Source organism: Natrix helvetica, assembly GCF_964273705.1.
Source record: "Natrix helvetica genome assembly, chromosome: 1".
In the NCBI taxonomy this organism is placed as follows: Eukaryota; Metazoa; Chordata; class Lepidosauria; order Squamata; family Natricidae; genus Natrix; species Natrix helvetica.
In genome coordinates, this window is record NC_138548.1 from 304,752,075 (window position 1) to 304,804,996 (window position 52,922).

The 52,922-nt window shown below is 40.6% G+C and overlaps 1 long non-coding RNA gene across 1 annotated transcript; it reads left to right on the forward strand.

Moving 5' to 3' along the window:
- The first annotated feature begins 20,156 nt into the window (after positions 1-20,156).
- On the forward strand, positions 20,157-49,682 carry LOC309383947. The gene is made up of 3 exons (XR_014173950.1): positions 20,157-20,251; positions 46,819-46,898; positions 49,544-49,682. It is a non-coding gene; the product is annotated as an uncharacterized lncRNA (long non-coding RNA).
- Positions 49,683-52,922: the final 3,240 nt, after the last annotated feature.

Here is a 52,922-nt window from a genome sequence, read left to right on the forward strand (position 1 = left end):
CGGTTCAAGGCCCCGGTAGTCGCATTATTCCACGCGACCACCAGGTCCTCTACCCGGGGGCGGGTCAAGGTTACAGGAGGTGGCCCAAGCTCCGTCTGGAACCTATCTGGTTCCATCAGGCGCCTGGGGCGGAACCATCTAGTGCTTTCCGGTTCCGCCTCCCCGCAGCGGGAGGTAGCACCAGGGAAGTCAAGACGAAGGAGTGAGTGATCTGACCATGACAGGGGAGTGATGGTTAAGTCCCCTCCTCCCAGATCACTCAACCACTGGCCAGAGACAAAAACGAGGTCCAGAGTGTGTCCTCCCTCGTGTGTCGGGCCCTGAATCATTTGAGTCAGGTCCATGGCTGTCATGGAAGCCATGAACTCCCGAACCCCCTCTGATGCTTCTCCCATCGATGGCAGGTTAAAATCCCCCATCACTAAAAGTTTGGGGGTCTCAACCGCCACCGATGCGATCAGCTCGAGGAGTTCAGGCAGGGCCGCTGATGTATAGCGAGGAGCCAGGTATACTATCAGCAGGCCCAACTGTCTCCCAGGGCCCCATTTCACAACAAGGGATTCACATCCGGACGTCTGTGGCGCAGTAGACTCCCTCGGCTCTAAGTCCTCCCGAATAATTACTGCCACCCCACCGCCCCTTCCCTGGGCCCGGGGCTGATGAAATGCTCGGTAGCCTGGTGGGCACATTTCCACGAGGGGAAGACCTCCCTCATGGCCCAACCAGGTCTCCGTTATTCCCGCGAGGTCCGGCTCCCCCTCTAAAATTAGATCGTGAATGAGGGGGGCCTTGTTAACAACGGACCTCGCATTGCATAACAATGCTATAAGCACATGTAGCACTTATTAGCAGTAGCCTGAATAACGGGAAGCGAGCTTCCTATCTCTATCTTAAAACCTGTCCCTTTATTTATCTAGCTGAGAGGAACTGACAGATTGAGATATGTAAGGGGTGGGGAGACTACTCTCAAAACAGGAGAAAATAATGGAAAACCAGATGTATCTTCAAGTACAACTGTGCTATCACAGGAAATGATGGGATAAACCTGTATCCAGCTTTTTGGTAGCTGTGTGCGACTAAGAAACTTAGTGGGAACTAGACATGATCTTCAACAGTAATTGAGAGGAGTGGGCTGCCTTTTGATAGTGCAATCAGCAGAGCACTTATAGGAGGACTTAACACTTGAACTGTTCTTTAAGGAATGGCCTGAGGCTTCTGAAGGAATGGGGAAGCTTTGAGGATGAGGGAGGGCCTGGAATAATTCAGAAGAAAACAAGGATGGTAGTCGAAGGTATTCTTATAGAGCAATGACAGAGTGAAGGCATCAATTAATTTATTTAATTTTACTTGTCACCCATCTCACCTCATCTCACCTAGTTGCATTGTGGTTGCTTTAAAGCAGTGATGTCAAACTCCCTGGTTTAAAGGGAATTTCATTTAAATTTCATTGAGGGCCGCATCAGGGTTTGTTTTTTACCTCAGGAAGAGTCAGTGGGGGCCAAGCCAGGGGTGTGCAGTTAGCTTGACATCACTCATGTCGGGGGTGCCTGTGATTGCCTGAGCACCCTGCCAGTGAAAACAGGCTCCCGAGCTCCATTTTCTGCTGGGACAGCCTCCTGCAACCCTCTGCCAACTAAAACAAAACTTGGGTATGTTATATTCCCTGTTCTTCCCCGACTTACGACCGGGGATTCCCTTGCGCAGGCTAGCAACAGCCAAGCCGCGCCGGGGATTCCCTTGCTGCAGGCTAGCAACAGCCAAGCCGTGTCTTAGCCAATCAGGCGCGGCTTGGCTGAAGGCGGGCTGTTCGCGCCTCCTGGTTGGTCTCTCTGCTTGACAGCTCTTGTATAAATAGCTGTCAAGCAGAGGGACGATGCTTCTCTCCTGTATTTTGCCTCTTGCTGTTGTGTTCAATAAATAGTTGGAAGTTCCTCAGCTGTGTCCAGCCTCGTTCTTCCTCACCATTCATCACTGGCGACGAAGGTGGGGTCGCTCTGAGGCCGCGGACACCGACGGAACGGACCACCGCGAACGAGCCACTCGAGTTTTCAGCTTCATCCATGAGCCACAAAACTTCGAGTCTTCATGGCCTCGTTACCTCCTTTCGCTCCCTTCGGGACAGCCGGCGAGTCTTGGGCCGGCTTCCTCGAGCGCTTTGAGTGCTTCATGACCGCAAGTGGCAAGCGGAACGTGCCGATGGAGGAAAAGTGCAGCTTTTTCCTCAGCTGCTGTGGACCCCCAATGTTTAATGCCGCCAGGGCGTTAGCCGCGCAGCATTTGGGGCACGCTGACGCCCTCAGCCGCTGCCCCTTGCCTGTGCCCAATCCACAGACTGTGCCGTGCCAGTCTGTTTTGGCCATCGCGGACCTGGCCTTGCCGCTCTCTTTGAGCGAGGTGGCTGCAGCGTCCCGGGCCGACCCCACTCTCTCCCAGGTGATGGCTTGGGTTCTGCGAGGATGGCCTGGAGGGGCGGTGTCCGACGACCACCGTCCCTACAAGGCCAGGCAGATGGAGCTATCACTCCACAGTGGGTGCCTCCTGTGGGGTGATAGGGTGATCATCCCACCCACCCTCCGCGAACAGGTGCTTTCTCGGCTCCATGAGGGCCACCCAGGCATAGCTCGCATGAAGGCGCTCGCGCGCAGCTATGTCTAGTAGCCCCGCCTTGACGACGAGATCGCTACCTGGGTCGTTAGGTGCTCCACCTGCCAACACTCCCGGCCGGCGCCTCCGGCAGCCGCACCACAGGAGTGGGAGATTCCTCACGGCCCCTGGTCACGCCTGCACCTTGACTTCGCGGGGCCTTTCCGAGGCCAGGTCTTCCTGGTCGTAGTGGACGCCTATTCTCGCTGGGTGGAGCTCATCCTCATGACCTCCACCACGGCTGAGGCCACTGTCTGGGCACTAATGCGCCTGTTCGCCATCCATGGCTTACCGGACGTAGTTGTCTCGGACAATGGCCCTCAGTTCGCGTCCACTGCGTTCCAGGAATTCCTGGCCTCCCAGGGCATCCGTCACGCCCCGATAGCCTCATATCATCCGGCCAGCAATGGCCGGGCGGAACGAGCCGTTCGCTCGGTCAAAGACGCTCTTGGACGAATGGACACAGGCGACTGGCCCACGAGGGTGGCTGCTTACCTTTTGGTACAGCATTCCACCCCGTGCCCCCTCTCCGGAAAGTCTCCTGCCGAGCTGCTGATGGGCCGGCGCCTGCGGACCACCTTAGATAGGCTGCACCCGTCCTATTCTGAGCAGCAGCCGGGCAACCTGGGGCCCCCTTCCCGCTCTTTCCTTGAGGGCGACTCTGTCTGGGCGAGGGCCTTCTCGGGGGATTTGAAGTGGGTGCCTGCCACCGTCACCTCCATAACCGGCCCCTGTTCTTACAGGGTCCGGACTGCCGACGGTGCAGACTGGCGCCGCCACGTGGATCAGTTAAGGCGCCGCCTGCCTCCAGCACCGAACAACAGCCCTGCAGGGTCGACCGCCGCAGTCCCTCCAACGACCCCCGGTCCGGCGCCGCAACCGTTACCACCGCCTTGGCTGTTACCCTGTCAACCACAGCGGCCAACCGACACCGTGCCTGGCCCCATCCAGTGGCCACCACCGCCAGTCTGCCCATGCCCTGTTGGGACGCCTGCCCCCGAGTTGCCCCCTGCCTTGGCCTTCCCACAATCAGGCCAGCCCTATTCTGCTCTCCGTTATGATCCTTCTATCTCAAGCCCGCCAGCGGCCGCGCCCCCTTGGCCCAGCCTACCTGCTCCTGTGTCTCCGCCTCCTTCAGGTGTAGGCCTCCAAGATGGCGCCCGGAGCTCCACTCCCTTTCGGGAGGAGCTCCCACGGGCACCACCTCCTCCTCCGATGGTCTGCCCTGTACTGAGGCGTTCTGGGCGGGTCCGACGCAGCCCTGCATACTTACGCGATTACGCATGCTCCGCCATCACGCATGCGCCCTCGCTAGGGGGGAGGAGTGTTATATTTACTGTTCTTCCCCGACTTACGACCGGGGATTCCCTTGCGCAGGCTAGCAACAGCCAAGCCGCGCCGGGGATTCCCTTGCCTCAGGCTAGCAACAGCCAAGCCGCATCTTAGCCAATCAGGCGCGGCTTGGCTGAAGGCGGGCTGTTCACGCCTCCTGGTTGGTCTCTCTGCTTGACAGCTCTTGTATAAATAGCTGTCAAGCAGAGGGACGATGCTTCTCTCCTGTATTTTGCCTCTTGCTGTTGTGTTCAATAAATAGTTGGAAGTTCCTCAGCTGTGTCCAGCCTCGTTCTTCCTCACCATTCATCAGGGTAGGGTGCGCGTGGCCCGTGTGAGCTCTGTTTTTGGCTAGGATGGGCTCCTGCAACCCTCTGCCAGTGAAAATGAGTACACAGCACTCCCGAGCTCCATTTTTTCTGGCAGAAGCACTGCGGGCCCATCCTTCGCTGTCTCCAGAGCGGCCCTGGGGGCCAGATAGAAGAACCCTGTGGGCCAGAATCAGCCCCCAGGCCTTGAGTTTGACACCCCTGCTTTAAAGAGATAAAGATAGGTTCTGGGTTTCTACTGTATCCCTGCACCATTCTGAAGCACAATTTCAAACTGGCTTCTAAGATCTCTACTTCTTGGTATCTGCAAGTCCTACTGTACATACCAACCATACAAAATGACTGGACAGCTTGCAACCATCCCAAGGTTTTGCTTTGTTTTTAACTACTGAGCCACATGAGGGTACTTTTGGCAATATATTTCTGCTAATGTAAATCTAGAGATCTGGCCGTGTCAAGGTCAACATGACTACTAATTGCTCTTTAACAGCATGGAAAGTTAGGGTGCTACCCTTGGTGCATGCCATTATTTTTTTACTGAAATAATAGACCCATGACACAATTTGTTTAAAGCTCTGCAAAAGATGAAAACCGCAAATGCTGACAGTGGATCAGCTGCTCCTGAAGATGAAGACATCACTTCCTTTAATGTTTGTTTTTGTCACAGCAATTTATCATCTCAAAGAATGTTGCCAGGGGATGAGAGACAGAGACAGGAAACCTTGTACTACTGATAGACAAGGTTGCCGAGATGGGGCTCTATTAGTTCTGTTGTGAATAGATAGACATGCAAGGATCCACCAATGTGTAAACTTTTATTTAAAAATAAAAAAGTGAATGACTCTGGCATTGAAAAAGAAAGTGTATTATTGTACACCAATATTATTCTCACAAATCAAAAAAACAATTGAGCTTCTTGCAGGTGTAGGAAGTTATCACCCAGCCCTCTCCCAGAAAAATGAAATATCCTAGGAAATATTGAAAAGGTAGAATATTATATTTCCCTGGATGTGAAAAGGAAGAAACATGTTTTAAATTGAGAATAGCTCCCTGTAGCTTCCTGCCTCCAACCACTTTGTCAATGGGCCATTAAGAAGGCCAAGCCAGTCCCTTTACATAATAAAGAGTTCTCCCCTTCAGCTCCAGGGAGATGGGATTAAGGCATGATAATATTGGCCCTTTACCCAACTCCCCACATGGCATCTGAACTCAACCAAACCTGGATTCAAAACTCAGCCTAGAGGGTTGCCCTTGCATGGGCCCATGTGAGTCTGACAACCAATCAGAATACGTTTCTTACACAGTAACAGGAAACAGATAGGTGGGGCCGAACAGATTATAAAAAACCCTGCAAGCCCTTCTTCAGTCTCTTCCCTTCTCTTCTCTTCTCCACCAACATTGAAGCATGTGATCACCTTTTCTGTTCAGGACTCAAGCCATGTGGTCCTGTCCACCATTAAACCATCTTTCCAAGCAGCCTCCATGTCTCCAGTGTCTTTTTCCCCACTTGGAGCCGAACCCAGAAGGACATTTCTTCCAAACAGGTTTTGTTCTAATTTTAATTTAATTTTTCTTCTTTGCAGATAGTTTTAATTTTGTTCTATGCCTTGTTTAAAGCAGGGAGCCTTCTAACTTAACTACAATGCCCAGCAGCAATGCCCAGCATGGCCAAGAGTAAATTTTAATTGTGTTAAATAATACAAATTCTAGTGATTATAACAAAGCTTACAAATTTCATTCAGGTGCAATTAACACTGTTTATTGAATAAAGGACAACTTTAATCTCAACAAGCAAAGTCATAAAAGCAAATAAACCCCCTGGCGAATCAGGTTTTTCAGAATCAAACCTGCCTCAGAAAGGAATGTTGTAAAATTAAAATGAAAAAGGGAGCATCATCAATGCTACTTTAGACTTGTTTGAGGAAAGTCATGATGTGAATATATGGCATGTAGCACAGTGTTTCTTAATTTTTTTCTCTCAGGCCACCTTCTCACTTTTAAAAATTATGGAGTGTCCCAAAAGGGCTTTTGGACCCATTTTTCCCCTTCCTCGAGCCTCCACACTTACTTCCTATCCAAAATGGGCCATGAGGAGACTCCTGGGAGGGAGGTGGGACCAACCAGAGGTGGGATTTGGAGGTTCTCTGGACCAGTCATAACGTTAGCTACTGGGTTCTCCCGAACCAGGGTGATTCCGTAGCAGCCCACTCCTGATTGAAATAACACAATATCTTTATTTATATCTATAAAGGAATCTTTTGCCTAATGCTACTTTTAAGACTTTATAAGAAACATTTTATCTACCCAAAAGCTTTGTGAAAAGGTTTGTTCTCCTGACTATATTTTCTCTTGCCCTCCTGGATCAGCAAAGGAAAGGGTTGTAAAAGTTGTACTTTTGGCTTGGCTTGCATTCTGTCATGGCTGTTTGGCTTTCAAAGAAATGAAAATTATTTTTTTATAAAAATGAATTTTTAGACTGGGCTCACCAAAAAAGAACAAGGCAGAGTAAATACTAGGCTTGCTATATAGGCCAGACCCTATAACAAACCAGCTGCCAATGTTAATAGAATTAATAGTGAAGTATTGGAGATTGAATTTCAAATGCCTCAATAAATTATGTTTCAGTGCTTGAGGGACAGCGTGATACTGGTACTCAAAATCTGGTTCTAGTAAGACCACCATGGGCTGTGCAAATAGTTAGATCAAGTGAATAATGTAACACAGTTGTGTTATGACATCCTTGGGATGCCACCTCTTATAGGAAAGAAGGATGATGTCACCCACAATTTGGGCTGCTTTTGTGTCAGCCTTTTGATTTCACTGACAATTGTTCCATAGCCTGCCAATTGCAATTCACCAGTAATCCAAAGGCAAGCCTTCAGCATGGTGATCTTGTCCATTAAGGCATCTTCTCTTCTGCAGCACACCAAGCCCCAATACCGAAAATTGGGACATTTCTAACTCACACTGACATTTGATGTTAACTCCTGATATTTTAATGGATCCTTGTGCTCAATCACAATTTAGTTTTATTTTATATCAATTTCATAAACTCATTCAGGACCTTTTATGATGAGAAGTGACACAATTATTTTTAATAAATAAATAATGATGCTAGTAGAACAGTCACTCTCCTCCACAGCCTTTTTTAAAATGATCAGGCAAGCCGTCCCTTGGCTGTTTGGACTGGATTGATCCTTTAGAGCTGAATGGAAAAAGAAATAAAAGCCACCGTCTCTAGCTTTTTACCAGTGACGTGCGGTGAAATTTATGGCTAGTGAGGCAGCAATTTTTTTAGACTTGTGGACTTCAACTCCCAGAATTCCACAGCCAGGCATGCTCAGTTCCGATTTAAAGCAACAGCTTTAAACTTATTTAAATAAGTTTTCTTCCTTCTTTTTCTTTTACCTTCCCCTCCTTCCTCTCTCTCTCCCCCCTCCCCCCTCTCAAACACACAAACACACACACACACACAGAGAAGTTGGATTATAGTGTTTAATTCCATGTAGCTGATTTCCAGGGCAAAGGAGGAGTTATTTTTGCCCTGTCCAATGGCATTTTCTTTGATAAAAGGGATGGAAAGATGGTCTTTGGGTTCCCTCCTTGAATGAGAGAATCCGTTTTAGTCAAAACGTTCAAATGTAATAAAATGATCTTCCTGTCTCGATCTATTTCATTGGAAAAGATGCCCGCCTGAGGAAAGAGCCTTTCATGTCTCTGAAAGCCAGCCCAGGGTGGGATCTCTCCAGGATGGGCGCAAGACCGATCCATGTTCACCAGCAAAGGGCAAAACTCTCTTCCATGGCCTCATTTCCCACCCGAAGCTTCCCCGTTTCTTCTCCATTCTTTTGCTTTCCGCAAAAACAGGGACGCGCTTTGGGAAGGCGGGAGCCCACCGGCGCCCGCACTGCCTGCTCTGGAAGCCAAACTGCCAAACTTCCCAGCTCAGCTGCTTCCCGGGCGGGTGGCGCCTGCCAAATGGGACGACAGGAGCTGTGAGGGAGCACGGGCTCCAGGGGCTCTGAGCGTCCACCAGCCTGAGCTGTGCCACGGGCGAAAGGAAGCGCTTTAGTCAGTGGGGTGTCAGGGGAGAGGATAGAATCTCTCCTCTTCTCCCCCAACACCCCACTGACTAAAGCGCTTTCTTTCGCCCGCCTGAGCTCTTCCGCGGGCGAAAAAAGTGCTTTAGTCAGTGAGGTGTCAGGGGAGAGGATAGAATCTCTCCTCCTCTCCCCCGACACCTCACTGACTAAAGCGCTTTCTTTCACCTGCGGAAGAGCTCAGGCGGGTGAAAGGAAGCGCTTTAGTCAGCGGGGTGTGGGGGAGAGGAGAGAATGCTCAGGCATTCTCCCCTCCTCTCCCCCACACCCCCTGACTAAAGTGCTTCCTTTCGCCCGCCTGAGCTCCTCTTCCTCTTATATATATGAAACTCCCTCGTGGATATTATTATTTTATATATTATTATTTCATGATGAGAGGGGAGGCTCTGCCTCCCCTGCCTCCAATGACCACACGTCCCTGCTTTTTACCAGGAAATGGGGATGCCATGAGCTGTAATCGACTACCGCCAATGACCCATGCTGAAGAGGATCAAATGCCGAGAGTGTCTTAAAATTAACTAACACTTCTGTACTGAATTCTTTCAAACTGTAGGCAGTTTGGGATTTCCCAAAGTTGAAGTGCTATTGAAATGCTATTCACCATCCTTGAACTGCCGTAAAATAATGCTATCATAAAATTAATTGCCCCATTATCAATTTCTGCCTATTGAGTCTATCTGGTCACTGTGGAATAGGCTTATCCTGATTAGTAAAGTTGCTCTTATTATAGACAAGGGGGAATGTTTGTTTTGTCAACTGTTCTTGCTGTCTTCCCTCTTTAGAATGTTACTGGATATTGGGGAACACATCTGCCAATCTAAATGCTCCATCAGGAATAGGAAAGGGTCACTACCTTGATCCTTCTAAGTTGCTTTGCCTGTCCTATTTCCACACTTCATTTGGGCCTTCCCTAGGTTAAAAAAATGGGGAAAGTATAGACACTAGAGTAGAAGTATTCCCAGAGAGGAGGAAGCCAATTCTGCTGTAGTTTGCAATTAATTCCTGCAGAGCTGAAGAACTGAAGCCAACTAGCTGTGGGCATCCACCTCTGTTATTTCAAGAGGGAAGGGATGCAATTGAAAATGACAATTGGAGGAAAACTGTCAAATAACAAACACATTCCTTTTTCCTTCCCAAGTAATGAAGTAGTACTGCCTTCTGTCTGGAAGCCTGGAGAAAAAGATGACATCAAAATCAGGAAGACAAGAGAGATGAAGAGTACTCAAGAAACATAAGGGATAATGGGGAGGACAAAGAGATGGCCACATCTCCCAAAATATTCTACTCACACTAGTAACAGGTCACTTAACCATACCAAACAGCGAAGCGTAACAGATTTTACATATGTTGAAGCTGTTCTTGGGTAGGGTCAAAATAAGGGGAAATCTTGGAGGGGGGAGGAGACAAGGATGTATTTGGACTAATGTGCTCAAAATTGTTGAGCTCTTCCATTTATAATTTAATTAGCAATATTATAATATTCTTCTCTCAACCTTACCAAGCATCATTGTATTTTTCACCTTAGTTCTTAATCTTTCATCTTGCATGGGTAATTTTGTGAGTTTGCATTTCCTGATCTCTGCCTCAAGAGAGCAATCAGTCTTTATTTGGTTCAGGACTGATTGAGACCTTCCGGTCTTTGGTACTGTAAGTAAGCAACTGCAAATCTATATTTTCCAGAGTGTTCTGTCAAAAGTGTTCTGCCACACATGTCTACCAAAGCACACACCAGTCCATTGAAAGACAACATAGAACATAGTGCAGTAGATGGACTAGAATGAGAAAAACAATGCTTTTGATACAGAACTAGGTGGAGGCTGGCTTCCCAGCATTCTAGTGGCATGCTGAGGACAATGTCATTCATTCCTGTCCTCCCCGAACAGAAGATACTGTAGATAAACTATCTCCGTGTTAAGGCAAAGAGGAAATGCAGATTAGTCCTGTCATTTTTTCTGTAAACAAAGTGATGTGGTTTGTGTTCCTTGCACACAGTTGTATGTTGTCCTCTAATTTTGATTTCAGTTGTTATCATGTCCAATCCCACCATTCTTTTAATATGTAAACAACTCGAATCTGTGGTTCTGTGACCCACCATTGCACAGATCAGATCACTGTACAACTTTGTTTTACAAGATAAATGTTTTCATGAATTCACAGTGTTTGGCTTGTCTCTTATTTTGCAAAAGCTTTTGTATTATGCTCATACAAAATTAGTGGGACAGGCTTTTGTGCATGTGTGCTTTATAAAAGTCTCATGATCCATTATCTTATACAAATTTCATTATCTTATCTCCGCAAATAACAAGAATTATTTGCTTTTGCTGTAAAGGTTATACAGATATGAGGACCATATGCATGCTGGTGTTATTCTGAACCATTTTTAGCATTACTATCCTAAGAACATGAGCTAGGTGCTCTATAGGACTATGCACAATCCTGGCAAAAGTTTAAAAGTTTTTAAAGTTTTAAAAAAGTCTTTGGAATAGAGAATTGAATCTGTCCATATCTCAAGAAATCATCTCTCTCTCTCCCTGTCTCCGCCCTGCAAACAAGAGGTAGGTGAACAAGATGACAGATCTTCTGTAGCTCTCCACACTTTGGCAAGTTTAGAACTTTTTATCTCCAGAGATCTGCAAAGCTATTTACGTCATGGTTTTAGGAGGCAACTTGATTTCACCAAGCTTTCAACTCTAGCTACATTTTTATTGACGTTCAACTTGGGGGAGGAGTGATTTATTAATGATCTCTTGTTTATGCTGGTTTAATAATTATGATTCCTTTTATTGTTGTGTTTATACTTTTAATTTGTCGTAACCACCACTGCCATGTGGAGTCTTTTGATTTGTGTGAGCTATAAAAAGTGGAAAATAAAAATACAACCTTTCTTTTTGAGGAAGACAGTGGCTTTGAAAATAGCCTGGGTAGAATGAAGAAGTAGTGAGTGGGAGTAGAAACCTTGTCCTTCATTAACTCCTTTTTCACTGAAGTTCCATGTGGGAAGAAAAGTATGTGAACCTCAAAACTCATGGTAGCAAAAGATGATTTGGTTTCTGGAGTTATGGAGGAACAGCAGCAAATGAGTAACAGCTTAAAACACCATTCCTGAAGAAAACTCTCACATAATCTCTCATTCAAAAGCAGCAGATTTTATAAGTTAGAAATAATATGCAGAGATAGTTCATTCGTTCCGAGATTTCATGAATCAGGAGATGAGTATTAGATTCTCTATGGTAGTGATAAACAACTGAGGCGATTCTGCATTCAACTGTCTTTATTACTAATTGGAACATTAACACTATAGAACAGAACCCCATGGTTTGACAGCTATTTATATGGTAGCTGTCAAACCATTAACCAATTAGAACGCTGCCATTCTCCCGCTGGAACGCCTCCGCATTTGAGCCAATGAAAACCCTCATCCGGCTTGAGTGACACCGGCCGGTCGTAACTCGAGTACACAACAGTGAGATCTTCAGGAAATGGTACTATTACAGTATAAGCATGTTATTCAGCTGACAGGATCCAATTTACTTCGTACAGATTTTGAACGAAGCAGTGTTAACCTGATGCTTTCTGGCAGAGGCTACAATCACCATCCTCTCTAACATGGCAGCAGTGATTGGCTGAATCCATACAGTATGTGTTTTCATTAACTGTGTGGGTGTTGTTGTTTTAATATCTTATATTTTGCTAAGGAAGTTTGTTTGGCTGTGCTTTAGTGTCTTGTCTGAATACAGAAATTACAGTATTTGAATCAGCATGGAGCTGGGGACATGCAGAAACTAGAGTTGAATTTTGTTGCCAATTATGAAACCGTCATTGTTCCTTTAATAGCACATGATCCAGAGACATTAGCAGACGATAATGTTTATCATCCTGCTATAAGATGTTTATCTCGCCTTGGGATTTACCCAGATTTGACTGCCTATTGCTAAAGGTGAAAGAATTGGCTGTAGCCTTCAATTGTATTGCTGATTAGTCACCAACCCTACACTGTGGAAATTTTCTTTGCAAGTAAAGGAGAGGATTGGAAATCCTTGCTATTATCACTGACATTTATACATTATTTGGGGGGAAAGTAATCTTGTGGCATCACTTTCGGTTTTAAAATTATATACTAATTACATATACTAATTACAACATCCCCTCATACAACTGAAAGCAAATATACATGTTCCAGGATAAGGTGGCAGGATCCAGTCTGAGTCGGTCACCTGGACCAGAGGTTTCGTCTTCTGAGCTTGCTGGAGCCCATTCTCAGGGAACTTCTCTCTCCCCAGATTCTCTCCCATTCTGGTGAGAGAGAAGTTCTCTGAGGATTGGTTGCAACATGAATCTGGAAACTCGGAAGATTACATCTCTGGTTCCGGTGACCGATGCAGATTGGATCCTGCAAGTCATACCGTTCTTTAAAATAGTAGGCAATTATTTTGTTTAAACTTTTTGAACCAAGTGGCAAACCTCTTGGCCCTTGTTAACACTTTTATCTAAAAAAAATATTATCTCCTTCTTCCTTGACTCCTGTACTGAACCATCTGCATTTACTTCAGCTAGCGAAACACTTTTATGGATTTTCTTTTCTTTATTTCTGTCAGGTTGCATTCTTTGGCACGATGGGACTTCTTTTTTTAAAAAAAAATGTTGCAAATCACACGTATACATGCTACATTTAAAAATAATTGAGTAGTGTTTATTACCCATGTCTGGAAAAATCTGGAACATGGTAACCTTTAATTATAATATTCTTGCTAGGCTGCTGTACTAATTAAGTACAAAGTAGATTGTCTGTGTAGAAGAGATAGCTGTTCAGTTCCATTCCTAGCCAGACAGCCTGGCACGTACCGAAAGTTTGAAAAGAAAACCACAGGCACATTCCACAAAACCTGTACTGTAGTGGCTGCAAAGCATGACCATTACAAGTAATCCCCCACCACCTTTGAAGCAGGGAGCATTTCTCAGGTGAACAGCTGTTTCTCAATGCAACCTCACATTTCACGCTGACTCAAGCAAAAAATGTCAGCCTGCCTTTTGCCTGAATGCAGCAGTAATCTAATCCCACGTCTCCCTGTTTGGAACTAAAAATGGCTCCTGTTGTTTCCAAACCGAGGCACTGCAGGCAACTCCTGTACAGTTTTCACCGCCCCTCCTCTTTCTTCTCCTGGAATTTGGAAAGTGTTCTAAGACCCAGAATGCAGTTCAGCGGGTTTCAGGACAATTTATCATAATGACCTGATCCAATTATGTTGCATTTCATTCCCTTTTGAACTCCTAAACTAACCTGTATTTTTTCCTCTCACATGCCCAGAGCTAAATTAAGTGTCTGATACACCCAAAGAATTCCTAACTTATCACTGCTGACTAGATTGGGATTTGACAACACCTAAAATGACTGCCAGAGGGCCATTGTTAGGCCTTGTTGCATTCAACTAAAGCCAATCTTATCAGGTAAGAAGAAAGCATGCATGTCTGCTCCTTGTAATAGGTCTGTAAACCAATATTTGTTTAACTGATGAAGTTTTGGAGCATCAGAAAGAAGGAAACATTCCTTTAAGCATTTAATTTCAGAGGTTTAAAAGATACTTTATGGATTTTAATGCAAGAAAGAAAATTTAAGAAACCACATACTATGGTCTTCCTTCCTTTCACTGGGTGAACTTATTGGACTGAACTCCCATCCTCCAATCCAGAGTTGAGCAATGTAAGCACTTTCCAGATATTGAACTTGCATCTCATTTAGAACTAATGATGAACAATGGGGACTGGAGGCTAAAAGATATAAAGAAGAGTTGCGGGAATTGGATATGTCTAGTCTTATGAAAAGGAGGACTAGGGGTGACATTATAGCAGTGTTCCAATATCTCAGGGGTGACATTATAGCAGTGTCCCAATATCTCAAGAAGAGGGAGTCAAGCTATTCTCCAAAGCACCTGAGGGTAGGACAAGAAGCAATGGATGGAAACTAATCAAGGAGAGAAACAACCTAGAACTAAGGAGAAATTTCCTGACAGAACAATTAATCAGCGGAACAACTTGCCTCCAGAAGTTATGAATGCTCCAACACTGGAAGTTTTAAAGAAGATATTGGATAACCATTTGTCTGAAGTGGTGTAGGGTTTCCTGCCTAAACAGGGTGTTGGACTAGAAGACCTCCAAGGTCCCTTCCAACACTGTTATTTTGTTTTCTGTTTTCTGAATGATAGATTATGGTGCAAATTTCAGGAAGACCACATGTTGCACATCTCTCTAAGCAGCCTTTATTTGTGTTTCACTAAAGGCATTGGTCAACAATTTCAAACAGTTTATTCTGGATAGTATCTTAGTTGAAGAGCTGGGGAACACTGGAATTGTAGTATAACACTTCTGGGAGAAGTTGATGTGCATTGTTAGCAGTACTCCAGATGAGATATGCCTACAATTTGCATGATTAATGCCACAATTTATCAAAGCTTGCTGCTTGGATACTCTTCCTGGTACTTCCTTTTAATGATTTGCTTAGTGCGTTATCCAAACTGCACTTATTGGAACTACCAAATAAAACTTTTTTTAAATTATTCAACTAGAATGTTGATTTAGCATCTCAAATGCAGTCACAGCTTGTAGGCTTTGCTTACAAACCCTGTTATAACCTTCAGTCTCTTTATCACACCTTAATCTGGGGTTTACTTGGAATTTTTGCAGCCAGATTTTGGAATGCGGAATTTGGAATGAAGTGTATATTCTACAGTGCGTTATTTCTGCAAATGATTGTAATTCTCACCTTGCAACGCTGCCAGAATGTCTTTGGAAAGTGACCTCAGACCCTGGAGTTTAAATGAGATGACTACAGTAAAACTGATACTGGTCTGATTTTCCCACCTCCCGACCTTGCCAATCATCAAAGGGCTCTACTCAGTAAAATCTAAAAGGGTGATGTAATCCAGCATTCCAAGGACTTTGGAACACTGCAGACATGAGCTTGCCAGCTTTGCTTTCTGAAAGGGCCGTTCCTTCATAGATGAATAACATAATAGCAAAAATTGGCAGGTACTCCACTAGCACAAATCTCCATGTCAGGAAAAATATTGCATGCTGAATGTCCTTCTGCTGGGTGGGTGGCTGTTAAAATTGTCAAGACCATAGCAGGAATAATTTAACCACCTATGGTGAGAAAAATTATCATTCTTCAGATGTGGATTCCTGACTTCACTGAAGCCACCCATTATTTGATTATTGTTAAAAATGAGCAATTTAGGCAGCTCATACAGTGTCTAGAAAATAAGGAAAATGGTTCCTCTTAAAGTTTACTATGTGAGTTTCTGAACACACTGATTTTCACCCTGTTCACCTATTTCAATGGGCACAATGTGCTCCTACCAAGAATGTCTTTTCTGTTTAAAGCATTCTTAAACAGCGTAAAACAATGACTCATTACCTAACTCAAATGTTAGCTTACATATGGTTACTCAGAAGCCTGCAGCAATAACTTACTTGCATCAGTTTGACTAAGTTACCAGGTGGTAGCAAGAATTCCCGAATGACAACATAATTGTAATGAGGTGTGTTGTGTAGATCCAGATAATTGTAATTAATTTAATAAACCATCAAGAAGCAACTCAAGGCATAACAGGTTGTGTGAAAAAACGGCCACTATATGTGAAAAGTTTTTAATGCTTGAAATGTGTGCTGTAAACAATGGGATGTAAGTAACCATAGAGATTCCAAGGGGACAAATATGCCATAGAAACAAATATGCTATAGATACTGTTGGAAGAAATGTCCTTCTGGGTTCAAATTCAGCTCCAAGTGGGGGGAAAAGACAATGGAAACATGGAGGCTGCTTGGAAAGATGGTTTAATGGTGGACAGGGCCACATGGCTTGAATCCTGAACAGATAAGGTGATCACATGCTTCAAGATGTTGGGTGAAGAAGAGAGAAAAGAAGGGGCTTGCTGGGTTTATATACTCTCTGTTCAGCCCCACCTCTCTGTTTCCTGTTCCTGTGTAAGAAATGTACTCTGATTGGTTGTCAGACTCCCATGGGGCTATGCAGGGGCAACTCTCTAGGCTGTGTTTTGAGTCAAAGTTTGGTTGAGTTCCCAGATGCCATGTGGTGCGTTTCTGTAGAAGGCTAATCCTACCTTTATTGTGTAAAGTAGACTAGCTCAAGCTTTAATGGCTCCTTGACAAAGGTGGGGGGGCAGGAAGCTGCAGGGAGCTACGTTGTCTTTAAAAACATATTTCTCCCTTTTTGATCCTGGAAAATATAGTATTCTTCCTTTTAAAAGTTTCCCAGGATATTTCGTTTTTCTAGGACAGGGGTGGGTGCTAACTTCCTACAAGATAAATATAAGCTTGCTGGAACCCTAACCCTAAAAGTATGTTTCCTGTCTAGGTTGCAACAATCCAAGTGGCTGATACAGATGGCAGTAAAGGATAGGAAAACTTGAATACTACCACCTAGTGGCCATCCACATTTTTGCAACCCAATTATAGAAACTTGCCTAGAAACATAACGAGGCTATAAATGCATTCAAGGGAACATTGTCCTGGGTTCAGAATTCCCATGCTTAAACTAATGAGATCACTGGTGAAAATGGTTTAGGTCAAAGATTAGTCTTTCCCACGGTCTTACCAACTGCCATCAAACAAAAGAAGTAATTTTTTTCTGTAAGAGTTAAAGAGAATTAGCTCAACACATCATGCATTAAATTGTTGTGTCTCTGCACAGCTTGCAAGTTGTAATGCTCAGTCTATCACTCAGGACTTGTCCTATCCCTGTGGCAATACATAACGTATTACACACAAACATATCTATGGATATTTTGTGTGTGTGTGTGTATGTGTACACTTACACAGTATGTGGATGGAAATAATTGTTTTTGTGTGGTGTGATCAAAAATATGATTCAGTTGAAAAAAGAAAATATCAGAAATATAAAAATATAATATAAAATATAAAACTAAATATTAGAGAAATATTTGTTCATCCTCAAAATATATCCCAAATATTGAATCCAATTCTGGGTTTTTCATCTTAGGAAAATTATTGACAAATTGTATCATGTTCAGGGATGTCATGTCCCAAGGAAACAACCAAGTTGATAAAAAGCCCGTAAAGAAAAATGTAGGAGAAATGGAGATAGATGAGAATCTCAAAAAACCGAATGCCTCTTTAGTGCCGTCAAGTGATCAACTGGGTTTTTCCGACCTAGATACAATAGCTAAACTTTAGGGTTGGAGACACAAGAGTATCCCAGACAGCTGCCTTTGAATATCTATGGGTTGTCAGGTAAGATGGGCAGATTTGGTCAGGATTGTTCCAGAACGTAGTGCAAGGTCTAACAAGGAAGGAGACTTTACTTGGACACTAGGAAAAAAGCCTTAATGGTAAGAAACTGTTCAACAATGGGATGGGACAGATTGCCTTGGAGTGAGTTGAAGTCTCTTTTGTTGGAGTTGTTTAAGCAGAAGCTCAATGACTGTCTCCCAGTAACACCATAGTAGTGAATTCCAGGACAAGATCTTGTTGGATTGGGTTGAGATACAAAGTCCAGTAGTCTCTTTCACACTGTGTAAACAGGTGCTTTCATGAAGCTCAAAGCATGGACAGGAAAGCAATATGGTTCCTAAACTGTGAACTAATAGTATCTCAAGTATTCTTCCTATGATTACAACAATAATAATATAAGCATACTAGGTGCCATATCAAAAAGTCTTGGATGGCACTTAGAAAATCTATGTAATGGCAAACTTTTCAATTGGACTGGATCTGCACATAAACTATGCTGATCCATTATAATATCCTAGGTTCTTGGGAAAATACAGTGCATATGAAGGCTAACTCCAGCTAAAGAACTGGCAGTTATGATTTCACATTTTTTGTGTATATAATAGTAATTATAGATGGCGACTTCTAACACAAGTGGTCTTAATATTTAATGGCAACTTAGACCTATTAATATTGGACACCTATTTATACAACTAAGGTTCTAATGAATCTAATTCCACTCCTCTGTTAAAATACTGATTTCAGTCCAATACTGATTTATTACTCCAGTAATAATGATCAAAGAGAAATCAACCACTTCAGAATTATGAATCTAGTTAACAGTGATGATAAATGCAATGAACTCTTTAGATACACTTTCTGTAATCAAAACCAGCTTAAGTTTAAACATACAAAGTGCCCATTATCACGTGTAAATTAAACCCAATCTGTCACACTACAGAATTTGAAAGCCCAAAGAAGTCCAATTTAAACAGCATAGAAGGCTTATCAACAGGTAGCTTGTGACAGCAGAGACCTTCTAGTATTTAGCAATTGATTAAAAACAATCATCATTATTTGGAAGCTTGAACCCCGAGTATTCCATGGTTTATACCTATGTCCTTCTCTTGTTTTCCAGATCAGATCTTTGGTATCTGAATCCACCTATTGTCTGTCATTATCATCAACCCACAATCTCACTTAGCCCTGATCAGTGGTGAAATTCAAAAATGTTTTCTACCGGTTCTGTGGGCATGGTTTGGTGGCCGTGGCAGGGGAAGGATACTGCAAAATCTTCATTCCCTCCCCACTCGGGGGCCAGCCAGAGGTGGTATTTGTCAGTTCTCCGAACTACTCAAAATTTCCGCTACCGGTTCTCCAGAACCTGCTGAATTTCATCCCTGGCCCTGGGTCAAATCGCTGATTTCTGCCTATTCTGCCAAACTGTGATTTTTCCACAACAAGGAGTTTCCCTACTTTGTTTTATCTGGAACATATTTAGGATTTTGCCCAGAAAAAAACATGTATTCTGCCAGCAGCTTTAAATTGGCCTTTCTTCAAAACAAACATTTAAAATGAGTGTTAAGGCTGAAGCCATTGCCTGGAAGAATCCGCCCATGGTTTCTCCACCACATTTTAATGATCAGAGCATTTATTATAGAAGGAAATGCAGCCTGTTCATAAATAAATGGTTGCTATAAATATCCAAGGCTTTCCAACTTGTTCAAATTAAGCTTTGGATAAAGAGCTGTCGGTTGGCATCCATTTTATTTCAATCACTTTCCTAGTGAAAAAGCATTCAACAAATTTGAAACTTGTTTATAAGTAATAGTCAACCCTGTTGAAGTCCCTGTTGAAATTATAAGGCAAGAAGGTACCCTCAACCCCCCCCCCCCACCTTATTTTTTTTAATTTAACATTAATCTCTGCATGTGTCAGCTTATACCTCAGCAAGACATGAAATTCAAGCACCAATCTTATTAGCACAAAAATGATGACTCCTCTATAGGAACAATTCTGCATTAATGATGAAACAATTGAGCTTTCAAGAGATGATTTTACTGAATTAAAACTCTGATCAAGGGAACAAATCAAGGAGAAGATAAATGAACTGAACCACACACGGAACTGATCTCAGTTTACCCTGTTATTTTCCAGCTCCTGTAATTCATGACTAATTGTTGTACCAATCAGTAATTTTCACATCAAGCTTTGACCTGTTCTAGACAAAATTATCCTTCATTTTTAGATCCAATGAAAGATTATTTTTTAAAAAACCTGGAAAAATCATGAAAACTTACCAGCAGAAGTCCGAAAAGCTTCTTTTCTCCACTTAAGGGTCAATCAGGAAGTTTTCACACAACGGCATCCTATTTGCTTGCAGAACTAACAAATTGGAACAGGAGCCTCGGCAGATCTGAAAAGAAGGTGTAGCTGATCTTGACTAAACTGGAGGATGGGAGGAAGGTCCCAGGACTGAGAGTTCAATTTGTCTTCCCCAGATTCCCAGGCAGATTAGACAAACACTTCAACTGAACACACGGCTGCCGCAGACTGAAAAAAGGCAGTGAACCCACAACTTCCAATTAAATACCACCCAAGGTATTTTCACATTTTCTTTGGAGCCTCTCAATGTCTCTGGTGTAGCCTGCAATTTTTCCTGTGCTCTCTTCATCCCCACCCAATTTTAATTGCTTGCTTTCTTGCTTTGGCTTGATGCTTTTTCTCACTCTTTTATTTTTAGATTGTCAGTATAATACAGTCACTTGTAGAGGCTGCATGACAGCAGCAAATGTAACAGGAGCCACAGCTCTTGAGTGCCAGGAATTGCAGCCTCAAGCAGAACTTCACTGAGGGTTACTGGCGGGAAGGCCTGGGCAAAACAAAAAGATTGGAAACCTCCATTTTACATCAATAGCTATGGTAGTTGCATGGAGGAAAACTATGAAAGCTAAAGTAGTTCCAGATGTTGGAAATGATTTGCCAGTAAATGCAGGGCAAATAATTCCAGCACAGCAATGAATGTTGCCTAAGCATTGGGTATCTTCCCATCCTAGTACTGCCATAATGGAAGGAGAAACCGGAATATGGATTCCAAAAGACCTTCTAAATCTCTCAGACTGAGTGTGGATGGGATCAACATGTAAGTTTCAACGGTTTAGCAGAAGAAAGCAAGGTAGGTTCAGAAAGATAGCAGAACCAAGCAGGAAATGTAGTTGCAATGATTGTGTTTTCATTATTACCCATTTGAGCTGCTCAAGTTATAGGAAATAAGAGAGTAGAAGTAGGTTTGGTCAAAGCCAGTTGTGCATCTAAGCTGTCCGGCAATGCAAGCAAGCAAGCAACACAATCTTGTGTTTTGGAGTAATGCCCAATAGCTTGAGCTAAAATGTTCAAGGGCAAGGGATGTAACCATTATAATCTAGGTATCTGTGGGCACCAAATGGTCTGTCCCAGCCTCAAACATCTTTTATAGAGAGGAACTCAGAGTAACAGGAAAACTTTTGCTTTTATATATTCTTCTTTAAACTTCTAGTGTTCTTCTTTTTTTGTATATAATTTTTTTTAAATTTTTCAACAAACATAAGACAGACAAGACATGTAACATACAAGTATCTTCCATTACATACAGTGTGTCGATTGGTCACAGAGGTTTTGTGCATCCTTTCCATAGTCATCACTTACATTTTATATAGAATCACATATTTTCAGTCAAATACATTTATATACATCACTATTATAATACTGCATTTGTTTGACTATCACTATTATTTCTTCATCTTAAATGAGATCTGCTGAGTATGGGTTCATTCATATTATAATAATTCATTACATCATCTTCAATATATCCAATAATAAAGTATTCTTATGTCTAATTCTAAATCATTCTATTATTCTAATATTGGTGACATTCTTCAATAATTTTCATTTCCATGTTTTTTTTATCTAACCACTGATAAAATAGATCCCATATCCCATAAAATTGTTTATCTTCCTGTTCTCTAATTTCAAATGTCAACTTACTCATTTCAGCACATTCCATTATTTTATAAATAACTTCCTCCTGCGTTGGTGTTTTCTCATTCTTCCAGTTTTTAGCAAATACAATTCTAGCTGCTGTTAACACATTTACAATCAAGTATTTCAGTTCTGTATTGTATGTTTCTGGTATGATTCCCAACAAAAAGATCTCTGGTTTAAAATCAATATGTTTTTGTATTATTTTTTCCAACCAAATATGGATTTTAATCCAATATCTTTTAGCTTCTATGCAAGTCCACCACATATGGTAATATGAACCCGATATCTGATTACATTTCCAACACTTTTCCAATTTATTCTTGAACATTCTTGCTATTCTCGTCGGGGATAGATGCCACCTGTAAAACATCTTATACAAATATTTTTTATACGCTGTTGACATTGTCATTTTATAATTTTGAAACCACAATTTCTGCCAATTCTCTAAATGAATCCCATGTCTAAAATTTTTCCCCCAAGCAATCATAGATTCTTTAACTTGTTCTTCTAATTTAACCTCTAATAAATATCCATATAGTTTTTAAATCACCTTTTCATCAGTGCCTGTCAAAATTTTATCTAACTCAGTCATTTTATCATGGAAACCTTCCATTTTAAGATCTTTATCATATCTAGAATGTATTTGCACATATGAAAACCAATTCATCTTTATACCTTGCTGTTCCCATTCTTGCATAGATTTAAGTTCACCCTTTGCATTCAATATTTCACCATATCTAACTGTTCCTTTTTGTATGTTATTGGATATGAAAATGTCTCAATAGTTGATAATCAGACTGGAATTTTTAAATAATGTTGTCTTTTAATCTTTTCCCAGTTTAATAACAAAGCCTCACGTATGTAAAATACCCCTGTGTTTTAGTTCCCTTGTACCATAGGAAAGCATGCCATCCCAACAACAAATCATGTCCCTCTACACTCAATAATCTAGAATTTTTTAATGTTATCCACTCCTTAACCCACAACAAGTTTGTTGCCTGATGGTATAACTCCCAGTTCGGTAGGCCAAATCCTCCTCTTGTTCTAGCATCTTGTAATAATTTTAATTTTATTGCTCTCTTTCCCTGCCAAATATACTTCAACACTATTTTGTTTAGGTCATCAAAGTAGGCTTTACCTAGTCTAACTGGAATTGTCTGGAACAAATATAAAATCCTGGGTAATATATTCATCTTAATTGTAGATATTCTCCCTATTATTGATAAATGTAGATTTTCCCATTTTGCCAAGTCTATCACAATCTGCTATTTAAGTTTATGGTAGTAGTTCTCTTTAAGTGTGCTGCATCTTGCTGTCAAGTATATCCCCAAATACTTGATATTATTCGTGATTTGAATCTTCAGAGTATCCGCCAATTCTTCCTTTTGTCTTGATAACATATTCTTTGTCAAAATCTTCATTTTGTATTTATTTATTTTCAGACCTGCTACTTTTCCATATTCCTCTATTTTTTCAACCATTTTAGGTGTAGTTTCTAGTGGGTCCTCTAAGATGAAGACAAAATGCTTGCAATTTGTATTCTTCTTTTTTTATTTTCATTCCTTTTATATCTTTTCCTTCTCTAATATTTCTGTTTAAAGCTTCTAATGTTAAGATGAATAACAGAGGGGATAGTGGGCAGCCTTGTCTTGTCCCTTTCCTTATTTCACTAGAGTCTGTTAATTTTCCATTTATCATTATCCTTGCTGTTTGTCTGTGGTATATAGTTTCTATGGCTTGGGTAAATTTCTTACCAAAGCCCATCTGTTCCAGTTGCAACAACATAAATCGCCAGCTCATGTTATCAAAGGCTTTCTGAGCATCTAAAAACATCAGAGCCATTTGTTTTTCAGGATCAGCCTCATAGTATTCCAAAAACTTCTAGTGTTTTTCTGATTACAGCTGACAAAAATCCACAGCGCAAATTACTTCCATTTTGAGACATTTCAGCTACAGTGTAAATGCTAAAAGAGTCTTCACATTTAAAATAATAAAGGGGAAAAACCCATAAAGCTTATCAAAAAGGAAAAAAAATCAAGGAAAAAAAAAACAAGATCCCAGGACTGTGTACCTGAGGTACTAACATAGATGCCCCGTGCATGCCAAATGTTAAGCTGACTCCTAGGCACTAAGAGTTATCCATCAGTTTGATAAAGATTGTCCCTGTGTATCTCACTCCTAAATTGGTTATCTACTGTAGTCTGTAGTATGGAACACTGTGGCTTAGTGGCTAAGACGCTGAGCTTGTTGATCAGAAGGTCGGCAGTTCAGCAGTTCGAATCCCTAGCACCACATAATGGAGTGAGCTCCCATTACTTGTCCCAGCTTCTGCCAACCTAGTAGTTAGAAAGCACATAAAAACTGCAAGTAGAAAAATAGGGACCACTTTGGTGGGAAGGCTAACAGCGCTCTGTGCACCTTTGGTTTTTAGCCATGCCAGCCACATGACCATGGAGACGTCTTCGGACAGCGCTGGCTCTTCAGCTTTGAAATGGATATGAGCACCGCCCCCTAGAGTCGGGAACAACTAGCACATATGTGCGAGGGGAGCCTTTACCTTTACCTTACTGTAGTCTTCAAATAAGATCAATTCATTTCTTCATCTTTGGCTTGTCAAATACGGTTGCAGATCTGACCTTGCAAAGGCCCTGAACAAAACCTTGCCATGTGATTCCAAACTGGAGCAAGTTCCAATTCTGTTCTCTCTGCAATATGCTCCCATGATTTATGGTAACATTTCTTCCAAACTGGAAATGACCCTTGGAAAGGCTCTAATCTTTGGAAGCAAAGATATTGACAGTTACAAAAAAATAGCAAATAAATTACTTTTTCTAGAGGGTCATCTGAAGATGAATGAGATTTGGTTTGATGGTTGCAGCAACTTGTACTACATAATTGCATTCATATTAGAATAAAATCATATGCTTGTCTATTCAAAAGTACATCTCACTTTTTAAAAATGGGTTTATTCCCAAAAGAGATAAGTAAATATCTCATCCTATGTAAAATAAGATACAAAATACAAAAGAAAATAGGAAGACGGTGAGAGGAAAGCGGGGAAAAGGAAGGGCTGGGGAAAAGGAAAAAAAAAGTATTGACTTCCAACTCCATTTGTTGCACTAAAATAAAGTAAAATAAAGTATTAACATCAAACCACAACTTTTTGCTTTTCCATAGTAATATAAACTAGCCATTTCTATAAATACATGTCAATCTACTTGATAAAACCCCAAATCATAGTTTCATTTTTTTCCACCTCAAGCACAAAGTTCAGAAGGGGTCTCCATGTGGAAACAAAGGTACTTATGTTCTTTAATCAAAACAGCCAATTTAGCCATTTCTGCCAACTCCATCAGCTTCTGTAACCATTCGTCCATAGTGGGAATCAAACTGTCCTTCCATTTTGTACACACAGTAGTCTTGCTACTGTCAACTTTCATAAAATCAAAGTTCCGAAGACTCTTTCATTTTCTTGAAAGTGTACAAAATCCAGGTTTTGGAAGAGAATTGAAAAATAATACGATTTCAGCAAGCATAGACCTGATTTCTAGAAGCCATTTCTAATAGTTTGTTTAAAAAACAGAAAAAATATTTTGAGTAGTTGTGTTTCTCACCCTACCTCTTCCTTCTATCATATTTTATATCTTTCCTGTCAGTATTTGTTGCTTTTTTTTATATGTTCTTTTAACATATAAACATATTTTAACATTTGATTTAAAACTCTTTTTTTTACTTCTTTTTATCATACTCTGGTTTCTCTTCAGATCGTTTAAATCTTTCGCCTTTTACTAAAACTTTTTTTTTATCCTTGTTTTAAATGGGGTTGCTGGTTCAGGTTGTCGCATATTGTGGTGCAAAATATTTGGAGAGAATATTGGAAAATATTGGAAGATTTCCAACATCCAAAAGTTGGAAATAGCGCCTTCAGCAGACAAAAATTTCATATTCTGCTTGTGGGGAATTATTCTGATGGCCACAAGCAGAAGAGAAGAAGCAGATGCTATATTTTGGACACAGGAACCAGCCTATCCCTTCTTTTAATGTTCTGGCTGGCATTAACTCTTCTCTGCCAGATTCAATCCCATTTTAGAAAGCTAAGTGGGTGGGGTTACACATTTATTTGGAAGCAAACTACGTAATATTCAGGCTGATATGTTGAGGTGAGGACTGCGGCTTAAATTCCCACCTTTGCTTTTCTACTTTACCTAGTCATCCTCATTAGGAACACAAATGCATGGCAGGCGGGCAGTCTCCCATGAAGACAAAAGGGGCAGAGACAGCACATAAGTCTGCATTCCTTCAAAACCAGAGGGGGAAAAACGTCTTCCAGAGCAGCCAGAGGTTTTCTCCCCGTGGAAGAAGCCATCTTCTTCTGCAGGCAGCAGCCGTTAGGATGCATAATGAATGGTGCACTCCTCCACATGGAATTTATTTCCCATCTGACTTTGTCTGGAGGTCTGTGCCCAGGATTCTCTCACCTAGAAGATGTCCTTTGTTGGTTTCAGTAAAAATAACCAAATCACATGTGTGCAAGCCTTGCAATCAGCAAAAACTGAGTGCATTTCGGGATCAAAATGATAAATGGAGACTTTTCCGAAGAAACCTCTCATTGCATCTCCATAAATATCAAGGCATCGTTGATTTATATGAGCAATAGAAGCCCAGAAAGGCCATAAACACTGAATGTGTAAATATTTAGAATGCTGGAGAATCTTGCATTCTAATATAAACAGAAATTCCTCCGCTCTACAGCAACATATGAAAGTGGTTAATTATGACCTCCATTACTAGGTGCTGTGCTACCCCCACCAATAAACAGGGCCTTGCCACTAATCTCTGAGAAACACGAATCCTTCTACATTTATAAACAGACATGGGGGTTTTGCAGAGAGACCTTCCTTCTGCATGGACAGTACTAAAAGCAAGAGTGGGGTTGTGTAGACATTGATAAATGCAAGCAAGAGCAATGTAATAACAGTTATAGTGCTTGAGAAACTGGCCTCAGTGGGGAACGGGGAGGCACCAGTGACCCAAATAGTATCTTTGACTGGTTCTTACTTTGACTGTGATAGTAGAAAAGGGAGAACATGTAGGCAACCTAGTAGATTGGAAAGGTCTCTGATATTAAAAGTTACCATCCAAGTTACATTAACCCTTTTCTGTATAATGGGTAGAGAGTCATGGCTCTGTTCCAGATAAAGTTTAACACTACAGTGAAAGACACCAGCTTGAGAAAGGGGCAAAGACTGTATATTCATATTTATTTATAATATTTACATATTTTCCCAGACCCCAGAGTTTATACTCAGTCCTGTTTACATAAAAATGTAATAACATATCCACTATACTTAAACTATAAACTATAAACCATAAAACATTAACAAAATCGCTCCACGTTGTCAGATGAAGCACAGCAATTCAGGAATAGCAATCAAAGGCTTATGGGAAAAGAATTCAAAATCCATAGTTGGGCAATTCCTATATTATGTCCACTCAAAATGTCACAAAATAATGTGTGTGCTCGCAACCCTTCTGGAATGTTTTCTTAAGCAAAATGTTGCAAAAACACAGGATGGAGAACAAATGAGTAAATCCACACATTAGATCAGATGTTTAGACCAGGAGGGCTGATGTTTAATCTCAGTCACAAAATGAAGTTGTGAATCAAATGGATATCTAATGTTAAGGGTTGTTAGGATCAGGCTATATTTAGAGCTTAGAGACAAAGTCCCACTCCAAACTCTGAAAACACAAAGACCATTAGTCCTCCATCTATTACTCGGTATGGGTGACTCACATAGAGGCAACTTGGCCTAGCACAGAAGAAACAAAACATTACAGAAGCTTCTCCAAAATAACTATAAGGGAAGGCCAACAGAAGTTTCCACAGATTGGGAGCATAGCTCACTGAGCACAAGCGTAGGAAGTCTGAGGTTTACTCTTGTGGGATTTCTAACTAAAATGGGGTTGAGGGAAGGGGGGAAAGTTTGTGGCTGGAGGGCAGACTTCTATTTTTTGGCAGCCAGAAGATGCAAAGATGAGTATGATCAACATTTAGTTTATGGAAATTTAGAGGGTTTTTTTTTATTTAAAAAAAACCAAATGTATTACAGCTATCAGAAGCCCAATACAGTTTCTGCCTTCTTTTTGGAAATTGGTGGAAAATTGAGCCACTATTATCATTATAACTGGCTTGCCACTGAATGTCAGGACCCTACCAAAAATAAAGTGGCTTGAAGGTAACATATGACCCACAGATTATCTATCCCCGACTTTAGAAAGATCTAATAACAAGAGATGGGAAAGATTCCTGTTACAAAGGCTCTGGAGAGCTATTGGTGATCAAAAGTTGAGAAAACAATTACTTTGACCTGGGAGGAAGTCTTGAAGACTTACTGCAATGGCCACATTCTTAGGTGTTGATGCCTTGATCTTCACAATAATATCATGAAAAGCAGCAAGATAGTGAACTTTGCTGGACTTTGCAGGACTTTGCAGCAAAGTTCAAGAACCGGTTATAGCAATTCTCTTTTCTTTCTTGTTTTATTTATTGATAACATTTTATGCCTGCTTTTAATCGAAAATGATTAGGTTTAAAGCTAACTCTAGGGCAGGATCCAATAAATCCAACCAATAAAAACAAAAACAAAATTCCAAAGTTAAAATTAGACATTTTTTTCAAAAATCAAAAAATTGCAAATCAGGACCATGACAACGTGGGTGCTTAGAGGAAAATACGGAAAGTCTTATGTCATCAGCACATTGATAATATCCTAATCAAAAGATTCTGAATTGGATAATGTGCCTCAGTTGCCTCATTTTTCTTCTGTTTGCTGTGTGAATAGTAATCCACATGCTACGTGATGGTGTATAACCTGCTTAAAGAAATCCCAGTTAGCAGGAGGAATAAATGAAGTGTCTTATATTCAAATCTACATTGTGAAATATCACTGTAGCCAAAGGTAGGCCAGATAAACTGCTTATCCTGCCCACATCCTCTCCTACCCCCAATTGCAGGACAAGCATATCCAAGAAACCATTTTAATATGCGATGCTCTTATAATGTAAACTATGCCTCATTCCAGCCCCTAGTTAAGACAGCCTGAAACAATCATTAGCTGTTACAGTTTTCAACTAGCATTTTTTCCTTTTTCTGCCATGGATACAAACTAAGACAAGATCAGTGAAATGGTTGATCATGCATTGAGATTCTGTAGCTATCTGCAAAGCTTTTCTATATATAAACAGTCTTTGAGACACATAAGGTAGCATATGTAACACCACTGTTGTGTGAAGCTGCACTGGTTGCTGACCTGCTTCTCAGTCCAATTGAAGGTGTTGGTTATTACCTTTAAATCCCTTCATGGCATGGATCCAGACTATCTGAGGAACTGTCTAACCCCAAACTCATCCGGACATTCACTCCACCAGAAGGGGTATGCTGCGGATCCCGTCAGCCAACGAATTGCGGCTGACAGGATCCAGGAGAAGAGTCTTTACTGCCACGCACTAAAGTTCAGGCTGTTTGCTGTTATACTGCCTTAGTTATGTGCCCCCCTTTTCACTTTTTATATTTATCCTTATTCTGGATGTGGCTGGTAGATAAGGAGAAAACCCCACCTCCAGCCGGTTTGCATATTGGTCCTTTTTATTCACATTGTTGTTAATTTTATTGTTTTAACTTTAGGTCCCAATATTTTAATGTGTTTAACTTTCTAATTGCTTTATGCTGTTGTTTATGGCGTTCCAAGTAACACAGAGTCACTGGATAGTGAAATGGGTGGCACGTACATTTACTTAATAAATATAAATGGTTAGTATTATATTGAAAGGGAAAATATCTCCAGAAAAGCTATTACCAAGCTTTTGTCGTGGAGAGTAAGGGTTAATCCTCACCTCCACACATCAGGATTCCCTATATTTTAATGATTGTTTGTGACCTTGACTTCTGTCCAAATTAATGCTTGCAATAGAAAAATTTGCAGCAAGACAGCCCAGGAAGGAGAAAGGAGAATAACATATAATGATCACTTCTCAAATCCATCATCCTCTTTGCCCACTTAATTGAGAGTTTCTTAGTCTCAGCTCCAAAGAGATGTGAATTTTCAAATACTAATGTGCTTTCACTAATGGAGGCAAGAAGGAAAAAAAGGATAAGCTTCCCCTTCCCGCTTTTAGACAGTTTTCTGGCAGTGGGGGATACATGAGGTGAAATAGAATTAGAATTGTGTTGGATAGCTTGTGCAGCTTTTGACTGATGTGACCCAGTGGCAGCAGATGTATTGCACTGTTCTGATAGTAAGTTTCCTCATAGTAAACTCTCCTGAACTCAGAGGCATTTACTCTCCAGTCAAAGTGCTCCTGCGAGCTGTGACATGTTTGAGTTGTAAACATTTTGAGGAGCAAGCATCATTTTCTGCATTAGATCAGGTGGTTTTTCCATTACCTAATCTAGCCTCACTCTATATTAATCTGTCTGAATATTTGTCATATGTTGACCGCTTTTTGTTTAAATGTCATAGATACACTTTGTACTTTACTTGATTTCACAAGGGGGAAAAATTACCAGTATCGGTGCAAAGAATTCTAACTGATTTAATGACCAATAAGGACTTTGCATTTACAAGGGATGTTTGCAGTAAACCATGCCAGCAATCCATCAGCTTTCTCATTAGTCATTTAGGTATCCTAGTGGGCCACCACAAGTATGAGTCAGCAGTGTACTACAGCTGCCAAAAAAAGCCAATGCAGTCCTAGGTTGCATCAACCGAAGGATACAAGAAGTGATAGTACCACTTTATACTGCACTAGTTAGGCCACACCTGGAATATTGTGTCCATTTCTGGTCCCCACAATACAAAAAAGTTGCTGAGACTCTGGAAAGAGCGCAGAGAAGAACACTAAAGATGATAAAGGGTCTAGAGGCTAAATCATGCAAGGAATGGTCAAAGGAATTAGGTATGTCTAGTGTAACAAAGAGAAGAATTGGGGGTGATACAACAGCTGTCTTCAAGTATTTGAGAAGCAGTCCCACAGATAAGGGGGTTGACAAATTCTCAATGGTGGGATTCAAATTTTTTTACTATTGGTTCTGTGGCTTGGTGGGCATGGCGTGGCGTGGCTTGGTGGACGTGGCAGGGGAAGGATAGGGTAAAATCTCCATTCTCCCCACTCCAGGGGAAGGTTACTGCAAAAACCCCATTTCCTCCCAATCAGCTGGGACTCGGGAGGCAGAGAATAGATGGGGGTGGGGCCAGGCAGAGGTGGTATTTACCGGTTTTCTGAACTACTTCAAATTTCTGCTACCGGTTCTCCAGAACTGGTCAGAACCTGCTGAATGCCACCTCTGATATTCTCCAAAGCAACTGAGCACGGGACAAGGAGCAAAGGGTGGAATTGCTAAAGAGCGATCCAACCTGGAACTAAGGAGAAATTTCCTGACAGTAAGATAAATTAATCAATGGAACAGGCTGCCCCTGAAGTTATGGAGAAACTCTCCAGTAAAATCTCTGGATATTTTCAAGAAAAGATTGGATATCCCAGTGATGGCGAACCTATGGCACGCGTGCCACAGGTGGCACGCGGAGCCATTTGTCAGGGCACGCGAGGCGCTGCCCTGTCAGCTGGCCAGCGCACATGCGCGCGCTGGCCAGCTGGGTTCACCCTTTTTTAAAGCCATTTTTCACCCTCCCCAGGCTCCAGAGGCTTTATAGGAGCCTGGGGAGGGCAAAAAGAGCCTCCCTCAACCCCTCCCTCCCTGGAGGCCCTCCGGAGGCTTCATGAGCTTCCCTGAAGCCTCCGGAGCGCAAAAAACCAGCCTTAGGGGAAAACCGGAAGTTTGGGAACGGACTTCCTGTTTGCTCGGAGGGTCGTTTTGACTGCTCCGAAGGCTTCAGGGAAGCCTCTTGAAGGTCCCTGAAGCCTTCGGAGTGCTCAAACCAACCCTCCGAGCGTTGTTTTGAGCACTCCGAAGGCTTCAAGGAAGCCTCTTGAAGGTCCCTGAAGCCTTTGGAGCACTTAAAGCGACCCTCCGAGCTCAGAGGGTCATTTTGACTGCTTCTGAGGCTTCAGGGAAGCCTCTTGAAGGTCTCTGAAGCCTTCGGAATGCTCAAACATCCGGTTTGCTCGGAGGGTCGTTTTGAGCGCTCCGAAGGCTTCAGGGAAGCCTCTTGAAGGTCCCTGAAGCCTTTGGAGTGCTTAAAGCGACCCTCCGAGCTCGGAGGGTCATTTTGACTGCTTTGGAGGCTTCAGGAAAGCCGCCTGAAGGTCCCTGAAGCCTCCGGAGGGCTTCCAGGGGGCGGGGGAGGCTGTTTTCGCCCTCCCCATGCTCCTATAAAGCCTCTGGAGCCTGGGGAGGGCAAAAAAAGCATGCCAAAAAAGCATGCAAAAATGGGGGTGCCTGTAGTGCACGCATGCGCCCTGGGGGGCGTGTATTGCATTATGGGTGCAGCACGCCTGCACACGACCCCCCTCTGCTCCCCCCACTTATGGCATGCGAGTCAAAAAAGGTTCGCCATCACTGGGCTATCCGGTTGTCCAGCATGATATAAGGATTCCTGTCTTGAACAGGGGATTGGACTAGAAGACCTCCATGTTCCCTTCCAGTCTATGATTCTATTTTTTCAGCACTCTTTTCCTGACTTTCTTTTCAAAAGATTGTTTTTTGTTGTCATTATGATCCTTCTGTCATCATTCCTGCACAAAGCTACAGTATTTGTTTCTTTGAAGAAGAAATGGGGACTTTTTTACTTTTAATTAAATAGACAGGATTCAGTGGCAAGACATGAATTTTGAGGTGATATAATAAAACATGTAAGGTGATATAATAACAAAGCACCATGAAGCTGCAGTGAATAAGATGCATCACGATGCAGGGATATTATTTGCTTCTGGAAAAATAGGCATTTACCGTGACATATTTCACATAATTATGGTCAGTTTGAAGGATGCCATGCAATTTTTAAATTGTTCAAATATAATGGCATGAAATTCATAAATGAAATGTCAGAGCCAGAGGTTCTCAGACTGGAATCAACAGATTTGTAAATACATTTGGCTTCAAGACTGCGTACAGGTCTACATTGGCAGTGGACAGTAAATTGTTTTGTTTGGATTCATTCTTGTTCACAGTAAATATTATTTATCCAAGCTGTGTCTTAGAGAACTAATCAGAGTTTTAGTCTGGAATCCTAGCTAGTTTGTACATTGGAGAACCATTATTCAGTGCTGAATCAAGATTTGGGGACCTGATAGCATATTGCAGTAAGACTATTTGGGGGAGTGGGGAGAAGAATTGTGCCTTAGCAAAATCAAGTCGCTATTTCATATCCAGCAAGATATATAGTTTTGAGCATCAGGGAAAAAGTCAAGTGGGAAAATCTATTATTTTGTAAGTTGCTACACTGGAGATAGCAGATGCCCTCCACAGCAATAGTATTGTGTCTTCACTTAGAGATGTTCTTTCTCCAGGGACACCTTTAAAATATTTTAGGACGAACACTTCCAAAATCCCAGGTCAATATGATTAATGGCCATAGTGAATGAAAAGGTTTGGAATTGCAGACCCAACATGTCTAAAAAGCCACACAGTGAGAAAGTCTGGTATCTGACTGATTGGAATCAGTGTTTAAATGTATATGAAGATATCCAACCAGTCAATTGATTAAATTAACTATTGTGATCTTAGTGCTCAACAGGGGAAGAAGCCTTGATTAACTTTTTAGGAACATTATCTATAAGGAATGATTGGATTTGGCATCTCTGTCCCATGATTAATATATACCCTGGAGATGAAAACGCAAGTGACAACAACTTCCTTGCAGGAGGTGAAGTGAGGCAGAATGAAAGAATAACAACATTTGGGCAGAGGGAAAGTGAGTGTGGCTTGGATGGAGTGAAGATGCACACACCAAGATGCAATGAGGGTTGCGGAATATTAGTGGGGGTCACATTGCTCAAAGTCTGGTATTTGGTGAAGCTGACTCAGAAATGTCAGTCTATTTCATGGCCAATGTGACATGTAATTTTTTCTGGAGCCAGAAAGGTTAAAGGAACTCTCATTTTCTTTGAAATGGTAATATACCCGGAAAGCTAAGATGGCTTGTGTCGATAGTTAAATCTTGAATATTGGTTACCATTATTTTTCTACTAGTAGTTTTATATCAGTTATTGAAGCCTTTATATTCCTTTTAGTTTAATCTTTGGAATCCTTCCAGCATACCTTTCAATTCTGTAATAAGCATCTAGCTATGAACGTTATTTTCTTACTTTAAAGCCACTGCATTTATAGACAGGTTAACTGTAGCAAATGAGGCAGGCAATCAATCTGAAAACTTGAAAAAGATAAAGACAAGTAAATTGCAACCTATTACCTATTAATGGAATACCTTTTAAATTTGTTCAATTGATAGACATCCAGATTGGTTGGATAAACGTTCTGTTCCCTTGCCCCTTCAGACCTGATCCTATGACATCTGATAGTAGACGTATTTATGGCCAAGAAAAGTCTATTCAGTGATTTGAAGGTCAAAAACGGTAACTGAGGTGTGAACGCTTTTTACTCCCCTACTCCAAGACTTTCATATCACATTCTCTCATTATGTATAGAATTAAGGGCTTGTAGCTTGCAAAGTATGATAATGGCATAAAGCACAAATTAATACTGTGTATTACATCTGAATCTCCTATGAATTATTTAAACCAGGTTTAAAAGGTTATTTTTAACAATGATTTCAGTGCATTATATGATAACCCTAATGGTTTTCTATATGAATACAAGCATGTGGTGACAGGGGCAATTTTTAGACGGGAAAAAGAGCCTATCAAGCCATGTCTCTCCACCCCCCACCCCACCCCCAGTGATGTAGCTTTCAGTCAGCCAGTGATAACTGGATGAATTGGGAAGCTTGCAAGCTGAGCTGCAAGATCCCAGCTGCCTTCCCAGAAACCAGTATAAGGCATACTGCCTCCAATTCACAAGGTGTTAAACAGCCATGGATGACTTAATCTTCCATAAATCTGCCTCTTTTGAAAACAGCTCAAGCAGGCTGCCAATACCACAACTGCTGGCAGCAAATTACACAGTGTATAAAAGTACTACTTTCAGTTGGTCCTCAATCTCTTTGGATTTGGTTTTGGTGAATGGTCCAACCCTAGGAGAAAGGGAGGATATTATTACCCTTGCCGTATTATTTATGCCATGCATGCATGCATGGTGTGTCTTTTTACTAAACTTATATGCTCCTCCTCTCACTTTGTGTTTGTTTCAGGGTGGGCTGCTACGGGTTCGCCCGGGTTCGGGAGAACCCGTAGCGAACGTTATGGCCGGTTCAGAGAACCTCCAAATCCCACCCCTGGCTGGCCCTTCCCCTCCCACCCACCCCGTCCCTCGCAAGAGTCTTCATGCGGCCCGTTTTGGATGCGAGGTAAGTGCAGGGCCTATGCGGAGGCTCAGGGAGGGGGGGGAGGCAATTTTCGCCCTCCCAGAGGCTTGAGGAAAGCCTGTGGAACCTGGGGAAGGTGAAAAAGCCCTCCCCCTTGCAGTGGCGCAGGAGATTGACTAGCCCCCCCTCATAGCCATGCCCACCCTGCAACCAAGCAGAGAACCCATTGCTGACATTTTTGAAGCCCATCCCTGGTTTGTTTATGTATGTCTATCCACTCTGCCCTTTTACCCTCCAAGCTAAAGAATCCCAACTGTTGGAGTATCTCCTCTTTGGAGCTATGTTTCAGTTCTCTTATCAACTAGGTTGCCATCTCCTCATCTTTAAAATAATATTGAAACTTTAAAAATGTCCTTTTTTATTCACCATACGGACTCACCATAGATTTGTGTGAGAACATTCTTACCTTCAGAATTTCCTCCCTAATTATTCAAGGGATGGACTTTGCTTCGTTTACAATTGTTCTACCCTGAACTCCACCATGACTCCAAGATTCCTTTCCCCGTTAATCAACTGTAAGCACAGATTCCATTAATGATTCCACTGTGAAGCGGTACATAAATCTAAGTGCTATTGCTATTGCTAGCGAAGAGATGACTGTGGATTTCTTGTGCCGACTTGCATAACTTCTTTACAAATGTCCATTCACCACTTTGAAGAATTCTTGCTCACCCTATAAGAAGAGATGCTTTTGGATTTTACTAACCTAAATACAGGTAGTCCTCGGCTTATGACTACAATCAAGCCCAAAATTATGTTGCTAAATGAGACATTTGTTAAGTGACAACCTTTCAACCTACAACCTTTCTCGCCAGAGTTAAGTTGCTACGGGAATAATTGCATAGGAACCTTGGGGAGGGACTTTGAAAACAACTTTTTTGAAATTCCATAAACACAATTATCTTGTTGGCACTAATGAAAAAAAAAAAGCTTTGTCTCACTTACAAAAAAAAACAACAACAATTCAGGGCTTAACCTTTACAAAAGGCATATTTTTCAAGGTCGTCCTGCTGTCTCTATTCTGAATGATGGCTTGTTGTTCCATCATCATGAGCTGTCTTCATTTTTTTTTCACTCTTTGCATCCAGATTGGTAAAGCCTGCCTAGAAGCCTTCATTCTTTAATGACTTGGCACCCTGGTATAACTGCGGAATTGGGCAATTGTTGTGAGATTATAAATAAATGATAAAGTAGCAACATTCCACTGCACAGTCCTGCAACGAAACCATCTCTAGGTGTTCTTTTCTGGGAGCAAGGTGAATAGTTGCTAAATACAGTATTGGAATATTATTTCTTTTCAAAACATTATTCTTGAGGGCAGGAGTATTCCTATATTCCCCCCCTGCTTTTGCTGATGGTGTTTGATGCTTTAAAGCAGGGGGGTCAAACATTGTTATGTTGTTGTCATGTGACGCGTCACCACTTTCCTCCCCCCTTCGCTAAAATGGGGGTGGGCATGACCAGCGTGTGACACATCCAGCCCATGGGTTGCGAGCTTGACACCCCTGCTTTAAGGGGAAGAATCCTTCGGACAGATGTATTTATATGATATACTACTATTCAAAACATCATCCCAACCATTTAACGAAACCATTTTTCTCCAGTGTTCTGTTTTTCTCTCTTTTGATATAAATCCATGGGCAGCTTTTGGAGGGATTGTTGTGTATAATTCTTTCAGTCTGGTAACTGAAATCCTATATTTGTTTAATGAAATTGTGAACTATTAGCTCAACATTTTATTTTATATTCTCAAATGGTTTTGAATTTATTTATGGAAAACGATACTATAAAAACCTTAATTCTGAGCCAAATGCTGGTAATGGTTGATGAGGTAACCAATTTCCTAAATGGTCATTTTCTTTCCAGATTTTGCCACAATAAAATGCAATCTCATGACTTCATTCCCATTTAATTATACTTAGTAAGTTTCCCTCCTCACTCAGCACCTGGATTGCATATTTCCTTTGATTATTACCGTAGTTTAAGCAGGGCTTAATGCAGAGTCCCTCTGTGAGGGAGATGGATGGTTTCAAAAATTGGATAAATAAAATAAAAATACATCATACTACTCTACTGCGCCATCCCTGCTGGTGATAGTCAGCAGAGCTGAGCCCAATTGGGGAAAACATCCCACTACCCAATCATACAGATGAACTTTCTCCAGTACAATCCTTCCCACACATTCTAGAGCTGTCAGCATCCACAGCTAGCACTGCAAAGACAATAACAAACCAGGTAAAGAAATAATCTAATTTATGGGAATCCAATGCTATGTTTCCAACATTTCCACTTTCTATAGACTGTGGAGATATTCTTCTCCGAGCATAAGGTCATCCAACTATAATTAGGGTACACAGAATAAGATCTGGTTTTTCAGGAAGCAGACAAGAGGGACAAACAATGGCTTTTCGGATGCTAATATCAAAATCTCAGTTTCGCTGGGGTGGGTTTGGTTGCTGCTGTGTGCCTGGAAGGCTGCATGTTCCACTCTCTTCTGTTAAAACTGTACCATGTATTATTTATTTAATCAGCTTTTATATAGCTTCAGTTTTATATTTTATATAGCTTCATGAATCAAGGAAAGTGAATTTGAAAATGTTTTATTTCAATCAAAAGTGCTTGGTGGGTTTTTTCACTCCATTCGTTATCCCTTGCTTCGCACAATTTCAGTTTGTCCCATGTTGCATTCCAGAGAGGTTAAGTGAATGTCAGTTTTCTTTATGGACACATTTGTGGTTTTTTTTTTAAATGCAGCAATTAGTAGGCTTCACAGAGAAAGAAGAATGGGGTAAAGTAACCCTATTTTCCCACAGCATACTGCTGTGATTCGGTGACATTGCCTTCATATTTTTTGTCTAGTTTCAGAAGAAGCTTCTGTAATTTCTTTCCTGGTCCTTATGTAACAAAGCACCTGCATGCAAAATAAAACAAGGCCAAATTCCATTATCTGCTACTCCTGTCCCAAGGCCAAGTCAGCACAAGTGAGTCAGGGCTCTCCCTTACGTCTGCTTACACATCCCCCCCCCCCCGTCTGTGAGTCAGCAAAAAAAGTATGTTGATAAGAATTGCACTGCTGGGCAGCCAAACCTTCTTGTACCTCAGGCACCATCCCCTGATCTGCCTTTTCACATTCAATGCAACTCAAAGAAAATGATTGGATGAGCAGGGGAGTAGACTAGAAAACCTCCAAGGTCCCTTTCAACTCTTTTATTCTATTATTTTGATACCTCTGGGTTCATTTTTCCCTCCCAAGGAATACCCAGTCGCCACTAGATAAAACAACCACCAATCATATACATATATTGACATATATATTTGTAACTTAATTCCATCTCTTAACATAATTATTTGAAATCACACAATTTATGTTTGTCATAGCAATACCCAAGTTTTTTACCTTTTACTCAATTATGAAACCCATTTTGTTCCTCAAGTCTGTTTGATCTTATATTTTCATTTTTTTTTCCAGTCCAAATCATCTGCAAAAGTTATGCTTCTTTTTACAACTTTGTTCCCACAATCTTCTCATTCTATTTTATGTCTCTATTCAATATTTCAAGAACCAAAATGAACAAGAGAGGGGATAGTGGACAACCTTGTCTTGTTCCTTTTTGTATCTTACATGGGTTACAATAGTAGAGTTGGAAGGGACCTTGGAGGTCTTCTAGTCCAACCCCCTGCCTAGGCAGGAAACCCTATACCGTTTCAGACAAATAGCTATCCAACATCTTCTTAAAGACTTCCAGTGTTGGGGCATTCACAACTTCTGGAGGCAAGCTGTTCCACTGATTAATTGTTCTCACTGTCAGGAAATTCCTCCTCAGTTCTAAATTGCTTCTCTCCTTGATTAGTTTCCACCCATTGCTTCTTGTTCTACCCTCAGGTGCTTTGGAGAATAGTTTGACTCCCTCTTCTTTGTGGCAACCTCTGAGATATTGGAATAATGCTATCATGTCTCCCCTAGTCCTTCTTTCTCTTAAGCTAAACATACCCAGTTCCTGCAACCGTTCTTCATATGTTTTAGTCTCCAGTCCCCTAATCATCTTTGTTGCTCTTCTCTGCACTCTTTCTAGAGTCTCCACATCTTTTTTACATCGTGGCGACCAGAACTGAATGCAGTATTCCAAGTGTGGCCTTACCAAGGCATTATAAAGTGGTATTAACACTTCACGTGATCTTGATTCTATCCCTCTGTTGATGCAGCCTAGAACTGTGTTGGCTTTTTTGGCAGCTGCTGCACACTGCTGGCTCATATTTAAATGGTTGTCCACTAGGACTCCAAGATCCCTTTCACAGTTACTACTAATTAAATCTCCATTAATAATTACTTATGCTGTCTGAAAAATATAAATCCATTCCACCCATTTTATAAAATTCTCTCCAACATTTGTATTTTCTAAAACTTTAAACAGTAAAGTCCAATTCAAATTGTCAAAAGCTTTCTTTATATTTAAAAACATCAATGCAGTTATATCATTATTTTTAACTGTCTTTTAATTGTAATATGCACATACCATGATATAAGATCATACAGTAGAGTAACATACGTGTTGCACAGAACATGATGTCTATATGGAAATGTATAAGGAAACAGTTTTTTCCTAACTACTTGTATAAGGATTATTCTTTATATTATTCATGTCGGCTTATATTCTTGTATGGACTGCATCAGTACAGGCTAAACCAATTTGATTGTATACATGATGTACAATGACAATAAAGGCTTTGAAACATGTATGATGACAAGGAGTGTATCAAATAGAACAGGCTGACATGTCAGTCCAACTCATTATGTTTGTCCTGCCTCATCAAGCAAGCCCTATGCATGTCTGTTAAAATATAGATAACACTGTTCCCTGTATTTTGAAGTGACCTATAGCACAAGTGATTCCTTACTGTGAAATGAGTTATCCATGTACTGTGTCATTTTAAATAGAGCATGTAATGTAGGTGTACAGATTATGTACATTTAACCAGGGCTTGGCAACAAATGTTGGCTTTCTGATTGGTGTGTTATTCTAGAGGAATTGGTTGTGTTGGTTGGAGATTTGGGAAGTTGTACTCCCACCCAACACATCTAGGCACTGCCATGATGGGGATAGCTTTTCTGGTTTATAATTGCCCCAAATAGATTTGAGTCTCTCAACCTTAATACAGCTCAACAAATGTGGGGCTACAATACACTACATTTTGAAATTAGGAAGAATGTTAGCAATTTCATAGGGATTACTAACAGAATATTCTGTGTAGAGGCTAGATCCTTTGTAGATCTTTCTGAAGCCAAAGCTGTTTTATACGTTTTAATAAAGCAACATTAAAATATTACACTACTTCATTTCCTAGGCATCCAGGACTTCACTGTGAACATGATACTAAAGCAGTATTATTGGAAAATAGAAAGGAATTTATACCCAGTGGAAATTTGACTTTTCCCCCCTATTACTTTTGATGTCTGCCTAGATTAGAATAAGACTGGCACGTACTCTGTGTACTAATTCTATATATGAATGTTCTGGTTGGTTCTATTTATATACTAATGCTTCTTTTCTAAAATAAAAAATAAAAAAGTAAAAGCTATTTGGACCCCAGCTAAATATAGTCAATTGCTGAGAGTAAACCAAAGACAGACTGACAAGATAATATTTTGTAGTAGCCATATATACATTGAACACAACTCAGAGAAAAAATAAACCTAGTGAAGTCATTGGATAAAAAGCCATTCAGAAGAATCCTATACTTCCTCTTCTGGTGTGGGGAAGGAATCTGTCACTCTTTACTATGTTGACACTTTTTCATTTTGTGTCATCATGATGATTTTCGATATTATTCATGTTGTTTTGTATTTTGCATTTGCACCAGTGGAAGCTAAATCAATTTCGTTGTATATATGTACAATAACAATAAAGGTTGTTGTTACTACTACTACTACTATTATCCAATTAATCATAATAATTCTTCATCTGCTTCCTAAAGTTTCCTTTTGGAAGTTCCAAGAAACTTGAGCTTTCCTTGTTCTGTTTGTGCAAGAGACCATGAGTGTAATCATGGGAAGATATGGTGTAAGATGTTCTTTTTGATCTTCTCTGGCACGGCTATTACTTCAGAACCATCAATCTAGTGTTTTTCTTCTTATCGCCAGACAGGTTTGGTTTCAGTTGTGGGTATGTTTGCTTCTCCATGCAGATTTATGTACGCATTCTAGATAAGTTGGAGTAAATTGACTAAGTGATAGAGAGAGAGTTGGTTCTCTTTTAATTAGTAGGGACCTGCCCCATCATTGAGGTATGAAGACTTGGAACAGCTGTTCAGATTCTGAGTAGCAGTACTATTACTGGCAACAAGCTTTCCCTACTATATTTGATGCAGTTTTTATATATTCAAACATAACAGCGTTCTATAATATTCAAACTTGTTTACCACAATGTATTTATTAAACAAATTTATATGGCCACCCAATTCATAGATGGCGAGTCCAAGCAGCTTACAATATTAACATTTCACAATGCAAGAAGCCATAAACCATGTACCCACCCCAGTGGAGGCAACCACAAATCAACCAGCTATTTTATTGGCTCCATATCAGCCTGGGGTCCCCAGGCCTGCCGACAGAACCACATCTTCAGGGCCTCCTGAAAAAGTATCAAGGTGGAAGGCAGACTCATTTCTAAGGGAATGGTATTCCAAAGGGAAGGAGCCACCACAATGAAGATATTGTCTTGTCTTCGCACTCTGGTAGGTTGGATAGATGTAGCTGAGGAAAGGCAGCCCTTCAAATAACCTGGTCCCAAGCCATGTAAGGCTTAAAAGGTGATGACCAGTGTCTTGAATTGCATCCAGAAGCAAATTAGTAATCATTGCAACTCCTGCAAAAGGTATGACACAAGTAAAGATCTTGACATGTGCAAAACTAGGCAGGCAACTGGATTTTGAACCAACTGCAACTTCAAGAGCAGCCCCATATAGAGCACGTTGCAAAAGTCCAAACAGGAGGTGGTTAGGGCATGACTGGCTATGAGGAAGACATGTTGTTCAAGGAATTTGTCCAATTTGTAGTTGGAAAAAGGGCCTCCTGGCCACAACTGCCACTTGGCTACAATTGCTAACTGGTCATGACTGTCACCACAATGCCCACATATTGAATAATTTTTGAGGACTGATCATATGCATTCATTTGCAAAAGTTTCGTGTAGGATCTGAAACACCAGTTTAAGCTCTTCTTATTAACCCATTAAAACCAGAGGGTGTGATATCAGATTGTGTATGATGGTTTGGTTCACCCACTGCACTAAAATTATCACTTTTTTTTTTTTGCTATGTCTTGTAGACTAAGCCTCAAGGGCTTGGTTCACACAATATTCTAGGCCAAATAAATCATATTATAGCATAGCCAGTAGTGTATTAACCATTAAGCAGACTAAGCACATGCTTAGGGCACCAGGGCCAAAGAGGGCACCACAAAGTTGAGAAAGAAAAAACCCAATGAAGAATGTACAAAGGAGGGGCCCCAAGATTTGTCAGTGCTTAGGACACCAGTGAACCTTAATCCGCCACTTCGCATAGCACAATGCATGGAATTGACCTTTGTATGATCCTGCTTTCTACAACAACCTGAAGATAGTTCTTGGCAGATATTTTATAAGTAAAATGAATAAACAATGCAATGTCTTGGTAAGCAAGAACTCTCTTTTCTAAAAGGCCTGTATGAGCCTAAGTGCATACCTCCAGACACAATCCCAGAGCACATTCTTAAAAAAATGCAACACAGAGGCAATGGGGTAATGCTGCTAAGCACAGTCCAGACCTGTATCACTTAAACTGGTTTCCTGGCTTCCCTATGTTTTATTGAAGATTCATTTATATATAGGTTATACTTTTTCTGTCAATGCTACGTGGTTAGGGATGTAGGGTTATCTTACATTTCCTTGTGAGCTTCATTCCTGTCACTGAGCTTACTTAAAATTTGATAAACTAACATGAAAAATATTGGTGATCCCCATTATTAGAAAGGAAATCATGCTCTTTTAGTTTTCAGCTTTTTTCAGATTCTTTGCTTTACCTTTCCTTCATTTATACAATAAACATTGAAGAGGGATTTAAGAGATACAAGTCATTAGCTCCCTCTGCTGGCTAGAGAACATTTCTGGTTTCTAATCATAAACTTCCAGGCATTTACTTTCAAGTAAGAGTTCTGGAATTGAAAGAATGAGTCCCCCCTCCCCGCTCAAAAAAGAAAAAAGGCAAACTGTTCTGTAAAATCTTTTATTTCACGACCTATGATTTAACAGCAAGATACCTCCCTATATTCTTCCTGTGTCACCACTGCCCCGTGAAGCTGAAAAAGAATGACCTTTCCAAGGCCCCATAAGTCTCATCCTTCACATTTGTTTGGGATGCATTGCATTAAGGTCAACACTGCTTCTGAACTGAAATCTGTAATATTGCACTATTAATGTTATTAATGGCAAAAACGGAACTGTCATTTCGATTCCCATCATCTACTATGCTTTATCACCCCTTACAACACTACTAACGTCAACGCGGAAGGTCAGGTATCCAACCAAGAAAAATCTTATACCTAACCCACCATTATGGGATATGAATATAATACATCAGATCCATTCAAGTGAATATCCGAGGTCTGTGTTCATTCACAATAAATTGATATTTAGGGGTTTTTTTTTCTACCTGGACGGTCAAATAGATAAAGAAAACATTTAACTTCTTATCTTTTCACTGACTGTTATTCCTGACTACTAGATTAAAGGGTCTTTCCCCTAGCCATTTACTTATTTTACCCATAAAATCACCAGTGGGAGGATTAGATTTGGCGAGGTCAGAAGGAAACAGCTTGAGACCACAACATTTTAAAACAAAACACAGATGTTACGGTAACTGTTCCTTCTACAATAGTGATGGGGGGGGGGCAGGAAGATGCAAACATTGAACCTTATTTCTGCTGGAAATATGGCTTGTATCTTATCCTTGGCAGCTGCTGAATTTCTTCCCTACGCTCCTAATTCTTACAATAAATATACTTATCAAGTGTTTCACTCTATGCGGCATCTAGTATCAAGCCAGGGCTTGATTGAAAGCAACTCTGTGACCAGCAAAGACCCTTCTGACTGATAGTACAACATGTGAGTGTTATTTACCTATGCTTTCTTTTGAAAAGGAACATTAGCAGGGAGTTTATAGTTAATTAAAAATCTTCACATTGTATTAAAGAAAAATATTGTTACCTAATATTATTTTCAAAATGAAGCTAAATATTCTGATACGTTGCTGCCTGAACAAAAGATCTTTCCCTCCCCACAAACATTATCCATACTTTTAAATTTGGAGTGTACAGTGATGGCAGCACTAATTCTATTTACCGAAACTGTATTTCACAAACTTGCTTCTGTTCATTACTACAGACCAGTTTGGAGCTACTTTGCTCACGTATCTGAACCACAATTACCTCTTAAAAAGAACTTGGACAGAAAGGAGGGCAGTTGCACTGTTTGGCTTTCTCATTTACCCATCAGTGACTGGAGAACATGCAGCTTTATTTGCACCGAGCTTAACCTGCAACACTAGCTTAGATCCAGTGTGAATGATATGTCTTTTTCCATCAAAGATATGAGTGACACATCAAGACTTAGGAACTTTTTCCATAGAGAAAGAAAGGTAATAAAGCATACGTAAATGTGAAAGCATCTAAATGTGTTATACAGCTAATTTGTAGTGTTTGAATGCAGAAAAGTTAAGACACAAATTCACCAAGAATCTCACTAGATAGTTTGGGAAAGTTATCTTCCCATCCTAACTATAAGGTGTTGACTTGCTAGTCTTTCTTTTTAGAGGACATAGAGTGATGTGAAATTAAAAGAGTTTGCCTGTTTCCCCTTTGACTGTGGTATAGCCTGAATTAGGAGGTGCCAATAGTGGCAGAATATTTCTCAATTACTCCCTCCCATTTCATTTCACACTTATCTGGCAGCATAGTCAGTCAGCATGGGCAGTGCCTCATGGGTGAAGGGGAAACAGGTCCTAAGAAAGATTTCTCGTGTCCTTTATGTCAAGTGTGATCCATCAGTCAGCTTGGCCTTGGATATGTGTCTAGGCACAAGTTTAAACAAATAGTGTTCTTTCTGAAGAGTTTCATCCTCAGAAATAGCCTTGGTGCAAAGAAGCTCTATGTTGTGGCCTGTTGCTTGATTAGCCTGAAAAAATGGCACCCACCCATTGCCTTTCAACCCCAAACTGCATGTGAAGGAGAGCAATTGGTGTTTGCCCTTCCTGTTGGCAGATAACTCTGAATGGGAAGGGACCACAGTCAGGGGAATCCAACAGACATGGCCTTTAAATTGTCAAAATATAAGGACAACACCAGTCACCAGCTTTGTCACCAAAGCAGAATAGGGTTTGACCATCAGGCAAATTATACCAGCATACTTTTATGCCAACTCAACATGTAGAGGAAGGAATATTAACATGGAATAAGTATTCTGCATCTATAACCAGCTTTTTATAGGCTGTTGATAGTAGTACCATGCACAGAACTGAGGGCTCCCTGGAAAAAGAACAATGTTCTACTGCTAATTTAATAAATATTAATAAACAATCAAATTTATGATAATTTTAAGGCAATCTTCTAAATTACTGTTAGAGTCTGTCTCTCACAACTGACATAGCAGAGCTGAACTGCAATGTAACAGAAGTCAAATGACAAAATAGAAATAGATCAACTTGTAATCAGATCTACTGAAATGCCACCCATCCTATACAACATGCCAGGGAAAACTTCTGAAGCAGTCCTGAAGTCACATCATTTCCATTTGGCTTAATCTTGGTGCCATTCAAATATAGAAAGGCAGCACCTCTGTTAGAAACGCAATGTACGGAAGGCATTCAGGCCAAAACATGGAACTTTTCTAGCCTGCAATGAGCTGAAAAATCTGTTAGCAAGTAACCATATTCTCCACATGTCTATTTCTTTTAGTCAATCCTATTTCAAGAAATTGGTTTAGTATATAATCAAGAGCCTCGAAGTAGCCCTAATTTGTATTGTCCTTGATTGCAGGACATTTTTAAATTAACATTTAGGGTTGCATAAAAATGGGGCACAACTCACTTAACAACTGTCTTGCCTGGCAATGGAATTTTTGGGCTCAATTGCGGTTGCAAGTCAAGGACTATCTGTAATTTCACAATGTGTTCACAAAGAGCTGTGGTGGCGCAGTGGTTAGAATGTAGTACTGCAGGCTACTTCTGCTGACTGCCGACTGCCAGCAGTTTAGGAATTCAATTCTCACCGGATCACTGGTTGACTCAGCTCAGCCTTCCATCCTTAGAGAGGACTGTGAAGCAGTATATAAGTCTAAGTGCTATTGCTATTGCTTATGTGCATTATCTGTTACTGACATTATGTATGGATTGATTTAATTATTTAAGCTGCCCAGAGCTGTTTGCAGAGTAAGCATGGTGGCATATATTGTATATTAAGTAAACAAATAAACAAATAAACAAGTAAACAAGTATGATTGGTCAATTTATTTTTAGCCTTTCTTTCAGCAACTCAAGGTGGAATACACAGAGGTTCTATTTTTGCTCACAACAGCCCTTTGTATGAATCTTCTCACTGGTCATAAATTAAGTACTAACTCAGCAACAAATCTAATATATGTTTTATAACTTCTATGCTTTTTTATTTGAATTTTATAGGAGGTAATTTTCCCTACTTGGTACTGTCAATCTGCTTTGCTTAACCAGATCCACAGATGCCAATAATTTTCTTTATGTAGGTATGTATTAATAAGGCTGCCCAACTTCATAATGATTGATAATATGTATTTGTTCAATTTATAAGGCTACTCATTTGGGAAATAACTCTGCTGTAGGTTAAATTCTGCAGAGCCTGCACTATGGAATGGACTCAGAATGGTTCTCACTGAGATGTGGTTTAATTGAAAGTACTCAGTTGATGTCATTATTGTTGTTGTTGTTATTGTTAAGGCTGTCCAACTTCAAAAAAGACTTTACCATGTAACCAAAACATGTTTTAAAAAACACAACTAAAACAATATGACTATACAGATTAAAACAGCATTCCCAACATTCAGAAAAAGAACTCCACAGGGGTTCCACAGACACCCTAATTTGAGGTCTGAAAGCAGAGCTGGGCCTCATGGGACCTCCAGGACCATTGGAGTCTGGGAGCTATACTATAATTACATCTGGGGAGATGTTGTTCCAAAGGGCAAGGGCTGTGATTGAGAAAGCACTCTTCCTTGGTCCTACAAGATGATATTTAATTGAGAGACCAAGGAACATGCCCACTCGGTCTGAAACAACAGACAGATAGTTCCCCAAATAATCAGGTCCTGTGGCCACTTTCTGGGAAAAGTGATTAGAAGTAAGATTAGTGCACTTAGTATCCTTTAAAAGGCTCCACTGCAGCTATGACCTTGATGATTAAACCTTTTGTCTCCCAGCACTCAGCCCTGTCCTGCCTTCTTCCAATGAGAAGTAGCCACCTGGAGATGTATGGGTGATCTTCTGCTCTCTCCTTGTCTGAAGAGGTCCTGAAGAACTTGATTACTCACTGGTTCTTTAGCCTTTGCCACAGTTGTGCTCTCTGAAGCGCACCATGCCTTACCAAAAGTAATCAGGGTGTTAATATGTAGGCAAATTTCCCCCTTTACTGTGGCATTTTAATATTTTAAAAAATTGTGGTCATAAGTTGATGACTACCTGTACATGGATGAGCACTCCAAGAACGCTTTTAGTTAAGCCTGGTTGAATTAGAATGTTTGAGGAAACTCAGTGCTTGAATTGAACATTGATATAATGTGTGCATGATATATCCATTTGTTTCAGTGAATCATGTTTTGGTAAGTGGAAAATGTGATTAGCCTGATTCAAGCAAGATCATTATCAGGGCAGTCCTGAGCTTACTCTAAAAATAGCATCAACAGGCCATTTGACCTTCATTAATAGACTTGAGGTTTAGTTGTTCTTAAGTATGCAAAGAATTGCAGTAGTACGAGCATATTAGTTTGGTCATCAACAAAATATATTTAAAATGTGTGTCTTAGCATGAAGTGTGATGCAAGCACATCCACCTTTGCAGTGGAATTATAGAAAAAGGGATTTTTTTTTTTCAATTTTATTAACAAACATATAAAATACACACACACAAAACTTAGACGTACAACACATTTACACAATGCAATACAAACAGGAACTTCCTGTTCTTTCTAATAGCAGTTATCAATCGATAGCGCTCACCTTATATTATTTCCCATTCAATTGTATTTCATTTGAGTTTCATCATAGCAACTGCATGCAACAATATGTGATTCTGAAAAATTATTAGAAAGAATTTAGATTCTAAATTCTAGATGTTATGTTTTTCTTGTATTGCTTTTGGTGGCTGAGCTTTCATAATATACTGCATTCAATGTATTGGTATTTATACGGCCATTATTTGTGTATATGCTTGTATAGTTTAGTCCCAGAATGCACAATCTTACCTTTCTCCTTGTTATTTGGAAACATTGTGAGAAAATATATACTAATTTCCTCATAATATAGATTTGGAAAAGATGAAAATCAAAACCAATACAATTAGTATGCATCAGTCTTCCGCAAAATAATCCAATATAAAGGTAGAACTCTGTCAATAGAACTAGCAATAGTGCTTAGATTTATATACCACTTTACAGTGCTTTACAGCCCTCTCTAAGTGTTTGACAGAGTCATCATATTGCCCCCAACAATCTGGGTCCTCATTTTACTGACTTTGGAAGGATGGAGGGCTGAGTCAATCTTGAGCCGGTGAAACTCGAAATGCCAAACTGCTGGCAGCTGGCACTCTTCAGAAGTAGCTGCAGTACTGCAGTCTAACCACTGTGCCATTGTGCCTCCAATTTAACATCAACCATCAATGGATAATTAATTTGCTTCTAGCCCCTTTTAATTTTCTGTAAGCACTTCTGAATATACAACACATTCATTTGCCCGTCTTTGGAAGAAATGATGGAAAGAAATTTGGAATTCAAAAAAACAGAGGTCAGAAATGATGTAAGCCCTTCTCCTGCCAACCCTTAGCTCCAAAATAGTGTGCCTAATGTTGGGGAAAAGATAAAATTACTGATGTGTTAGTTAATGACCAAGTAAAGTTAAGGAAGTACGGCTACTGAGTCTGTAATACTTATTTTGAGTATATAACAGTTTCATTTGCACCAGAACCTTTAGATCTGGTTCACACATTATGTTAAACAAATGTTTACTTACTCAATATTTATTAAATAATCCCCAATTGGCTAGATTCAGGTATCACAAGGAGCTGAAAGCAACAGTTAAACACAATATATAAGTCTTATACTTTTCCTGCAATTGCACTCTTCAGCTACTTACCTGCTTTTACTTACTGATGTTGCTACAGAACGTGTGGAGCACTGGCGGCGACAGCAGATGAGGTATCTGATCCAGGACTTTTTCCAGTCTTAAGGCACGAGTGAAGAGTAGCACAAAGGAAGCTTGCATGGCTCCTTGCAAGCAAGGGGTTCTCACCGGTAATCACTTGCATCAAGTGGGGACTCTATTTTAGAACCACTGCTAACAAAAGGAACCTAACATACATTTTTGCTACAATGTCAATCAGACTGATGGGCCTACAAATGTTAGTATCCATTGTATTCCTTTTTTTGTATATGGGGACAACCTTTGCCATCTTCCACCCAGCTGGAATATTTTAGTCCAATTTCATTTTAAATTGTTTTTATATGATTTCATTAATCCTTTGTGTTTTGAACTCTGCATTTTGATGTGGCCTAAGGGCTAATCAACACACTAAATTAACTAACCACTGCTAGTAAGAAATTCCTCATTGGGAACAACTACTGTGTCTTAATTCCTGCTTGCGAAAACACTGTTCTTTGGACCAGGGCTGCTGCGGATTTGCCAATGTCACTTCTGTCACTGCTTTGAACTTGCCTAATGGGAATTTGCTTGAGACGGTCTATGCAACTGTGTGCACACCCTGCCTGCCACTGCTATAATTAATCTATTATAGTCTGATTATAGTTTATATCCTTTTGAACTGTAGGCATGTATGTGTACGTCTATGTGTGGGGGTGCTGGGACAGGACAATGAACTTGTTTTTAAAAAGAGGCACTCATACATCTACTGGTGGACTTGTAAAAAAATATACAGCAGTATAAGGCAATAATCAATGCCCAGGAGGAGGAGATTTTCCCCTAGCAGGCAGTAGCTAATTAGAGTGGAGGTATTTGCCTCCAGTGACATTATTAAGTCCAGTAAGTACTTGAGCCAGTGTAAGTCAGAAAATGCCACCTGTGATGTGTAGCAAAAAAAAAAAGACTGGTACAAATTGCCTTCCATGTAGGCTGAATGCCGGTAAATAACAACATTGTGTGTTTCTATTCTTGAGAAATTTGTCAGTGGCTTGTACTTGTGCAGGAGAAACCCAGTCATCAATCTCTTTTCTATATTTCTAACATTTGTCAAATCTGATTCAACCCAGCTGATGTAATGGTATGTGGGAGTGAGTTTGGGAGACAGAGCAATCAGATCCAGGCAAGGGAACAGTCAGATAAAAGGCAGTTTAGCCCACAGCAGGAATGTAGGCAGGGCAAAGGCTCAGAAGAGATCATCCCTACTTTTATTGAGCTGTAAAGGGGCCAAAAGTACTTTCATACTTGCAAGATTCTGTTAACATAACTTTATAATGAAGTAGAATTAGCTCATTTGGTCATGTTCCCTATCTGATCTACCTAGTAAGGCTGAGAAGCTTGAAGCATTTGGTTTTACATTATTTTTCACAGATGCTATAACCTCTAGTCTCATAATCCTAGCTGTTTGACTAGTAATCTACTTACAAATTGCTCCCCAAATTCATATCTCCACTATAATAATGTAGCATAGCATAGCAGTATACTGTAGCCATTATTGCCAACATTCCTGGAGTGATTGTACTGAAACCTAACAATCTCCTCTCTCTTTTTTAAAACTCAGATGTTAGTTCCTATCACTATATTAACTTTCTAAATTGCCCTTTGCTGCCATCCAGTGAATGGAAAAGAATTTAGTCAATAAAAAGGGGCATTTGGCTGGAGCTACAGTTTGGTGTAGTAACTTGATTACTTTCCACTTCCTACTCCTTGCTTTATGGGCTCATATGTTTTTTGAAATATTTTTTTTCTGAGTTGGGAAATTGAATACTGGGTGTAAGAAAAGAATAAGACAGAGGTGCAGTGATAACAGCTTCTGAGAAAACAAGGTAATTACAACTTCTATTGACAAATATATGTTTGTTTAAGATTTTGTTCTACATGTTGCCAGCATATCCAGCTATTGGCACTGTAGTCCATATAGTTAAGATTGGAAAGCTAACAAGTACCAAAGAAAGTGAGAGTTGGAATAAATAACAAAATTGTTTGGCATTTAAATTTTCTGAAGTCACTTTTATTAAATATTCATCCAATATGAGACAATAAGATTTACTGGTATGTGTTATAGTAAATTTATTCTTTTAATTCTCCTTAAAGCTAAAGCTGAGAAGCATTTCTGCTCTATGAAGAACATAGAAGAAATCTACCTAAATTCCCATTCTTGGTGAATCCACCCACTTCCTATGATTTCACAGAATTGTAAGTCATGAAGAAAGATACAGAAAGTTTCTGTTATGGCATCATTGTCATAAGGAATTATTTTAATTGTAGGGTGGAGGAAAAACTTAAGGTTCTCTTCCAAGCCTGCATAATATGATCAGCTGTATCAGCAACTGTACACTGTATGTAATGAACTTACCCGTCTGTAAAAAAAAAAAGGTAACACAGTCCTAGACTGCATTAACAGAGAGATAGAATCAAGATCTCATGAAGTATTAGTACCCCTTTATAATACCTTGGTAAGATCATGCTTGGAATATTGCATTCAGTTTTGGTTGCTATTATATAAAAAAGATGCGGAGGCTTTAGAAGAGTGCAGAGAAGAGCAACAAAGATGATTAAGGGACTGGAGGCTAAAGCATACAAAGAATGGTTGCAGGAATTGGGTATGTCTAGTTTAATGAAAAGGACTTGGGGTGAATGATAGCAATGTGTCAATATCTAAGTGGTTGCTACAAAGAAAAGGTACTTCTCCATAGTACCTGAAGGTAGAATAAGAAGCAATGGATGGAAACTAACCAAGGAGAGAACTAAGGATAAATTTCCTGACAGAACAATTAATCAGTGGAGTGACCTGCCTCCATAACTAGTGGGTGCTCCAATATTGGATGTTTTTGAACAACCATTTGTCTGAAATGGTATAGGGTTTCCTACTTGAGCAGGAAGTTGGATTAGAAGATATTCAGGGTCCCTTCCAACTGTCTTACTCTGTTATTCTCTGCAGTTTAGTATTATTAGATCTCTTTCCTGGACTATATAAAGGAGATCAGAGCAGAATAAATTACACAATGAAAAGCTTGTGGCTTTCCATCTTCACTGAATAAATCATCAGAAAAGAAGCAGCAGATCTGGATATGATAGAAGTGCAAAGGACCAAGTATACCTTCAATCTAGTCCCCTACTTAGTGCAGGAAATCCAGAGTTTATCCAGTTGAGAGCTATCCCTTAAGACTTCCATCTTTGGAAAGCCAATTCTTCCCTAGATCCCAAGGCCTTTTACATCATTTCTTCTTAACATTCTATTGGGTTGAAAAAGAACAAAAACTCCTTTAATATTCAGTCACAGTAAACCTCTTTTACTTAAATTAGCTGGAACAGGACCTGTTCTCTGAACGCAGTGAACTTTTTTC